The sequence below is a fragment of the Phocoena sinus genome, chromosome 9 (assembly GCF_008692025.1).
Source record: "Phocoena sinus isolate mPhoSin1 chromosome 9, mPhoSin1.pri, whole genome shotgun sequence".
NCBI classification, from domain to species: domain Eukaryota; kingdom Metazoa; phylum Chordata; class Mammalia; order Artiodactyla; family Phocoenidae; genus Phocoena; species Phocoena sinus.
The window spans coordinates 42,654,316-42,715,263 of NC_045771.1; the positions used below are offsets into that span (position 1 = coordinate 42,654,316).

Genomic DNA, 60,948 nt, shown 5'->3' on the forward strand with positions numbered 1-60,948 from the left:
GCTTCCTGCCATCGCATCTCCGTAACTGGGGCCGCCGCTCCCAGTGTGCTCAGCCGGCGCCGGGCACTGTGCGAGCCTCCCGCTTCACGCTAGGGAAACTAAGGCTCAGAGTAGCCAGATAGCCCACGGTCACTTGGCCAATAAAGGACAAAGCTGGCTTCAAACCTCCAAAACTTGAAAGTCTGCCTCCCATACTTGGGGGTACGCAGACTCCAGCCAAGCTCTGCATGATCTCCAGGGCCAGCCCCGCCTCCATCCCCCCTCGCCGCCTCCGCTGCCTCCGCGGAGCCTGCAGATTAGTCGGTAATTACCCCCAGGAAAGAAGAAATAATGACAAAGGCCGCCTGGGCTCGCGGTCTATGTGCGACACCGAAAGACCTTTACTTGGCCTGCCTTCTGTTTTGCACGCCGGGAGGGTGGGCCGTGGGCATGCGAATTACATCTGCCCACATTTGAAGGAACAATGTTCTCTGGCCCGGTGAGCATACAACAAAGACAGGCAGGTGTTTACGGGTTTCTGGGGCTGCTATATGCAAACGGAGAATTCAGCCCTTTCCTCCGAACTGCCTCTGCTTCCAGAACCGGAAACTAGCCAAGTTAGTGATAGCATTCGATATGGGTTGGAGGTTAAGATTGCGGAGCGAAACGACTTGGGTCACACAGCCCAAGATTGCCTCCCACTCCACCATGAAACTATCCGTGTGCCCTAGATCAACTGAGTTACTTCGCGTTCTGAGCCTCATTTTCTGCAACTTTAAAATGCAGATGATAATGCTACCCGACAGATACTATTATCAACATTATGTATTTCTTGGGAAGCCTAGTGCAGCGCCAGGCACATATTAAGTGCGCAATAGAAGCTCTTTGCAATGCATTGAAAAACTAGCATCCAGGACTTGAAATGTACACAAAATGCCTTCAAACTACGTGAGTTAATGGAAGAAGATGCAGCCCAAAGGCCATCTGTGGACCTCCAGTCTTTCCAGTGAGGGCGTTCACAACAGAGAGGCCGCGTGTTTGAGCATCCCCGGGGACCTGGCCGCTTCCTAGTGGTGAAGTATGAGTTTCTCTTACACCATAGAAATCGAGTGAGACCCAGAGCCTTTCACAGACTCCAGAGAGAAAGCTGTTTCTTACATTCCTTACAATTCCAGGCTGGAAACTGGGGCTCTTGGACACAGTTCTCCATCAGATCTAATCTGTATCAATTACAAATTGTAATTTGTATTAAATTGAAAAGGGGCCTCGCCAAAGTTCCAGAGTTGGCCAATAGTAGTATCTGTGAAGTTCTTTACCCTCACATGGACATTAACCTTCACAACAAACTTGATGTAGGTATTATCATCAGAAAACCATATTTTACAGATATGGAAATAGAGGCACTTGCCCAAACTGGTGTTTCTAATGCCAGGCTCCACACCTTCCTCTGCAAGCTTTTTAATTAAGGTTGTTTAGTCTGCCTTTATGCCCTTACATCCTAAGAGTTCTTTTAGCTCAATGCTGAGAAAACTGTAAGTATACTTTTCATATCGATGTTCTTTTATACATCTCCAACTAGGTTTTGAATCCTTGATAGGCAGGGATAATATGCAAATTATCCAGCCCCATCCCCACCCCAATAACCCAATGCCTTGTCCACAATGAATGAATGCCCATAAACAGTTGAACTGGGTATCTCTGCTCCTTGTTTCCTCAAGTCTTTATCACAATTTCTATTTATTTGTGTGTGTATGGTTTCATGTGTTTATTATTGGTGTCTCCCACCAGACTGTGAGTTGCATGAGGCAGAAATTTTAGGGTTCTGATCACTGGTCTATTCATGGAACCTAGCACAGTACCCAGCCCAAAGTAAGTACCAGGTAATATTAGATAAATGAACAAATACTCTGCATTCTTTATATTTTACTGGATGCATACATCTTTGTTCCCTTACATAATACATGCTTCAAGTCGTCTGGAACATGCTGACATTTGGGAATAGGCACCCAAGCCCTTACTGGGTGTATTTTGCCCTCTGTGGGTAAGGGAATAAAATGAGCTTCAATCAAATTGCTTCTGGGGAGACTTGCAATGGGGGCTGGCAGCAGATACCTTGTAGGACTACTTCCTGCCTGGGTCTTCCCCGCCTTGATCTCCCAAACCTCTTGATAAGGACCCAGACAAGTTGTCACCAAACAGCTGGCTCTAGCTCCTGAAAATCGAAGGCAGGACATGCTCCAGCAATCACCCAGGGGACAGGGTGCAGTTGGTTGTTGGAAGGCTGGATCACCTTCCAAAATGTGGTAATCGCTATAAGTTTAATTAGGTGACATCTGCAAAACTGACACTACTTTGTAAGAGGAGGGGCGCTGACAAGACAGCTGTGGTTGCTCTTCTACGGAAATTGCCTCATTTAGTTTTCAGTTTGTTTTTAAACACCTAAGAAATCACAGCTCAGGAAGGATGCTTGGGCCGCCTGTCTGGCTGTGGTGTGCCCTATCCACGCAGGCCCCACGCCTCCCCACCGGTGGGCCAGGGCACCCGGCCAAGATGACCTTCATCCTGATGCAGGAGACCATCCTCTGTCCTCTTTCCTCCTCCTAGTGGGGGTTCCTGCTTAAACAGTTCAGTGTGCACGATAATGGCAGGGGCGATGCTTTCAAAGCTAGAGATTTGGGTGGAAATCATCGCTCTACTGATTATTATCAGTATAATTTCGATCAAATTCGTAACCTTCCTGACCCAGCCAAGACTAGGATGAGAGCCTAAAATTTAAGGGGGTGCCAAAAAAAACTAATAAATAAATGATATTTCAATGCAGTAATTTAAAAGATCAAAGTTCATGTAAAAATTCATGATGTACGAAATATCTAAGTGCTAAACACAGGATCGGTCAGCAGCCAGGCGGGTGAGACAGGGGAGGCGATGACGTCCCAAGAGGAGGACTGGAAAAGGAGGGCGGGAGCCCGTATGGAGGAGGAGGAAAGAAGGTGGAGGAGGAAGGAGGGTGGAGGAGGGATGGGAGAGAGCAGGTCTGGATTCGTCGCCCACAGGGTCAGAAGAGATTTCTTTGCCGTTCTTGGAATCACGCTGCGAGTTTTGCACCCAATTCTAACGTACAACTTCTGCCCTGGTCAGGAGGATACCTGGGGCGCCTAGGGTCGGTCCCTGCAGTCTAGAGTTCCTGCGGAACAAACCTGCATGCGAGTGGTCGAGAGAAGGAGCGGGAAGGTCGCGACCCTAAGGGATCAGCCTGTGAAGAGCTCTGAGGCCCCGCGCCTGATCTCTGCCCGTAGGCCCGGTGGCTCCACCCGACGGGAACCGGGGAAGGCCCCAGGCGTCCAAGTTCCCGTAGCCGGGCGGTGGCGCGCACCCACAGACGCCGACCTCCTCGAGCTTGAGGCCCGGCCGGCAACGTCGCAGTGCCGGGGGCTCTGGCCCGGAAAGATTTTTCCCTTCACTATCTGAGGGCGTAGGCCCTGGAGATGGGCGCAACCTGCCTTAGGCCCACAGGACGTCCCTTTCCTGGGTTCCACAGCCGGGCGCCAGTGTGAAGTCCCGGGCCGCTTGGGCGCGCACGCGCGCACAACACACACACACACACACACACACACACACACACACCGCTGGATGACACTCTGGCCGCGCCCCTCGAGGAGCTGATCTATGCTTCACCCTTAGAACCGGAATTGGGCGAGGGCGCCTCGAGTCGCCCGGCCCTGGGGCCTCCGAGGTGGACCTGAGCTCCGGACGTTCCGGGCCCGTTCTTGCGGCCGGAGCTAGAGGGGGCGCTTCTCGGGGACCACTTGGGTTCAAAAAATCTTAATTTCGTCAGGATGTGCATTTGAGCCTTGGTCCGGGTTCCTCCGAGGAAAGGCTCAGACCACTCCCCTCGCCGCACAGTGAAATCGGAGGCTGCGCCGCGCACTCCCTACCCAGCCCAGGGATGCGCGCTGCTCACGGCGCGCCCCCGGGACGTGCAGCACCGGCTTCCAGGGGTTGCGGCCGCGCTCCCTACGCTGCTTCGGGTGTCTTTCTTGTTCGGTAAACCGAACTTAGGAATCCAAAGGCACCGAAGCCCATTTCTTTTGCTTTTAAGGAGTTTACCAAAAAGAGCGGAAAACAGGATGGGGACGAGATCTCGGGAGTAGAGCTGCCCTTGCGTTGAGAAGCGGGTCTCCTTTCTCGCCCTCGGGTACCGGGCTGTGCTCTTGATGTGGCACCGGGTCCTGCCGCTCCGGGCGCAGTCGTCCCACGCGGGTGGAGGGTCCCTACCGCTGTCAGCGGAGGGTTCTGCGTTAGTGTTAACGTCCATTAAGCGAGGGGCTATTGGCCAAAATCGTGAAACCGTTTCTTCCTGCACAGTTCTGGGGTCGACCAACTTTTGAGTTCCGGAGACTACAAATGACAATTTGAAACGGTAGTGTGTATAAAGAGACATCTCCCAGTCCTCCATATAATCAAACTCCGTATAACCAGACTCAGACATATAACCCCAAATTTTAATTCCTAGGCTCCAAAGTTTAGCAAGATGTAAATAATGGTCCACTACCACAATGTGACCCCAATCAGTACATTCCAAAACTGTCTACACAGCTACCTGTACGTGAGCACGCGAAGAAAAGATCTCTGAGATCGCGAAATTGCAGCTCAAAAATTAAATATAAAATGCTGTACTCATGGTTTACTTATATTGGGGTGACTGTTTAGGCTTTTTACGCACCTTAACCCGTTTAATCCACAGAGCGATATTCTAGGTAGGAATAAATTATTGGTCTATTTTAATGTAGATGATGAAACTAAGGCTTTGAGAAATTTAGGTAACCTGTACCTAGTCTCAGGGAGGCCTAAAGTGGGCTAAAGTCAAGATTCAAAGCCTTCTCCAAGTGCAAGGCATTTTCCGGTGTCCAAGAGTCGCCCCCGCCCTCCTGAAGTCAGCCTGAGAAGGGCCTGCAGGGAAGTGTTAATGTGATTGCTTTGTTCCAACCCCCTCGGTGGCTTTACTTGTTAACCCGCGCTAACACCTGGGTTTTGAAGGGACCTCAGAACTGGGCGATCTCCTCTTCGGGTGGGCTTTGAATCACCCTGTGACGGCACCTCTCTGCCAAGCACTGGTTACCCGTTTTTACAGCACGGTATTGATTTGCAGAGGCAATAAATCTAAGAGAAGGGACAGTGTGCCCCTGATAATTATGTTGTAGTATACATTTTATTGCCGCGGTTTCAACACCAACGAGATGCATCACTTCTTAGGGATCCCCAAACGGCTCACCTCTAGAGCCCGAATTTGTTTAAAGTAGTCCTTTCAATTCCTGTGGTGTGCCGCCTGCCTCCGCGCGCGCTAGCTTAGCTTCCTATTTTGCCTGCAGTAGGATGAACAGTCAAAGTTCGCTGCCCACCAGAGACCCAGAATTGGGCTAAGGCTGCGTGGGCAATTGGAAAAGTGGAAACTGATTGGGGGCAAATCATTTTTCCCCTTGCTCTGCCAGTTTTTCTAAAAATGTCCCTGTCATGAAATTATTCAAATTCCAGCCTGAACCGTTAAGATAATTAAGATGTGAAGTTTCCTCATATGAAAACTGAAACCAGCAAATAAGATCTTCGATGCCCAGTTGAAGCATAAAGTTCTAGACTATGACATCACTCACCCAAAACAAACAACCACCCACCTCGTGCCCCCCCCCCAAAACCTCATGACAGAAATCTCCCTTCCTGGCCAAACAGTGAGACAGGACAGGGACAAGCTTGTGCCTTACGTTCAAACAAGGGAAATGTCACTGTTGCATTGACTGAGATAGGGTGTGTGTTGGGGTGGAAGCTTTATTAACCCAAGGGTCTGGGCTGTCCAAAAACAGCAAAGGACCAAAGACTCAAGAATAGAAAATAATCTGTAGGCGCATGCAGTGGTTTAGCCTCTATTCTTACCAAAGTTTAATCTGAAAGCATTTTCAGCCGGCGTTACTCTACTGTGGATCTCCCGTGAATAGCCCAGGCACAGCTGCAGGGCCTGGGTGTGATCAAAATCTTCGCCTGGAGTGCAGGTCTGCGCCTCTAGCTGGCTGGGCCGATTTTAGGGGAGATGCACCACCCTGCCAGCCAGACCCGGTTTCTCACTCTAAAGCAAATGGACCTGGGCTGGAAGACGGCGTAAATCCCTTCCAGCACAAAAGTCTATAGTTTTACAAACTTCCCCCTAACTTACATACACTCTCTGTACATTGAGACTAATATCAGAATGTTCCTTAGTCACTCTCATGCAGTACATTGTTAGAAACTATTGATACACGGTGACAAGACAGGCTTAAATCAGGAGCCCCCAGCTGTCATCATGTTACTTTCATGGACGATTTCAACTTTTGACTTTCAGGTTTTTTTCCCCATAAGTTTATTTCAGGGGGTGGGGAATGTGTGTGCCGTGGAGAGAGAAAAACATTGGTGGGAAATGGGAGCTGCTTTCCTTTCTTTTTTTTTTCCTTTCAAGACCCACCAAGAGGCTCCTAATCGCCAAACCGACTGACTGGAAAGGAGCGCAAATATTTACATGTACAGCTTGAGTGTGCGTGTCAGCCTAAGTTTACACGGCTCCGAGTGAAGCGGATTACCCTGCGAATTCGGAGAATTTAAGTTATTCAAGCTGAACAAGGCCAGCAAGACGACCCCCATAAGGCCGTGGGAAGTCCAGGTCGTAACCGAGTTTGTGAAGGCTGAAGGTTCCGTGTCCCCCAAGCCCGGGCGCTGTGAGGCTCGCACTCTCCAACTGCGCGTCGCGTGGTCCCAGCAGGGTGCCGCGCCCCCCCACCCCCCCCGGCAAGGCGTCTGCCCCTCGCCTTCCCCTCGATCAAGGCCCGATTTTCGAGAGTCCCTCTCGAGAACCGGAACCCTGAATGAGAGGCGCACCGGTGTGCAGAAGAAGCCGTGGTTCTGAAATCATCCTTTGTCAAATGCTCACAGCCCTCACTTAGCGTATCTTTTGCAGGGCTACATCTCTCCAGCCCCACTGTCTAGCAGCCAGATTTTGGAGCCCAACGAGTGTAGGTATCCAGCCCTGGGTGCTGCCCGGCGAATGGTCTCTGGCGCATTGGCGCCAGCTCTACGGCGTCGGTTTCTGCCATACTTAGCGCTTTCTAACTTCCTTTTGCAACTTTGAGCACCAGTAAGAAAAAGAATGGAAGGAGGAAAAACTCCCCGAGGCTTCCTCTGGTCTACGTTCCTGAGATCCCAGGTCTTAGGACACGAACAAAATGCCCCCTCCCGACAGCGATCACCTCCTTCTCACTCCAGGACTGCGAGACCAGGCGGGCTGTGTCCGCGGCCGCTGCGCCAGCCTGGTGGTGTCACCCCATTCCCCGAACGGGTGCCATGCTCCAGCGGGCTGCTGAGCGAGGCCACGCGGACGCCGCGCCCCGGGCGCGCCCTCCCCGCCCGGCCCCGCCCCCGGCGGCGGAATCAGGAAGCGGTGACGTGTGGCGGCGCTGACTGGCTGCGGGCCGCGGGGATCGCAGCTGCCAGCAAATTAAGGCGCAGGGCGGCGAACGCCCGGGCGCAGTGTCCTCCGCGCCCCTCCGCGCTCGCACGGCTACGCTCCCGCTCCCAGGCAACCACCCCATTTTAGCTGCGCTCGGCCGCTCCGACTGTCCCCAGAGTGGGGAGGGAGGAAAGACGTGGAGCGGGTGCTGCAGGACCCCTGGGCTTTGCGCAACTGATGCTTGTCTCCAGCTTCCGGAGGCACAGCCTGTGGTCCTACGGAGCGTCCCGGTGCTTGCACACCTAGCTGAGACCGTGGTTGGTCCTCTCCGGCTAGTTTGAAGTCTCTGCGGCTCGAGCCTCTTGCGGTGGGGGAAAGGAGAGGCCGGTGTGGAGCTCTCGGGAGGTTGGGGCTGACTCATCTAGAGTCCCCGACTTCCCTGTGATTGCACTTGGAAACTTTCCGCTGTGTTTCAGTCTCTGTCTCTCTTGGGGAAGCTGGACGGCAGTTCAGCAGGCCAGGTCCCTGGCCAGGACCGCGCACTAGGGGCCATGGAGTTCACGGCGTCGCCCAAGCCCCAGCTTTCCTCCAGGGCCAACGCCTTCTCCATCGCCGCGCTGATGTCGAGCGGCGGCTCCAAAGAGAAGGAAGCTACGGAGAACACTATCAAACCACTGGGTAAGTCGCGTGCTAGACCGTCGGGGTGCGCAGGCATGGGAGTGCTGCACATTTGTCTGTCCCTCCGTTCCCTAGCTTCAGGAGGCTCTCGAAGGTGGCCACCTTTCCCAGCTCGCGGCAGCTCTGAACCTCAGGCCATAGACTATACGTTGCGGGTGGGAGATTATTTTTCTCTTAGGCCCGAATTCTTTAGGGACTTCACAGTCTGTTAAATGCAACCGGTTTCGTATCTCGTACGTATATCGCTAGTCGCTTTCCCTACCTATTTTTCTAGAATCCTTATGTCAAGTCAGACATCCGGTGTGTGTAACTTTGTTGGGATAAAAACATTTAGGGGATAAATACTAATAAAACCCCTTTTAATGACTCAACAGGATTTACGATGCGTGTAACACCTGCTTGTGCATTTGAAACCAAGGAGACTCTGACTTCACAAGAAACTAGTTTAATTTTGTTTTTCCCCCGAGTTGAATAGACTACACAAAGTCAGCTCCTTAAGACAACTGTCAAGTGCTGTAGAATAAGCCAATTGTCCCCGCATGAACCATTTTCTTCACAGAAGCTCTAGACTTATCTGTAAGACATCATTTCATAACTGCCGTCATTTTCAGTGGAGGTTGGCAAAAACATTAGCCAGTTACCATTTCCCAGATTCCTCAACTTTTAGCTATACTGTTTATTTAACAACCTTTACCATTTATAGAAGACACTACTCTCAGAGTAAAGGGAAAAAAGGGACTATATTCCCCTTACCACAAGTGAATTGTGTGGGAAAGAAACTGCTGGAGATAAGTGTTTTAAGTCCCTTTACAACTGAGGGTTTACAACTGAGGGCGAAAGAAGTGTTCTCATCATCACCTCTTGGGTCCCCGGGTAATAATTATTCCACACCCTGATCATCTGGTAGCCCTAAAACTGTGGAAAGCATCAAATAGCGAACTTAGGGTAATATTTTTAAAGCCTTTTAAACTGTAGTCAATTTTTTTCTTCCTTCTCCCTGTCCTTCTCAACATTTTAACAGCTCACACCTTGAAACAACAATAATAATATAAAAGATGAAATGTTAGAGATGAAAAATAAGGGGCCTGGGCAGAGAGAGAAGAGGGAACTAAAATCCCTGCAGCAACTTAGAACCAAGGAAAAGGAAACCGGAAGATCTCCAGAAAACATGTCAAAAAGTCTCCTCCAAGGTTTTCACTCCCTTTCCCTGGTTCTTCCCACCTATCCTCCTATGTAAATCTAAACCGGCCGAAGAAATGGAAACAACCAATCAGACAAACTCCAACTGTTTAGAAAAAAATTCACCACCAATTTCAAAGTTACGTTTGTGGCACTTCCCAACATTATCCGCTCCTATTTAGGGGGCCTCTGAATTCTTTATAAACGCCCCCATTATAATTTGGTAGCTAGCAGGAAAAGAGGATTTCAGGTTAAAATTCCTGACAGAAGTACAGACAGTAGACTGGGAAACATGCCAGCTTCAGCTCCACTGTCATTACAACATTGCTTTCCTTCTCTACTCTCCTGAGAAAAAACCCACCTTCCTCTGAATTCTAAACTATAAAACCATTCACAGCTCACGGTACCTCCACCCTCACCCCAGTCTGTAAAATGAGCATCCTCCCTCCCCTGGGGCTTTTGAGACCGGCTCCAAAAAGAACCAGAACCGTTTTTCAATTGTCAGAAGGCATTCTAGTCCCTTTCAGGGGCCAGTTCAACAGAGCACAATTAGCAGCTGTAAGCCAAGGACTCGGGCATGTGAAATACCTGTTAAGAGAGAATGAAACACTAGCGAGATGCTGAAGAAACTGTAGGGTGGAAGTCACAAGTGTCTCATTACTGCTCATTTAAACACGTTAAATCTACTCAGAAGAACCACCTCAGACGACTAGATCATTAATTTTTTTTTAAATTGAGATATAATTGACATATAACATTGTGTTAGAGCATTTCTGTATCATTTTCTTCTTCCTCCACTTCCCAACCCTGACCACTGGTTAGTCTGGAGCTTACAGCATTTGCGTTTTTCAATTGTCAGAAAATTTCTAAGGCTACTTGTTAATTCCCTATAAAGATGTTATGTGAATGTGTTTCTGAAAACATTAATAAAAAATATGATTTTACCATGGCATGGTTCTCTTTGAGTTTGAAAACAGAAGGATAAGATAATTTGGTTATTCTTAATTTAAAATGCTTCCATGAGTTGGATTATTCTTCTAAGAGAAAAGAAGGTAAAAATTCTCTATTTCCTGCTTGCCTGCCCCAAGTCAAAAGAGAAATGTGAGAAATAAAACATTATATGTGTGTGTGTGTATGTATGTGTGTGCGTGTATATGTATATATATATATATGTATATATATATAACTTGTTTCAATTCCTTGAGGGCACTTAGAGTTGTTTGAAGTTCAGTTTCACAATGGGGATTCAAGTAGTTTCTTTTTTAAAGGATGCAAGATAATTGGGACAATTACAGAGCTCCCCCTGTATTCCATCAAAGTGACTGGTGTAGTCCCAGGCCCTTATCATCTGTGGGGGAGAGTGTTTGGTTCGTAGGCAGTGGTGTTTCAGCTTGATGGTAGATGGCAAACTGTTCTTCCTACTTCAATACTCTGCTCTTCTGGGTTTGGGGTTCTTTTGCTCACTTCCAAAACGTTCTTGAGAGAGAGAGAAATAAACATATCATCCCTCAAGTACTTGTTTCAAGCCCGGTCCAAAAAATTGGCCCAGAGATTGTACTCCTGTGATTTAACAAGCAATAAATATGCTAGTCTTTCATAGGATCTCAGGCTGGGAGGGAAATTATAAAAATGCCCTAATGTAACATCTGAAAGCCTAGGAAACTGGGAGCCAGGCAGAGAAGTGAAGTGATAATTTTTTAACCCCCCAACACCCCTTTTTCACTTTTTCTTATGGGGAGGTGACTCCAGGAGGGAAGGGAAGTTCCTCTCAAAGTGAGGATGGTGCTGATTTCTTCACTCCCTTGATCTCCCTGCAGAAAAGTGTCCTCTTTGTCAATGAGGAAGAACTGGCACTAGAGCCCACAAGCTGTGAAGTCTAGAACATGGGAGGGATAACAACAGGACTACTTGCTTTTAATTCTTTATGATCATGCCTTTCTCTTTATCCACTCCTCGCATTTCTGTTCTCCAAAGTGGGTTTCAGTAATGGTGGTAACAAATCATGGTTCTAAAACTCACTCATTTGGTTCCGTAAGCAAGCAGGAGCCATGTCACTTCCCAGGAATTTCGGGCTTAATTTATATAGTGATGGGTTATTGCTGTCCTTCTGGAGATTCTGTGCCTAACTTTTCCAAAGTCAAATCCAGGAACCTATTTCAGTTGTGCTGTTCTCCTTTCTGTATCTTTGCTTGACAGAATTAGCTGTCATTCTCAATTCTCTTTGCCTGCAGAACAATTTGTCGAGAAGTCGTCCTGCGCTCAGCCCCTGGGCGAGCTGACCAGCCTAGACGCTCACGGGGAGTTTGGTGGCAGCGTCGCGGGCAACAGCAGCCCATCTTCCTCCTCTCTGTGCACTGAGCCGCTGATCCCCACCACCCCCATCATCCCCAGCGAGGAAATGGCCAAAATTGCCTGCAGCCTGGAGACCAAGGAGCTCTGGGACAAATTCCACGAGCTGGGCACAGAGATGATCATCACCAAGTCTGGCAGGTTGTAGGGGGGCTTGTCGAGTGAGGAGTGGGGAGAAGGGAATAGTGCCCTGGGTGGCAGAGGGAGTTTCCAGGAACTGGGTGAAACTCTACTGGTCCTGAGCTCCAAGAGGAAGCTTCGCTCAAGGAGGGTTTCTTTCGGCAGACTTGCTTTTGGAAAGAGCTGCTGAGACAGATGTCCAGGCATTTGCTTTCTTGGGATCTGGCAGTGGGAAGCCCCACCCCTGCCCTAAGGGCATGGGACTGGGATCTCTGGCCCCCTGCAGCCTGGGATGGCTTCTGGGTGCAGGGTCGGCATCTGGAGGGAAGCAGGAACTCAGCTCATGCCGGGGTACAGGGCGGGCTGCTGGGTGCTGTGAGGGAGGCAGGCGGTTTCCCTTTTATCAGCCTCAATTTGCAGAGGCTCCCATTAAAAACTAAAATGAAAACCCGGGAGGAAGAATGAAATTTGAAACGACCACACTCCCGGTAGGAAGGAGCTCTGGTGCAGGGGGCCCCTTGGCGCCGCAGTGGGCTGATTCAGGGCAGGCAGGAAGTCCCAGGTGCAGGCTGCTCCTGGGACTGGGGCTAAGGCTCCGGGGGTCGGTGGCCCCTTGGCGCCTGACTGTTCCAGCTCTCAGGACTCTGGGACACACCGCCCAAAGTCTCCCGAAACGAAACCCAACTTGAGAACCCTGCTCTGGCTTTCTACTGAGGCAAGAGTGAGTTTTCTCCCTGGAAGGCAAGGAGGTTATAGGACTCTGTCTGCTCTGGAGACTTTGGTCTGGGAGCCTAATGGGCTTGATGATTTAGCACAGGATTTTCCCTAATTGCAGACCTTTGGGTATTAATGAGGACTCCTACAGAGATGACACTTAAGATTATCTAGGCTCGGGAGAAGGTCAGTCTCCGTATTCACATCTCTGAATGGCTTTACAGGAAACACAAAGAATTTGGGGGCTGGGTAGGGAGGGAAGGCGGACCCTTTTCCTCCCTCTCTAATTCGGGTGATTCTTTTTGTCTGTGTCAGGAGGATGTTTCCTACCATTCGTGTGTCCTTTTCCGGCGTGGATTCTGAGGCCAAGTACATAGTCCTGATGGACATCGTCCCTGTGGACAACAAGAGGTACCGCTATGCCTACCACCGGTCCTCCTGGCTGGTGGCTGGCAAGGCAGACCCTCCGCTGCCAGCCAGGTTTGTGCCTCCAGATTTTCCAGCCAAGCAAAATGTGTATTAACCTTGCTGGCAGACTGTCTCCTGCCCTGGTTGTTTGAATTTTAAGCAGGTCTGTTTTTAAAGCTGTGAGTTCTGGTAAGAGAGCTTTCCAAGCCCAGACACTCCAGGATTAACTACACAAAATATGGGTTAGTCTCTGAGAAAGGCAGGAGTTTGTATGCAGAACACTGCCTTTAATTTTATCTTTCATCATAATTCATTTCAAAGTTTTTCTTAAATTTCAATTGGAATATTTATTAGAAATCTGGACCCATTTCATATGGCATCCATCATTTCTATTTGGCTAACACCAAACAGAATAAACCTACTGATGAAGTGGCTGCCCTAAAATCCTTTTCAGAAGTGTGCATTTTAGTAAAGTAGTAGTTGCTTATAGTAAATATTTGTTATAACGTGGTTATAACTTCATAGTAAATACCATATTGGTAAAATGTGGTTGTTTTTGACCAGTAAAAGGCTCAGAGATTTTTAAGTAAGAAAAGCAAACTCTTTTTTTTCCCTCATTATAATAAGTGGATAAATGTAATTCAACATCAAGTTAATATTCTTCTACTGAATTTGTTTTTCTCTTTCTGACTTACTTCACTCTGTATGAATATTAAGGTCCATCCACCTCACTACAAATAACTCAATTTCATTTCATTTTATGGCTGAGTAATATTCCATTGTATACTGTATGCTAACACATATATGTGGAATCTAAAAAAAAAAAAAAGGTTCTGAAGAACCTAGGGGCAGGACAGGAATAAAGATGCAGATGTAGAGAATGGACTTGAGGACACGGGGAGGGGGAAGGGTAAGCTGGAACGAAGTGAGAGAGTGGCATGGATTTATAAACACTACCAAATGTAAAATAGATAGCTAGTGGGAAGCAGCCACATAGCACAGGGAGATCAGTTCGGTGCTTTGTGACCACCTAAAGGGGTGGGACAGGGAGAGTAGGAGGGAGACGCAAGAGGGAGGAGATATGGGGATATATGTACATATATATATATATATATATATAGCTGATTCACTTTGTTATAAAGCAGAAACTAACATACCATTGTAAAGCAATTATACTCCAATAAAGATGTTAAAAAAATATTCTTTTACTGAGAAATTACTCAATATATTAGGTAATGACCCAAACAAAACATGTTCGTTTTTGTGCTATTCAATGGTAATGTTTTTCCAGGAGAACTCCATTTTAAAAATTACATGCAAACCTTTATTGCTACTGCCCAAATGAGCATTCTGGGGGAAAAAACCCAGCAAGTTCTTACTTACGTGAATACTAATAGTTTAAGAACAGGACTCTAACTGCATACTTTAATACAAACAATGAATCTTAGCTGACTTTACATTTAGGGTTCTAAAACCAAGCCTTACAGCTTTAAAGTTGTTTTATGACTAAGTAATTTTTATAATTGATTGGAAGTTCATATCAGAGCTAAGAATTTATTTAAATGTACAGGTTTAGGAACTCTGAAGTTATAGTTCAAAGTATGGTTCTTTGTTAGTATCTAGTCTGGAGTCTAAGTCAAGGCACAGAACCAACACAGTTTACACATACAGTTCAAATGGAATATTAAGCTTACTTAGTGGTTGATCATATTATTGAACTTACAGTATATTAAATACACTAGAGAAGAGATTAAAAGAAGCCTCTCCAAGTTTTCCATTCCCACAAGAGACTAGGAAGGAGATCTTCCCAGCCCTTCCAAATTGGTATATTAAATAACATATTAAATAATTTTTAGGACTAAAATTTTTTTTAAATGTCACTGATTTTTTTTTTAAAAAAGGAGCAAGATTTACAAATTTACAATAGATATTTAAATGAATATAATTAGTGTTCTCTACTATTTACTATTAACTAGCCAGTTCACATTACTCTAGAGCTTCTTTCCAAAATTTACAATTTTTTTTTAAAGGGGGGAGAGAGAGGAAGAAAGAAGAGAGAATGAGAGAAGTATTTTAGCAGATTCCTAACCATTTTTACAAGCAAACCCCTTTTCTTTTTTTTCTCTAAGTCTTTCCTTTAAGAAGTTAATCACTCTTATTTAGCATACATTTTCCTCCTATCTGAAGGTATGGGGAACTGGTGCAGGCCAGTTGGAAATATGACATGCCTTGTTTATGTTACTAATCTGTTCTGGCTGGAAAAGGAAAGCATGTACCAATACACTATCTTAACTGAAGCATGTTTAAGCTATTGCTGGAATTTTAAGTCCCAGAGGACTTGAGAGAAGCGGGGCTTCCTGTATGCTTTTTCATTCATACTAGTTCAGCTTACTTATATTGATATTAGATTGAAATGTTTTGTGCATTATAGGATAGAAATATTCTAGATCATATAAGCAACTGTTCTTTATTATTATTAAAAGACATAGTGCTATATTTTCTAGCTTCATATGGGAAAGGTGAAGAACTTGGGAGGTGATCATTTTTGAACTGATGGTAGAAATTCCTTGCAGTTCTAGTTCTTTGAAGCACTTTATTTTAGACTGAAGTTTATCAGTCAGCTGTTCCTTATCAGAAGAAATGATGCTTGACAATATCATTTGATCATAGTAATGGAAAACACATTATATATGACCTAAGTAATGTTATATTTTCATATAGGACATTTCCTTTTTTTAAAAAGTAGTCGATATTTAAATAAATTAATCTTTATTAATGTTATCATATGTGGTGAACTGATACTTAAAGAGGGACCATCTCATCAACTTCTAGGACTTTAAATATTTTTGAACCTTTTTGGAGGAGTGGGTAGGATATGGTGCTGATTAGTAAAACAACTGCACCTATAAAGTTATAGCCTTGGAGGGGTGACACTTGAAAAGCTATTATGGTTGTGTCATCAAAGAATACTTCAATTGAAAGGCAATTTTGAGCACTCCTTAAAAAAAAAAATCAAACAAACAGGCAGACAAACACCTACGTTCTTGTATGGGTCTGGTAAGAATCTTTAGTGCTGTCAGCCTGTTTTGTGCTTTGCTTCTTGTGGGCTTTGTGAGTTGCAGCACGTGCACCCAATTCTTCTATTCTTAGTCCTCTGTGTGACAAACCACGGCATAGACTTCTTGTTCTTTACATGAATATGTTTTTTATTTTTCCTTGTCTTTGCCCCAACCATAATATTTGTTTAATGATAGTTATAAATATTCTACACAAAATATAGATATAAATAACCCATTGCATGGATAAAGGAATTTATCCCATTAAATCAAGGATATTTCCTTCCTCTATCATTAGTTCTATGACATACCTGACTTCAGAAACGCTTATGTTGAGTGGATACTAGGATTGTGATTTACAAAGAGTTGTACTTAGTGTGAAGCTTGCAGGCAAAACAAATGACCTGCATTTAACTGTCAGTGAGTAAAAGATTGCCTTGAACATAGCAGCTGATCAATAAACGATAAATACTTGATAAGTATATTTTTTCCCATCAAAGCCTTTTTTTTTTGCTTAGGCTGTTAGATAAATACATTGAATAATTTGAAGCTTACCCAACTTGTTTTCACTCTCCTTAGTGAGCACTTAACTAGGTGATGATGAAAGTAGTAATATTTAAAGTACCGGGAGAAGCAAACAGACTATGTGATCTGTGGACTATTAAAAGTTCCCCAGGTCACTGTATTAAAATTATTCTGTCTTGTTTATAAAGAACATGAACTTTAAATTGAATCACCTTCAAGTTTAAATGAATAGATTCTCTAGAATTGTTTCCTCTTTTAAATTCTTTGTCTTCATTGCTTTTTAGCAGTGCTTATACTAGGAATTCATTTTGCAATTAGTTATAACCTAGTCTTTCTTTTGAAAATATCTACAACAATAGGATTTTATATTTGACAGAAGCAGACTAGTAGTTGATTAGGTTGATGGGAAAAACCCACCTTTAAAAAAATGGCTTGTTCAGCAAATAGCAGCAAATGTATTAAGTACATTTTATTTATTTATTTATTTATAATTGGACTATAATTGCTTTATAATGTTGCGTTAGCTTCTGCTGTACAATGAAGGGCATCAGCTATATGTATACATATATCCCCTCCCTCTTGGACCTCCCTCCCACTTGCCCCCATCCCACCCATCTAGGTCGTCTCAGCACTGAGCTGAGCTTCCTGTGGGACAAATTGGGAGATTAGGATTGACATATATATACTACCATTAGTATTACCCCTTTTAAATCACTGGTACACAAAGAAACACATTTAGATGTTTCAGCATTATTTTGCTATTGCTGTATTACTAAATTTGAGATTATACAAGGCAAATAAAATTCACTTTATATGAGATTTTTGTGTTCCTTTAGAATCAGAATATTTTATAACCCAAAGAGATTTTTTTTTAAAGTCTCAATAAAATTCTCTCATAATTTTCTTAGGCTGTATGTACATCCAGACTCTCCTTTTACTGGTGAGCAGCTACTTAAACAGATGGTGTCTTTTGAAAAGGTGAAACTCACCAACAATGAACTGGATCAACATGGCCATGTGAGTACAGTGCTTGGACTATGCGGATTCCCTGGGATGGAATGGAGAAACCACATAAAGCTTCCTCCCTTGATGTCTCTTCCTCTCTCCCTTTCCCCCTCCCACCCTCCAGCTCTGAGTCATTCTATGAGAACATTAATATGTTCTACAGGGAACCTTGACTGCTATTGTCAAGAGGTCATTTACAGAGATGCTGTATGCCATTTCTATGCAAGAAGGTCAGGGACCTCTGGCACCATGGATTCCTACTTCTGCAACTGCTTTAACACCTGCACCAACTAAACAAAGGGAATGTGCATTTTGGAGGTTACTACAGCCCATTCTTGGATTAAACATCTAATTTCTATCAGTGGTATATCAGATAACACAGCATAAAGGGAATGGGGCTGAGACCTCCTATGGGGGTTTCCCAAAGTATGTTGTATAGAATACATTCTTGTGCGATGCAATGGGGCAAAAGGATTTTATGTACAAATAAATGTGGGAAAGTGCTGTTAGCTCATTATATATCCCCTCTGTAGAGAGCCTTATGAATATTAAAACACAATGAAGTCTTGCAGTTAAAAACAAAACAATTTGATTTTACATCAGTAAGGAGTTCATTAAAATGTTGAAGAAAAGAGAAATTGGAATTCTTAGCTCTTATCAACAGTTAATAGAACAAATAGCCATTGACACAGGCTTTTCCATATTTGCTAAGACTGCTTTTTAAGGAACTATCTATGCTGTTATTTCATGCTCTTAAATAAAGATTCACATTTTTAAAAATCTGTTTTAGATTTTATGCTAAGAAAACTTTAGACAGACATGCATGCTTCTTTTTGATGAGGAGAATACTGTTTCTTTTTTTGCCTTGCTTGCCAGAAAGCACATTGGGATTTTCATAGTTGCTTTCCTTGGCTTAGATGTTCTGATATAATTATTCTCTCTCTTATCCCCTTTATTAAGGCTCCTGTTACTTAAGGTTTTAGTTTTTACTGGATTTATGCAGTTCAGAAAAAGAGTTTCAAAACTTTTCTCAAAAAAGACGGTTACACACAGTTAAGAGAGAGCTCTAGACATGGTTTCAAATGGTTGATTGAACCTGGAACCAAGTAAATCACTTCAGGCACTGCCACCATCCATATGCCCACAGGAGATCTTGTTTATCTCGACCAAGTCAGAGTAACCAGGTTAACTAACAGCTCTGCTGGTGGCACTGTTGGGATGTTGGAAGTAGGTTAACAGGCTTCTGTTACTTGATGTATTGGAAAAGATAACTGACTTTTTTTACCTTCAAGGATGTTGGCAGAATTGTCCTTTCTTTCAGATGTTTTCATTGACAGATTTTTTTTTTCAGGCTAAAATTTATAAAGTATCTGAGAGACATTTTCTGTAGGCCCATGATCACTCTTAATGTCATTCATATTAAAATTTCTTGGGCTCCACTGAAATCTTTGCAGAGATAAATGAAATTTTTTTATGGTTCTAGTATTCGCCAATGTGAAACTTCTATAAGAACTGTTTGAGTTTTTCCAGAAAGACCTGAGAATTCATTTTGAGATCAGTTGTCCAGAACTGATATGTTTTCCTAAATATTAGCATCAGCTTCATGGATGGGAATAGCACTAAGCTATATTTCAGGAGCTCTGGGTTCTAGTCTGATTATGCTAAGATTAGACCTTGACAAATTGTTTAAGTCTTACATGGTTGCTAATATCCATTTTAGCTTTAAAATTTTATTATTTAATATAACTCTTTGTTACCAGAAATAGTGTATTCTGAAGAGTACCAGGAAATATTTTTAGATCCTGTGGTGTTTAGCCAAGTTCTTTGAATCAGTCCTAAAGAAGCCCCCTTTGTAGATGCATTCCAGGAAAATTTCTTATTTCCAGGAATTTATTTCTTCGATGAAACAACGTCTACATTTTTATCAGTGTTTCTTAGCCCCATGAAAGCTTGAGCAGAGGTTCAAGGAGCCCTGGGATCTGAGACTCAGTCTGCGGTCTGAGTCTGTCCAACACCCTTTCCTAAAGGAAATTAATGTGGGAGTGGTATGAGGAAGAGGGGACCTTATTTAAAGCTTAGGTTTTTTTCCATTGTGTATGTGTGAGTGTGTGTGTGTGTGTGTGTGTGTGTGTGTGTGTGTGTGTGTGTATGATTTGAAAACTCTATCTTCTTAGTAGAACATATAATGAATGGTCAGGTTTTTCTTATATCAGGATTAGGAGGCAAATGTTTACTTCTGTCACTTCAAGTTTATTCCAGTTTTATGACTGAGCATAGGTATCTTGAACTCCTTGGAATAAATGCATTACACAAAGAAATAACTTTTTTTAAAGTTTCTTTTGATTCATTTGAACGTCTCATTTGTTTCAGTAATTCCTATTCAGGTCTGGGATCATAAAAAGATGGCATGTTCAAAAATTCAATGCCAGTTAATGCCCTGTAACTTTGTTGGCTTATATCTCAGCATGGAAAGAGATTGATTCTGTATCGGTTATCTCACAGTGACTAGTATTTAACTCTTCTAAAGTCAACCAGTGTTAACACTCACCCACCACACCCAAGTTAGCCAAAGAACAAGAGAGCAACAACACTGCATGCCATTGACCCTCGTCCTGCCACAGCATGTATCAGACACCTCCCCTGAGAGCCAAGCTGTCTGCTAGGCCCTTGGGGTGAAGGGCATACATTGTAAGCCCTGTTATCCCAGGAAAGACATACCCAATTTTGTAGATTTAGGTAGCTGTCTGGGTTGCGGGGCAGGGGGAGATGTGGAAAATCTTTAACACCTGAAAGTAAGTTTTGTTGCTCAAATTTCATAATGGTAAATTATATTTTATTTAAATGATACATGAAAAATACTGCCTTGTTAACAGGGTATATTTCTGATCTCTAAGTACCAGATAACTTTTAGCAGCTATGGAATGGAAGACATCCATCAATAACATTCTTATTTAGTTTGTAACTGGAAGTCAGTAATCAATGAAGTTGTCAGAAATGATGACGACGACAATAGTAATACAGTTTACTAAGCACTTCCTATTTGCTATGTGATTTACAAGGGTTACAGCGTCTGATCCTCACCACAACCCCTGTGAAGTTAATACTGTTCTTGCATTTATAAGAAAATGAGGTAAGAGAGGTGAGATCACTTGGCCCAAGATTAAAGAGCTAGAAAGTAGCAGATTCAGTATTCCAACCAAGGTCTACCTTATACCACACTGCCTTTTAAAATTGTTTTATTCCCTCCGTCCCATCTGCCACCCACCCCTCACCCCCCACTGCCCCAAATAACAATCTAGCCTCCTCAAATATGTAATTTCTTACTTTAGAAAATTTAGAGACATACTGCCTTTGGTCTAACCAGACTAAAAAACAAAAAGCATTTTTTAAAAAATAAACATCCTCCAGATGACTTTTTCCTCTATCATTTTAGAAAGGACACTTGAAACAACCTGTATTATTTACAGTTGGTTTGGTAAAACGTGATTCACAATACTCTGCAGTATCATGTGAAAATTATTTGCGTGAAGAATGGAAAGGGTAGATCCTAATCTTAAAACTGCATTTGACACAGTAGATTTTATGGTTCTTTCTTTGCCTCATTGTAATTTGGCCTGTTTATTAGCACTATAAGTACTTAAAATCCAGTACTGTACTTCCCACTCTTTGCTGCAGATAATTTTGAACTCAATGCATAAGTACCAGCCACGGGTGCACATCATTAAGAAGAAAGACCACACAGCCTCATTACTTAATCTGAAGTCTGAAGAATTCAGAACATTCATCTTCCCAGAAACAGTTTTTACGGCGGTCACTGCCTACCAGAATCAACTGGTGAGTATACCCTTCACAATTTATTTCCCGAATAAGATAAGGCTTTAGGAGAGTTATCTTCTTGGAGAGAAGGGCTATCCCAGTATTCAAAACAGAAATTCACTTTGGAGAAAGCTATGGAGAATCAGCCCCAGGACTTCCAAATATGTTGAGTATCCATGGCTCAAGGTTATGAAGGTCTGTATTACACCATCTTTCTTAGAACCTTTATACTCCTGGTCAGGCTGTTCACTGCTCACATGTCCCACCCAAACCTGACCCAATCTGCCTTCTCAAATTTTCTCAAGAACATTACCTGCTTCCTTCTCTTTCTGGTAGAGCTTCATGACATGTGTTACCATACACTCATTGCTTCATAAAATTTAGAAGTTCAGTTTTTCTGCTAAATTAGCACACGTAGTATGCTAGCCAACTACCCAAACTACTGATACATTAGATATTTTGTGAGATTTATTCAGCTGTAATTCAGGGTAAGATAATTCTAGTAGAATGATCTTAAATGCCTCTTTAGATAATAGACTGTAGTATGTAAACAGTTGTGTATTTAATTAACATCAAGATATCTAATTTATAATATTGAGTTATATATTTTCTATTCTGTTGTAAATCATATTTAAAATTTATGCATTTCTTCATCCATAAGGCTTAGTCCAACTCTACTGTAAATATTTATCAAAGTGTTGCTAAGGACTGAGTCCTGTTAGATACTTCCCCATGTATTCTTTTTTTTTTTTTTTTTTTTTTTTTTATGCGTTACGCGGGCCTCTCACTGTTGTGGCCTCTCCCGTTGCGGAGGACAGGCTCCGGACGCGCAGGCTCAGCGGCCATGGCTCACGGGCCCAGCCGCTCCGCGGCATGTGGGATCTTCTCAGACCGGGGCACGAACCCGCGTCCCCTGCATCGGCAGGCGGACTCCCAACCACTGCGCCACCAGGGAAGCCCTTCCCCATGTATTCTTTCATGGTCAGCATAATCTTGAAGGCCAGGGGTAACAGTAACATTCTTTAGTGAGGAATCTGAAGCTAAGAGAGGACAAGTAACTTTTCCACAGTCCGAATGGACCAGAAGAATTCCTTTTGATACACTGTACTTTCGTAAAAGGAACTCACATTGTCAGTTTACTCTGGGTTTTGTGTCTTGCTTTTATTTGACTGGTTATAGGTATCCAGGACTCTTGCTCTCCTCATGTCTTGATGTTATATTTTGGGTTCTGAGTGAATACTGTTAGGTGCTGCCTAATAGATGGCTCAGAGTCCAGAGTGGGATGGTCAACCAAGCAAAAATGGTGTTGAGTCTCTCAGGAAAAGCAAGAAGATGAAACTGAAATCCCAGGTAGCCCTACACAGATGAGGAAACAGGAAGTCAGAGAAGGGATGTAGAAAAATGGCCAGAGTGGGTATGTGTCTGTAAGGCATAAGCACCTATAATTTCCATATGACTTTGAGTAGATTTCACTTCACCACTGTGGCTGCCATCTTCTTTGTCTGTAAACTGGAACTAAGAAACAGACCATCTTACGGAACAACTGTAAGGATCAAATGAGATGCTGTGCATAAACATGCCTTTGGAAATTGTAAGGCACTCTGTAAATAAAGCACGTGGTGACTGTTGGACTGTCTCTGGAATGTCCAAAGAGGATTTGCCACCATTTGGATTTTTAAATGTTAGTGGCAACTTTTCAATGAAATAAATGAATGCACAAATGTTTACTATTTATCTTTAAGTAAAAGCAAAGTACTATAACTTTTTAATTATCCTTAAGATAACAACACAGGAGTGGCAACTTTCAGAGAATGCCCAAGCTAAAAATTTGTGTAAAGACTGAAGCCCACAAAGCCCTAAAACATAATGCTATTCCTCTTAGAATCTGGAACACTGACATCAACAATCCCATTTTTAATTTATTTGAGGACACATGTCATACAGGTATCACAGGATCTAAAGAGATTCCTGAAACATTTAATTCAATTTACACTAACTGAATTAGTAGCTTTTATATTATAAAACATCAGATTTATACTAATACAAGAAAACCTGCTGATGTTTGAGAATGAAATAGAAACTTGTCATATGGAAAGTTCATTGCTTTTATCAGAATCCTCTGTAAAGGGAGCCAAAGCAAAAATAGGTAACTTGGGATTGTTTAGTGAAAATTATGGGCAGAACAAAATTAAGGAAAGTTCTAAGTATAACACCTTAGATTTGGTTTAATTGATAAAGAAGCAATCCTGAATAAATATTGGCAGGACCTCTCATATCATGGAACACGGAATAGGAGGTTATTATCTACATAATTATAATAACAGCTAATATTTGGGTGCGCAAGGCACCATTTAAAGTGCACTGTCTTATTTAATCCTCACAATGATATTATGAAATAGGAACAACAATATTTTTATGTTGCATTTTACAGTTCAAAGAATGGAGGCATGGAGTTAAATAACTTATCCGATGTGACCCTGCTGCTCCCATCACAGATATGAATCCAGGTAGTTAGGTTTAAAAGCCTAACCTCTTTAGGTGCTTGGTGTCCCCAAGAAAGGGGAACCTCACCTCCTCTCAGCTTGTGACGCTGATGGATTCAAGACATCCTTTTTAGAGGGTTTCAGTTCTTTATGTTAATCTCTTTTCTTTTCAGCAAGTGCTCACTGCTTACCTGCTGTGTGCAGGGAGCTCTTCACACTGACAGCAGCCAGTGTAACAAGATGGTAATCAACCTATATTGACAGTCAAAATATCCACTGGCATTAGCTGTTTCTAATAGGAGCCATATGCTTTAGTGACATTACCTCACTGAATTCTTTTGTTTCCACTCAACATTTATCTAGAAAATTTTCAAATATCCCAAAGTTAAACAAATGGTAAAATGAACCACGTATACTCTCCACCCAGATTCAACAATTAACATTTTTCCAATTTGCTTTACCTCCCCTGCCCCATTTCTCAATCTCTGTACATGTACATACTTTCCCCCTTCTCACAACCATTTGAAACTAAGATGCATGCATCATGATACTTTACCTGTAAGTACTTCTACAAGTTTAGACTGACAATAAGATTACTTTGTAACCACAGTATCTTTACAAGATCTAAAATTGAGTTCATATTAAAAATTTCAGGATGGACCTACAAATGTCTTTATAGCCTTCCCCCCCTCACCCCCGCCTTTGAACTAGTATCCACCTAAGGTTCATGGTTTGGATTTATTTTAATTTAGAAGAATCTCTCTATATTTTTAATCAATATCTCACTTAATTCTGACACTAATCCCCTGAATAAGGCCCCATAAGCCTCATTTTGTGGATGAAGAAACTGAGGTTCAGAGTGGTTAATACACTTGCCCAAGGTCACAAATCTGGTAAGTGAAAGAACCATCTTCTGGGTATTAACTCCTCCTTTTTGGTAGCATCCTGCTGGATTGCAAGGCCAAGAAAATGACCACTGACAGTGTCAAGGTTGGGAAACTGAATGTGAAAATATTGCTAAATTAAAATAGGCTAAGATTCTAATAAACACATATCCCAACACTAGTTGCTCCTCTTGAAAATGTTTATTTCTAATAAAGATTATAAATGGGCTCAAAATCCACCTACCAGCACCTAGCTAGCTTTCACTGCATCATTAAGTGTAACGATTAATATGATTAGTATATATCATTTCATTGCTAAATAACCCACAATAAGTGATTAAATTCAGTACTGCTTTTCTCAATAGATCCTGCCATGTCTGAGTTTATTTCTGTGCACCCACCTTTAAAGCCATAATCCCTAGCACAATGCTGTATGTGTGTGTGCTTTTACTTAAAGATAAATAGTATAACATTTGTGCGTTCATTTATTTCATTGAAAAGTTGCCACTAACATTTAAAAATCCAAATGGTGGCAAATCCTCTTTGGACATTCCAGAGACAGTCCAACAGTCACCACGTGCTTTATTTACAGAGTGCCTTACAATTTCCAAAGGCATGTTTATGCACAGCATGTCATTTGATCCTTACAGTTGTTCTGTAAGATGGTCTGTTTCTTAGTCCCAGTTTACAGGCAAAGAAGATGGCAGCCACATTGGTGAAGTGAAATCTACTCACATACATATTTGAAATTCAATTAATAGTCAAAAATTTGATTTGGTATACTAATGAACCATTTTTGCAAATGGTTTATAGACCTCATAAGACCAACTGAAATTCATGTGGGGTGAATAAATCATTTTGGGGGTTAGTATTTTCATTAGTCTTATACAGTTTTCTAAAGTTATCCTTGATTCTTTCTAGGCCTCCTCACATTTACTGCCTTTTCACTGCTATACCATGCTTGTCTACTGATTTACCCATAATAAACATAAAATAAATATATAGGAAATAAACAAATATGTACTAAGTACAGTATAAATATTAGAGTATTTTCATGCACAAAGAACAGGGAGAAAAGAGAGAAGATTTAAAAGTTCATACTTAGGACCGCCTTTATATCTCTTAAACTTTGGATAGACATTATTTACATATATAGTAAAAGCCAAATCAAATTTTCCATTAGAATTCGTGAAAAAGCTTCTCATTTATTGTGTCTGGTAGTTTTATTTGTAAGTAATGAAAACGGGACCTTTTTTCTATTTTTTCCTCTGGTTTTTGTGAGGAAATGATTGCATTTCTTTACATTATTAGATTAAAGCTAAATACATTATACTTTCAACAAACTATTTTATAATTTAAGATTTAAAGGTCATACATTGTTTTTGAGCAGGCAAGCCATTGCTGTAAAGTTGAAGTGTAGGTCAGGTTTCATTTTTAAATGCCTTTGGACAGATCTTTTCCTGATAATTGGAGAAATGGTCTCTGAGGGCCAATTTCACCTTGTGGCTGGGAACCCCAGCTATATTCACAGTCCAGTGATATCACATGGAATAATAACTACTAGAAAAAGTCCCTTTCTCTTTGGTGCAGCTGGCAGTGTCAAAATCTGCCCTCCACTTATACATATATTTATCTGTAGAGGAGATGTTGAAAGAATGAATTTTTTTGGTTAGGAAGTGCATTATGTTCCATATTATTAAGATAATACATGAAAAAACAGGTGTATTTTGACCACAATTAGTCAGTGATTTGCATATATGTACATACACTTGAAACAGGATTTCTTAAGCACATATTGCTGTCCTTGTTAATTCTTCTTCCTCATAAAATGAAAAATATTGCTGCTTTTAAAATTTGTTGTTGAATCATAAAGACATACTTGTAGTTTCACATGGGTTCTCTACATACGTTTTTGGTAGCTATTTTTGGATCTTTCTTTTAGCTTTACCTTTGACATGGGTGATGCTGTTCAACAGCTTTACAAGCTGCAGGTATTCTATATTAGGAAAATGATGTCCAACTGACATCACTGTATATAACTCAGGTCTTTCTCTCATTGGTTCTCAAATACGTAACTTTTTCGTTCTCCCATATTTCATAAAGGGATATAAAACTATATCTGCAGAAATGAATTTCTTTCTATTAACTACTGGTTTTTATTTAAATATCCATGGAATAAAATCTGTGCCTGACCTTTTAAAAGTGCATGATTAACTAGAATGTTAAAACTTTGCTATTTAAAAATTACTTTATCTTAAAATAGAAAACAAAATGCTTTTTATGTAGACTCAAGAATTTCACCTAGTCTATAACTGGTAAACATATGAAATCATATTTCTGACTGCTTGTCCTGGAAGCAAAGTTCAAAAAGACATTTCTGGGGTGCTTATTGTTGGTGCCCCAGTAGATTCAGAGTCTAGTGATATCACAGTGAGCACGGTGGGCTCATTAAGAAGTCTACCCACAGTTCCTGTACTGCTAATCAGTACTCCATAAAGCCTGTTCAAGACTGTAGTGGTTAGTTCAGGGCCCCCGTACAATTTTAGTAGCAAGAGATCCATTCAGCTTTTTTTCTCTAACTTCCAAAAGCAATTTTTTCCCCTGGAATTAGATTGAATAGTCCATAGAGAAAGTAAATATCTGGTTACTCTCTTGAGCTCCTTTTCTAATTAACACACTAAAGTTAAATCACTGCTGAACCAACTGGTAAATCTAGCTGTATGAGTACATCTTGTACTATTCTTGAAACTTCCCTTCAGTTTGAAATTATATCAAGTGTAAAGTAAAAAAGTTACCATTGATACTCTTGGAGATGATGAAAGAAGGACCAAAAAGATACTGGAAAGAGAAAGTTCTAATAAATGAAAGAAAATTCCAAAGAAATCTGAAAACTTGTGTTGAATTTGATTCACTTCCTCATTCAAAGTTATGGCAGTCATACTAGATATGGTGACACATCAATTGAGCAACTAACACACACACACTGAGAATATTTATTTTCTACGACAACTCCACAATCAGCACATTCTGAGCCAACAGTCTACCTCCTGGAAATATAAATAACAACAAATACAATTCTCAAAATCCTTTTCAAGGACAAAGTGGATCAAAGGTGGTTCTTTAACTGTTATAACAGATAGATAATATTTTCTATTCTTTTAGTTTATAAAGACTCAAACAAAGCTTGATATGGTTCACATTTTTTTGTTATATTTAGTAAAAAAATTTTTTTTGGCTGCACTGCGTGGTTTGCAGGATGTTAGTTTCCCGACCAGAGACTGAAACCGGGACCCGGCAGTGAAAGCGCCAAGTCCTAACCACTGGACCACCAGGGAATTCCTGATATGGTTCATATTTTAGAGGGATGGCTGCAAAAGGACTTCGTTCAAAATTAGTTTCTCCATCAGATATTATTTGCCTTTGTCTCCAGAAAATGTTATCCATTGGCAAATCCATTCACTTTTTATAAATGAGCTTGTAAGAATTGAACTTGAAGACTTAACTTTATTGCTGTATCTTACAGTTTCAGTTTGAAGCTTTTATCTGGGTTTGGTTCACACTTAACATCACCTAACACTGCAGGGGACGTGGTGCCAGCTTCTTTAGTGGCACTTAAACCACTTCCAGTTCTATGTATGCCTCTGCCTGCTCCATGGAATTTTAGGGACCATGTGATCTCATTTCTGTTGATAAATTATTGTGAAAGTGTTTTCATGAACTATAAAGCACTTTAGAAATCTAAAGTATTTTCATTTATAATTATTCAGTAGAAAAAGATAAAGAAATCCCACTTTTGAGGATTTAAAAATCTTGTTGGTGTTTTACAATTCTAGAATATATTGACTGCTTGGGCTTTAGAAGATGTTGTAATTATTTCAAACAAAACTTTTTATCTTTGCCCTGAAAACTGACCTTTAATACTAAATCCTAGTCTGAAAGAATGGCTAAAATAGACTTCACCCTTTAGAAATCCATGCCCTTAATTAAAGGGGTGGCTGAGTGTGAGAGAAGGCTCTCTACAAACTCTTGATGGCCACACTTTAGGGGCAACCTCAGTGGTTCCTGTATATTTCTTTCTATGCACACAAAGTCCTGTTGCTGTCCATTAAGAACAGGTTTCTTACTTATATAGCTTATTTCCTTCACTGTTTACCATTGTCCATTAACTAAGCTGAAAAGGAAATTAGCAATTTTATTTTTGGCTACTCTAGAGTGAATGTGCATGGGACAATAATGAGCATTTCTGAGGCACTGTCAAGTGCCCTTAAAAACTAATATCAAAGAACCAATCTTACAACTTGCCAGTGTTAATGATAGAGAAGTGCAGTCTCTCTGGTAAGGATAGTGTGGGAAGTTCTATTTTAAGTGAGGTAAATAGTTTTTTGCAGCTTGTACATTGGTTAGCTCACATTAAGAAAACTTGAAAAGTAAAAAAAAAAGACTGTCTTTTGTAATGAAAAAAACAATTCTTTAGATGTTAATAGTTTAAAATGAAAAGTAGATACACTCTGATCAAAGTGAAAGTTGCTTATTGGCAAAATAGTATTTCAAACTATTATATATATATATCTCAAAATAGATATATTTTTTATTGTGTTTATTCCTTACTTTGAAAGAGGAAGGCATGCCGCCCTCAATCTATAACTTTTTATCCAGATTAAGACTATTCTGTGTGTGTCTCTCTTTCCAAAGATGAATGTGGGTTCTCATTTTGACACAAATGAGCTATGACTCTCTTTAAAGGTGTCTGTGGTTCTAATTCCAATAATTCTCCTCCATTCCTTTTAGCTCTTAACACTCAGAAATTTTGCAAGTAGAGCATCTTTTAATCAATGTTTTATTTATTTATTTATTTATTTTCTTTGTAACCTAACATTTTTCCGTGAAGGTGCAGTGCATATATTTTAATGGATCTTTCTACATTAATATTGTGAGAATTATGACTAGCACAACACAGACACTTAATACTTCAGACTATGATTCTTATTAGGAAATATTTTTTTTCCATATAAGCATAGAGTCTGTAAGTAACATTGTATGGGAGGATAATAAGAGACCCACTAATTTGATTCTTAGTCAGATGGAAAGGGGAACAGGGGTAAATTTATATGCTTAAAGCTTTATATCATGTATTTATGTCAGGTATTTCATATAGTATTGAACATGAAGTTACTATTGTGGTATCCATTATGGTATATATCAGTACCCATGGTATTAACAAATGAGGCTGCCAAGTCAGCATGAGGTAACATTCTTGTTTTTATTCCCCATTACTCACCAATGCTGGCCTTCTAGACAGCTTCCGTATTCCCCAGTCGAGCTCTAGCCTTTCACTGCTCTCTCAAATACTTCACACGGCAGCCACACTGTTTGTAAAAGGCCCCCATTTCAAACTGTCTCTATCCATTGACTTCCAGACTGTTTTAGGACCAGTCTGTCCTCAACTACTTCCTTCTCTCTGAGGGCTTCTCTGACCATTCCACCCAATTTAGGCCTCTTGTGAACTTCCTTAGCAATTTTAACCTCTATCACAATACTGAGAGACATTAAGATATTCTTGGGGTGCCATGATGGAAAATGAACAAACTTTTTATTTCTGATTTTATTTCCTTGACCATGGAAATGATACGGTTTTGTTACACTTTCTTCCCTTTCCAGATAACCAAGCTGAAAATAGATAGTAATCCTTTTGCCAAAGGATTCCGGGACTCCTCCAGGCTCACTGACATTGAGAGGTAATGAGAATTTTCTGTTTACTTTTTTGCCTAGATAAGATAAAGAGAAGCACTAGTTTGTAAGAGCACACTCCTTTCAACACCAAAGAGCCATAACCTCACTGTATAGAGTCTCCAATACTCTGTATAGTCTCCAGTTCTCTGCCCCACCTTCCCTTCCAGTTATAAACCCTGTAGATATGCAACTGCTTAAGCTTTGACAGCTGCAGCAGCTGGATCTATTCTACACTCAATTTCTGAGTGAAGTGGTTTCTTTGGACAGGACATTTTTTCAACGGGGCTTCTTTGTTATCAAAGACACAGTCCTCTACATGATATTAAGCTTCATGTCTTGAGTGGTAATCCACAGAGAAATAGATTCTTAATAGCCTTTGCCTTCTGGAGTGCATATATTTGTTAACATAAAGACTATAAAGGTAGTTTGGAATTTTGAAACAAGGAGAGGCAATTTAAATCAAGGGGTATATTTTACCTACAGCATAGACTGCTTATACTTAATAGGAAAGCTATCAGATCTCAGGACCTTTAAGAAGGCAAGTGACAATCATGTGCCGTAATTTACCCCACTTTTTATTTAATTAAAATGGTTCACACGGTGTGAGACTGTCTACGTGATGAGTAATGACTATATTGAGGTGCATAGTTTGCCCAAATTAATGTCAAAAAATGTTTTTTTTCAAGGAGATTATTTGTAGCCCTTAAACATACTATGTAACTTTCTGTACTTATTCTGTTTTGTTTTTGGTGAGCACATTTAAGTTCCACTCTCTTTACAAATTTGAATTATATAATACAATGTTATCAACTGTAGTCACCATTTCACACATTAGATCGTCAGATCTTACTCATCTTCTGTATCTGATCTTTTATGTGGCCTGGAATCTTTTGACAGGTGGGGTACCCTAGCTTTATCTCCAAATCTTTGTGTGATTTCCCTATCGACTGCTACGTGTTTCTGCCACACTCTTTGTTACCTACCACATGGTCACATCTGACCTCAGCACTTCTCTCTAACCTGTCCTGGAAACTCAAATTAAAGGATGATTACGTGTTTTAGCAACATCTGTCTTATCCTTCCCTCATCCTTCCCAAATGGCAGAGCATAGGCGTGTGGTTTTGACTTGTGGGAACAGATATAGAAGCTCGGTGGGGAGACAAAGTATCCAGCAGGAGAGACTGAAAGTTGGGTAGAACTGTGGCATCTGAGTAGAAAAGATTAATTAGTTGGAGTGCTTGACAAGTGACTGTGGGGTACTGAGAGATCAGGGAAGGAAACTTGAGCTTGTTGAAAAATCCATTGCAAAATGCAGAGAGATGGCAAGGAGATAACTCTCCAATTAGGTGGGACATAGGAGTGCAAATAGGTCATAAGACCCAAGTCAGTGAGAAAATGGTATCAGCAGCGTGGGTGACAAAGGAGTCCATTTACAAAGGCTACTTGCATTTAGGTGTGGCCTTTTTTATCTCCTATTTCTGGAGTGCCAGAGGTACTGATTCAGACTGGGTTTATGCAAGTGGGATTTTAATATGTGAACTTTTTCTCCGTTCTAGTCAGGGGTCAGGCAAGAATGAAAACAGTGGCTCTGTCGGGAAGTAAGTGATGTGTTTTTACAGTGGGCATCATATCTTCTGTCTCAAATCAGTGGATGAGCATGGTATATAGAGACAAAGTCATGGGTTAGAGCCCCAGCTCTGCCTTTTCCTGCCTGAGTGATCCTAGAGAAGTCACCTAACCCCTGAGTCTGTTTCCTCATCTAGAAAAATGGAGAAAATAACCCTGCTTACTTCAAAGGTTTATTGTGAGAACCATGTAAGATGACATTTATGAAAGCACTTCTAAATCTCAAAATGTAAAATAATTATATTTTATTAGATGAGCATAGTTTTACCCCATCCAAGCTACTTTTTTTTTTTTTTTTTTTTTTTTTTACAGTACGCGGGCCTCTCACTGCTGTGGCCTCTCCCGTTGCGGAGCACAGGCTCTGGAAGCGCAGGCTCAGCGGCCATGGCTCACGGGCCGAGCCGCTCCGCAGCATGTGGGATCTTCCCGGACTGGGGCACGAACCGGTGTCCCCTGCATTAGCAGGCGGACTCTCAACCACTGTGCCACCAGGGAAGCCCCATCCAAGCTACTTTTAATAGTCTTAATAAAGCTACTCCTAGAGTAAAAATAGCCCCTTTTGTTGCACTTGTGCTCATGAGAGACAAGTACCCAGACTCACTACCCTTTAGAGAGACGGATTTGATAACACACGCAGCCACATTTTCCACTTATTTAATAAACATCCTGATGTGGGGAACACTCACATGTACATGAAGCTAAGAAGCTTTCAATGGTCTGAGGGCCAAGAGAGCATCTTATGTGACTAGCTGCAAGTTTGCAAGATGACCTAAGTAGTGTGAAATTGGCCAAGGTTTTGGATTTCATTTCCAGGTATTTCAGTCTGAATTTTTTCTAAGCAGCCTTTGGGGATGGGACAAATCAGATCAATTGATCTTTGGAGACCTAAAGAAATTAAATTAGTCTGGAGTCAGTTACTGCACTAAACCATCTAGTAATTGAATTGCTCCTTGTAACTGACTGAAAACAGCCCTATTTGTAACAATATAGAGAGCTTTTTTTAATAAGAGATCTGAGAGAAAAACACATCTTTTTAGGACATGATGACAGAAATTGCACTTTTCTAACCTAATTGAATATGATGTTATAAATATGTGACCTTAATGATTTCAAGTTTCCTGTTCTAGATTTACAGCTACTGTGTGGGACATCCAAACAAAAATGCCTTTAGGATTGGATCTGTTTGCCTTATACCTCTAAACTCACAGTATTATTCTTTCTACATCTGCACAAACTTTGAGGATACTCTAAAGGGCATTCTGGTTTTCTTGCTCTCATTTTATGAGGTTCCATTCAGATACCTGAATGTCTTACATACTTCATGTGCAGGCTTCTCCAGGGACAGCATCTCCCTCATTTATAAAAGGCAACTCATTACCAAAAGTAGAAAGTGTTTTCATTAGATGCTTTGCATATATACCTACAATGGACAGCCAAGAAGCAAATCAAAAGCTCAAAGGGATTTCTTAATATAATCTAATTTATAGTTATTTAGTTCAGGGAAAGAATTATCTGCTGGTGCCATATAATAAATAACTTACAGACACTCTATCAGTTGGTTTTTCGTTTGTGGGGAGGGAAGGGGCACTTTGTATAGTAAGTGAAGGCATGGTATTACTTCGGAGAAAGGAGAAATGACTATGAACATATTTAAATGTTCAAAATTAAGTTTCTTCTGTTAAGTTTTTTTGTTTGTTTGCTTTGTTTTTTACAATTAGAGTTCATGCTTATTGCAGAAAAATACTGACAAGCAAGAAAAAGAGCATAAAAAAAGTAACAAAATCCCATTCACTCAGAGATAACCACTGACAAAACTTATATATTCTTCCAGATACTTTGCTATGCACATATGAACATTAACTTCCTTTGAAGTTTACCACACACGCTATTTTAAATCATTTTTCCCTTAATATCAATAGGTATATGTCCGTAGTATACTTTTTAATGGCTGTCTAATTTTCCATTGTGTACAATAATTTGACCAATCCTATAATGTTAGTTACTTAGGTTTCCCACTCTTTGTTATTACAAACAGTGCCAGGAAGTAAAATGTATATCTTTACACATATTACTCATTATTACTATAGGATAAATACTAACAAATAAAAATGCTGTGTAAAAGGATACACATTATTTTAACCATAATGTTATTTTTAATTGTTAAATTTTGGGGAAAACCTGAATGTTCAACAATAGGAGAATGGTTTAATAAATTTTTATAGTCATGCAATGGAATTTTTAAAAATTGTGGTAAAATATGCATTTTGAACATTTTTAAGTGTATAATTCAGTGGCATTAAGTACACTCACAATGTTATACAACCATCACCATATCCACTTCCAGAATGTTTCCAACATCCCAAACAAAAAATCTGTACCCATTAAATAGTAACTCTCTACTCCTCCTCTCCACAGCCCCTGGTAATGTCTATTCTACTTTCTGTCTCAATGAATTTGTCTAGTTTAGGTACCTCATATAAATGGAAAGATATGCATGTTTTAAAGGCTTTTCATATATACTGCCAAGTTTCCTTCAAGAAAGATTGTCCATGTCATGATGAAGAGTGTCCATTTCTTTGCACATTTGTGAAATATGATCATCATCTTGTTATCTTTGCCAATTTGATAGGTGAAACTCTGCATTTCTCTTTTGTAAATTGACCTATTTATGTCCTTCGCCCATTGTTTTTTTCTTTTGGATTGTTCATCTTTTCTCTTATTCATCTATAAAAGCTGTTCTTATGTATTAATATTTTTATTGTTAATATATATTGGAATTATTTTATCCGTTTGAAATTAGCTTTTTACTTATGTTTTTGATAAATGGAATATTTCATCACCAAATGTATTGTTCTCTTTATGATTTCTATCTTAAAAAGATTCTCTAGTCCAAAAAAACATAAATAGGTAAATATTCAACTACAGATTTTCTATCATTTTATTGCTTTCTAGGTTTTTATTTAAATACTTAACTCATGCAGTATTGATTTTGTATAAAATATAAAATAGATGTCATTGTACATTTTTTATAAGTGGCCCCAAAACTATATATTTACTAATATATTCCTTCCCACTTTAAAAAATTTTCCCCTTTATCATATACTAAATTCTTACCTATAGTTGTTTTTAGTCTCTTTATTGATCAGTATTGTATTGTTATAATTTTGGTAAATTGGTATAATATATAAATATTTGATGATAGGTATAGATATCTGATATGACAAACTCCAAATCTTTTTTACTTGTCATTTTCAAATTTTCTTGACATTCTTTGACATTTATGCTTCCAGTCTCTGGAATTTTGTCCGGTCTTCCCAAAAAACGTCATTGGAATTTTGATTGGGCTTGTGTTGAATTTATATAATAATTTGGGGGAGAAAAATGATATCTTTACAGTATTGAGACTTCTAGGAGTATGTCATATGTTTGTCTTTTTACTGAAACCTCTTCTTATGTTCTTTAGAAGTTTTGGTATTTTCAAGTTTATAAGTCCTACACAGTTTCTTAGGCACATAGCTACATTGTCTAGTTCAATAGCCACTGGCCACAGATGGCTAGTGAGGACCTGAAATGTGGCTATTCCATATTAAGAAATACCATAGGCACCAAAAAACAAAACAAAAACAAAAAAACAAACAACAAAAAAAACCAAACACTGATTTTTAGGGTTTAGTATGAAATAAAAGACTGAAAGTATCTCGACAGTAGTTTTAGGATATTGATTACATGTTGGAATAATATTTTGGAGACATACTGGGTTAAATAAAATACTAAAATTAATTTCACTTGCTTTTTCAAAATGTGACAACTAGACTATTAAAAATTACATACATGGCTCACGTTACCTTTCTTTTGTCTAGAATGTACTAGAATTTTTAATTAGAAATCGGTCTAGTCTGTAAAAAGCTATTGATTCCTATATGTCTTTGGCATCCTGCCATTTTATTGAACTTAAAAAAATTAGTTTTAACAATTTTTCCTTTTAGTCTCTTGAGTTATCCACTTAGATTTCTATATCATTTTCAAAAATGATCATTTTATTGTTTTCTTTCTAGGATTTACGCCTTTAACAATGTCTTTTTCTTGTTTTATTACACTGACTAAAATTTCCGGAATACTATTAAAAATTGATGACAGTTAGCATTTTTCTCTTGTCCTTGACTTATTTAGTAATGCCTCATGTTTTATCATTATATATGGTTTTCACTGGCTGTTGGTTTCAGATTGATATGCTTTATCATATTGAGGTATGCCTAAATTAAGAATATTTTGCTATCCTGAATGTTAACTGAATTTATATTAAATGCTCTTTTAACATCCACTGAGACAATTTAAATTATTTTTCTACTTTTAAATAACAATATGATTAATTCTAGTCATACTGTCTATGTTGAGCCATCCTTGTATTTCTGGAATACATCCTATCTGGATTTTATCTGTTTTTCTTGTAATATATATTGCTGGATTTAACTTACTCATATTTTATTTAAGACTTTTTGTATCAGTCTTCATAACAGAGATATACTTTGTTTCTTCTTTACTTCTCTGTCAGTCTTTGGGATCAGGTTTCTGCTAGTTTGTTTGAATAAACTGAAATATCTTCCTTCTTTTTATTGTTTGATCCGTTTAAATCCAAAGAAGTGATACTTTACAGTCTTGCCCATAAATTCATCTGGATTCACTATTCTTTTTTTTTTTATTAATTAATTAACTTATTTATTTTTGACTGTGTTCGGTCTTCGTTTCTGTGTGCGGGCTTTCTACAGTTGTGGTGAGTGGGGGGCCACTCTTCATCGCGGTGCGCAGGCCTCTCACTGTCGTGGCCTCTCCCGTTGTGGAGCACAGGCTCCAGACGTGCACGCTCAGTAGTTGTGGCTCACGGGCTTAGTTGTTCCACGGCATGTGGGATCTTCCCAGACCAGGGCTCGAACCCGTGTCCCCTGCATTGGCAGGCAGATTCTTAACCACTGTGCCACCAGGGAAGCCCCGGGATTCACTATTCTTTTGAGGAATACTTCTTTAACTACTTTCTTAGTTTGTTCCATAATTTATCAGTCAAACGATCATTTTACTTCTATCCCATTTAATGCCTGTCTTGAGTTCTACTTTGTCTCATCTTATATTGGTATACCTTAACATTTTTTGCTTTTATTTGCCTTCCAATTTTTAAAAATCTTTGTCCCTACAGCAATAGACCCCTCTTTCTCTTGCATAATCAAACAAATATCTTGACATTTCTTTCATTAAGTAAAAAACAACCTTCTCTTGATGCCATGTGTCTCTTGAGTTACTGATTTTCCCAGTTTTCGACTCCTTCTTATAGTAAAGCTCCTTAAAAAGAGTTGTGTGTATTCTTTTCTCAGTTCCTCTCTTCCCTTTGTCTCTTCTACCCTGTCATTTAGAGTTCCACCCACACTACCCCACCAGTCCACGTCTGTCTCGGTCACCAGTGAACTCTCCATTGCTAACCACAATGGTCAATTCTCAGTCCTATCTTACTTCACCTATTACCAGGGTTTGACACTGTTGTTTATTCTCTCCCTTTTTCCTCTTTGCTTCCAAGATCTCTCACAATCTCTGGTTTTTATTCTACTCCATTGGCCATTCTTTCTCCATCCCCTTGTTGGTTCTTCCCCTTGTCCTCCATCTGTAAACAGTAATGTGTTCCAGGCCTTAGTCCTTGGACCTCTTCTCAGTTCGCATCCCCTTCCTGGGTGATACCACCAGTTTCATGCCTTTAAATGCCATTATATGCTGACTACTATCAAATTTACATCTCTGGTTCTGGCCTCTCTAGAGTCGAAGCTCTGGCTGGCTATTTCTTTTACTTTTCCGTCTCTGCTAAGGGTACCTCACATCTACAACAGGACGCCCAACCACACTCTTCTACACCTGCTCTCCTCTTACAGTTCCCTACTCAGCTGCATCCCTCCCGTTGCTCCAGCCAAAAGATTGGGTGTCACCCTTGCTGACCCCTCTTTCTCTTTCCACATGCAGGCAACTAATCATTCTAACTATATCCAGAGGAGTCCAACTACTTCTTACCATTCTCACTGCTACCACTCTTATCTAGGACAATATCATCTCTTTCCTGAATTATTACATTAATTTCCTAATTGATCTTTCTACTCCCACTCTTACTGTTCTTAAGTCCATTTTCAGTTCACCAATCAGAATGATCTTATCAAAGAAAGGAAGTCAGATCACATCACTCTTGCTCAGAGTGACTCATCTTCCCATTCACAGTAAAATCCAAAGTCCAGACAAGGCCTGAAAGGTCCCATAGAATCTGATTCCAGCCCTCCCAGTTACCTCTCTGAACTCACCTACCTTTGTCTTGCTCACTTTCCTTTGATCATGCCCAGGCCCATCTTAGCCCCAGTTAGGGCCTTTATACTTACTTACCCTCTGCCTAGATTATGCAGCCCCCAATATCTGATTGGTCCAATGCCTTGTCTTTTGCTTCCTACTATATCCCCAGAGCCTAGAATAGTGCCTGGGACATAATAAACACTCAAATATTTGTTGAGTAAATAATGATGTGTCTTTAAAGATGTCATACAGAGTATCTGTATTTTTAAAACTTTGTCTGAAGGTCTTTGTGTTTTAGTCGAAAAATTTAATCTATCTCCAAGTATCATGACCACTGATATGTTTGGTATTGTTTCTTTCTAACTGTTTCTGCTCTCTGTTTAATTCAACTATTTGTTTTACCCCTTATTTTCTCTTCCTGTCTTTTGTTAAATTTATCAAGTCCCAGCACCACCCCCCACCCCACCCCACTTTTATTAGTTAACATTCCACAGCCACCGCGTGCCAGCCAGTGAGTTATGCAGTTGACATATTTTATTTCAGCTACACATCAAAATAATTCTCTAATAAAGTATGACTATCATCCCTATTAAGCTGAAGCTTAAAGAGATTAATACTTTATTCAAATTCACATACGGTAATTTGTGACAGCTGAGCCTTACACCCAGGTTAGTTTGAAACCAAAGTCCTTTCTCTAATGTTCATTATATTTCTTTTTAATATAACTATGCTTTTAAATTCTGAAAGACATAATTGTAAAGTTGATATTTCTCTGTTATTGTTAGGAATGAAAATATACATTTTCTTTTCTTGTAAAATAGGAGATATTTAGTATGTGATTTTTTTCCTTGTACTGCCCCTCCCTCAACCTATAGCATTGATTTAAAAAATCTGGGATTTAAAATCCAGTTTATTCATGCATCTTCTTTATCTTCTTTTTCAATTCTTTTTCTTAATGTTAATGTAAGGATCACAAATACATCAACCACAATCATTTAAATTTAATTCTAGTCATACTCATTTCATTGTTTAATGCTCATTTCTTCTGTTATACTCTGATTACTGGAATTGTGTTCTGACTTTATTCTCAGTTGTTGAAAGATGTTGAGTAATTGGTTGAGGAAGGATATATGGGTGACCCTCTTTATCAGTTCATACATATCTGAAAGGATCTGTTGCCATTATTATAACCTGACTAGCGTCACTGTCTTTCTCCTCAGAACTCTTTCAACCTTCGTCATCTAGTTTTTAAATACTGTAGATAGAGTAAAAGCTGGTGCTAAATTCACTCTCTTTCCTTCGTTGGAAAATTACCTTTTTTTCCTATCTGATAAAAATGCTTTTAGAAAGTTTCCTTTGAAATTCAGAAATTGTACCAGTATTTGTTCAGTTGTAAATTTTTTTCATTCATATTTACAATATAACTGAGCCCTTCCAATTGAAAACTCAAGTCATTACTTATCTCAGGAAAATTTTCTTGTTCTTTTTTTTTCCTCCTCTTCCTCATTCTTTTTGCTGCTAATTGTTCTGCTCTATTCAGACCTACTAAAATTCCTATTATATAAATGTTACAACTCCTGAATCTATTCCCTATTTCTTTCATCTTTTGTTTAATAATTTTTATTTATTTAACTGTTTACTCTGATATTGGAAGAATTTCCTATATGAGTCTTCTAATTTGTTGATTCTGTTTTCTACAGCATCCGGTATTCTGTTTGCTGTCCTTATTGAGTTCTTTTAAAATGTGGTAATTATTATTTTGTCACTTTCAAGTATACTTTTACATTTCCAGATTGTTTCCTTTTCATTCCTGCTAGTCCCTGCTTTATTAGTATAGGGTCTTCTTAAATCTCACTAAAAACTTGAAACTACAAATTAGAGACTTAAAACATTTGTTTCTTGGAACAAGTCTGTTTCAAAAGAGATCACTTGTTCTGTTTTTAAAAATTAGTTTTCTTCTTTTGAATTGCTGAGTGTTTTGTAATTCCAATTATCTTTCTCTAGCTCATGTATAGAATGGGATGTCTGTTTAGCGTTAGGAGCTGAGATTAATTGTGAATAAAATCATGTGGCTCTTTGTTTAATCTTGCAGGTGCAGACTGAAGAAGGGGTAATAATTTAAACTTACTGTGAGTGTGCCAATTTGGAAATAAAATTATTCTGTTTGGGTTAGGAAGTTGTTGCAGGTAGGTGGAGATAGCCTTGGAAAAGGGAGTTTTAACTTTGCATTGATTGTATTACCCTGTCTGCCTCAGCAGCTGGAAATCAGCTGTTCCCTCACCATGCCCAGCAAAGCAACCTCATGGCCCTCCTCCAGAGCCGGTGATGGTCATTAGCCCCGCACCCTTCAATGTACCAAGACCACAGTGTGCTAGCTGAGAGGGTGCTGCTGTGGGATCCCTTCCTCATGGCCTCCAGCAGTGTAAGAATCTGCTTCTCATCAACTGCTCAAAGATCTGCCTTTATCATTAATCTCCGCTGCTCCAAGGTGGGGTTTAGGTGAAGCTCTGACAGAGGGCTTTTCATTTCTTCCCCATCCCCCCAAGTAGCTTTCCTCCCTGTACAGCGATGAACCACACGCTGTTTGATGCTTCCCTCACTCCTTTCCTGTGGCTAAAATGTCAAAGTATGCAGTTGGCACTCTCCCTTCACACTGAGAGTCTCTATAAAATATGTTTAAAACTCCCTGGGATTGAACAAAACTTTTAAACACATGAAATTTGGACACAAGCCCAGAGGGAATCAGGCCTTCTTGCTCAGAGCTCAAACACTATTAGTTTAGATGAAGAAGAAAACTTCAGGAAACAAAGTTGCAAATCTGCTATTCTGGAAATTTATAGTTTTACCTGCATCAAGCCATGGAGCAGCAAGTATTTTGCCAGGTTTGCTAAAGAGGTTCGGTTTATGGATAATTCCTAGGTCTTAAATAATGACTTCTGGTGCTAGAAAGCAAGCAGTATTGGTTCTAACACAGCTCTAAGCTGGCTTGTGGAATTTCTGAGGCAGTAAGGTTTTCATAAAGAGCAGTGTGGGGTGAGTGGGGCCCATCTCTAATCAGGCAAATAGCTTGGAGCAGGGGTTGGCAAACCCTGCTGTCTGCCACCTGTTTGGTATAGCCCACAAGCTAAGAATGGTCTTTACATTTTAAATGGTTGAAAAAGTTATAAAAATAACATTTTGTGACATGCAAAAATAATATAAAATTAAAATTTATTGTCTATAAAGTTTTATTGCAGGACAGTCACATTTTTCAATTTATGTATTGTATGTGGCTGCTTTCATGCTACAGTGACAGAGCTGAGTATATCTGACAGAGATCCTAAGGCCTGCAAAGCTTAAACTATTTTCCACCAGGCCTTTACAGAGTAAGTTTGCTGATCACAGGCTTAGAGCTTTAAGGGGCTGTGGAAATGTTGGCAGAAAGGAAAACTTCTACCCAGAAATTTTACCTCCTTAGGATGGTATTTAAAATGAAGAAACTCAGAATTTCATTTTGAGGCCCATATGGTGATGCTAATTGACAAAGCTGGTGAGATCTGATCTCTGCCAACACCTTATCCTTCCTATCTTTACAATGGTAGTTTCTGAGACATGCCTTAGGGTCATTTTAGCACCTGTAGTTCAAGCCAGAAGAAAGATGACAGAATAGGATGACACAGTAATAACTTCAGAAATGCATACTTAAGATTCTCTGTAAATTTCAATTATCTATGTTATTTTTATCCATCATCTAATCTTGTGCCTCAACTATAATGAATAACTGAAAACTAGGTTGTAATTTTTTTTTCCTCTTTCAGAGAAAACTTTCAGGGCCTTTAGAGAACAGTATAAAAGGTATTTGGGAAAGCTGGTGTTAGAAAGACTCCGAAAACATCATCCAGTTTATTGTTAACGAATTAGAAAATACTTTTACTAATATTTCCCAAATTTGCATTTTAAAATGGAAAAATATGATATTTAAAATGTGTAAGAATCCAGTACTCAAACTTTAAATAACTCAAATGTGAGCCTCCACTTCTCAGAATCCCCCTCCCCAGAGACAGTCTCTGTCCTCAGTTTGAAGGATATGTGTGTGTACACCCACATGTACTTTAAAGGTAAAATCCTACTTGAGTTCATACTGATACTTTCTATTTCAATTCAGGATGATAAAGTTTTTACTTAACCTCTCTGACCTTTTATCTGTACTTCTTTTCTCTCATGCTGAGCCTCTAGTTCTCAGTAACACCAGGAATGACAGAATATTCTGTCATTGCTCCTTTTTTGCTTTATCTCACAGCATAGAGAAGCATAGCAATCTCAGAATATGTATGTCAGCATATCTCCAACAATGTGCCAACTAAAAATAGTTTAAAATCTTTCTGTGGTTCTTTTTGTCCTTAGTGTAGATTCTGCTGATACTACAGTGTTGTGTTTTTTTTAAGTTTTGTTTTGTTTTTTGTTCATACCACTAACCTAATGATACACATTTAGGTTCATTTGTTTTATTGTATTTTTTATTTTTTGGAATTTAAAAAAGTATAATTTTCTTATATGGTTATTTAATACATGATTTACATGGTTTCAAGACAAATCTACAGAACATGACTTATTCAAAGATAGTCAAAATTCTATATCTCCTCCATCCTATTTCTTCCCTCTTCTATCAGTAACCATTAAAGAAAAAGAAAAAGCATTGTTTATCCTTGTTTTTTAATATAATATATTATGTTTTTTAATATAAGCAGACACATGTTTATATATGCTTCTTGTTTTTTAATATATTATGTTTTTTAATATAAGCAGACACATGTTTATATATGCTTCTTTTTCTTAAATTTTAACACTACATTTTCACCTTGTTTTTTATGTAACAATGTACATTAGTATTTTATTACATATATATATATCTGTACTATGTAAGTATATAATATACATGTAATGTATATAGTAATATGGGCTCAGTTGTGGCATATTGTTTTGTTATATTTAAATAGATATACAAGTATTTTATATAAATAATCTTTTACTATGTGGTCTATTTTATTAGCAACCTTTTTTTTTATACTTTTTTTTGGTAACTAGCAAGATTCATACTCTCGTTCTGTTTTCCTTTACACTAATATCTGTTAAGAACTCCTACTCTCCCTCTAATTTTCTTTAAGTCCCCTCCTAGAAGCAATATTGAAATTAACTAGTAACTTCTTTTTTTCTTCCCCCCTACTTTCCCTCTTTTTCAGCATCTGATTTGAAGTAACATCCTTTTAATCCCAGTTAATAAACATATATAATCAACAACTTTATTCTACTTACCATGTTCTTTCCCCATTCTCCCCCCCATTTTTGAGAACTGTATCTCATCTACCTTGTCGGAGAATACTGTATCCTTTCTTATAACCATGGTTTAGTCTTAGTTCTATAAGTAAATATATATTTAATGCCCCTGATGCATCTTATGTCAGTATCTCTCCAGTGTTTTGGTTGTCTGAAGTTCATTTTCTACTTGGTTCCTCAAGAAAGGCTATAGTGGACCAAAATTCCTTGTCTTTTGCATGAACATGACAGTCTGTGGCCTCCATTTGTGAAAGTCAGTTGGACTTGGTATACACAATCCTTCCATCACATTTTCTTTCCTGCCATATTTTGGATATGTTGTTACTTCACTGTCTCCTGGAATAAACTATGGCTGTCAAACTCTGATGACAATCTAATATTCTTTCCCATATAAGTGACAGCCTTTTTTCTGGAATGATCAAAAGATTTCATTCTTTTTCCTTTGTTCTTATTGTCCTTGATCAAAGGGCAGAAGGGGATGCCCAGTTCCCAGAGGATTATCTGGACATGTTGCCTTCTTATTTCTTTCACTCATAGATGATGTGAAGGGACAGAAAGGTGGCATCAGTCTTCTGAAACATTATGCATTTGTTCCTCTTGTACCTCATGCTTTCTTAGAATGAGGAGTCCTTGGAGTACAATCCAAGACCCTCCCTACACTAACTTCTAGTGAGCTTGCCAACGGAATAAATTTTAAATTGTCAGAAGCTCTGCTGATGACCTTAGAGGCAGAGAAGTGGAAATTCATGGTGAAATGAAATGTAAGGATTATGTGGATTTTCCTTCTCTACATCATGGGTCCCATCCAGACAGCTGGCACTTGCAACATTTTGGTGGACTCAGTGGGAAGCTGAATGGAAGTCCTGCTCAGTGCTCTCTCCAGATGTCCTATAGTAGAGCCATTTCTTTAAAAAATCCTCCTCTACCTTTGAATTCTGGACATATTAGTCACTTTTTTTCTTAAAATGTGGTCCAGAATAAGACTTTCTGCAGTATACTTTTGTGTACTTAGTTCATCTCTCCTCCTCATCTTCACCTTCCCCTATTTAGGATACCTGCTGCTGGTATCTGGGCTTTCTTCTAAGCATTCTGGCTAGCTTTGGGAAAAAGAAAATTCTGACATTCAGGGCTCCTGAAGAAGTCATGCGTGTCATGAACTGATTAGTCCAACCTAATAGTTGTTACCCAAATAGCCGACAACATAAGTTCACATATCACTCCTTATATTCTATCTTTAGAAGAAAACCAGTATAACTGATTTATGCAAAGCAGAAGAATATATATATATATATAGGGGGGAGCATTGTATTGCCTGAGAAAATAAATGGATTAAACTACAGCCTAGTGAATAGTGAAATGGTTATGGCTCATAACTTAGTTTGCTAATTCCCTTAATCTTTCATAAATACAACTATACTTGAGTATTATGGAGACTCTTACAAAGTAGATTATGCAGAGTCTGTAATAAAGTAAAAGTGAAACATAATTTCAATGAAGTCAGCTAAAAAAAAACAAACAAAAAACCCTGGATGTTAAAGGCAGCCACCACCAGTGAGAGGCAGGCTATTCGAAAGTAAAAATACTAAAGAAAGCAAATGGCAAAAGCTAGTAACAATGGTCTCTGCTTTATTTACTCTAAGGCTGGAGTGATTTGGGGAGCCAACCAGTTTTGTCATTATACCAATGAGGCAAGTAGGGCCCAGAGAGTGATCTGCCAGATCACACAATTAGTTAGTAGAAGATTTGGGGTTAGAACTCAGGGTTCTTTGCAACTAGTACTGGACTTTTTCAAAATGACTCTTTTTAATTTTTACTTCTGTTTATATATTTATAGACTCATAAATTGTTAGAGCCATAATTGATCTTAGAGATCATCTAATCCAGCCCACCATTTCCCTACCACACCCTCATTTTATAGGAGAAAGCAAAGCCCAGACACAGATAAGGAATCTGATCGCACAGCTTCTTAGTAAAGAAACATCTTTTTATCATCTCCAATGAAGGCAGAGTTAGTATAAGAGACTGTATGCATAAAATGGAAGTTATTTTGTTTGGTAACCAGATTAAAGTCTGCTTTTAAATACAATCTATTAATTTAATAAATTAAAATAGTCTGGCAACAACAACCACAGAAAGGGATGACTTTCAACAGAACTAAATTTTTCTTTTCAAATTATATAAGTAGTTACCACAAAATTCTTTTAACTAGCAAGCTATGTTCCTGCATTTAAAATGTTACTCATTTATTCACAGCTTCTAAGAGGAAACATTTATATTACAAAACAGTCTCAAACAAATCAGCGGGTTTGATAGAGCAGCAGAGTTATTCACAACTGACTTACGGTCATAAGTTGTCCTCCTTTTTTTCTTGCTTGTGTCTTTCTTTCTATCTGTGTCTAAAGAATATTTGTTCCCTGCCTCACAATTTACTAAAGTTTATTTTTAGAGGCTGAATAATCTGTACTTTGCATGAGACCTTTGTTCTAGTCACAGCAGTTAGACTTAAGAAACTAGTTTTTTTTTTTTTCCACAGTGGTACAGTTTACTTATTTAAGTTGCTAATAATGATATAAAACCAGAAATGTGTATTACTATTGAAAAGAAAAATTAGTAGGATTAAGTCACATAAATAAAAATAAGCTAAAATCTAAAAGCTTTTAAAAAGATTATTTTGTTTTTCCAAAATGTATCGCATAATATATTTCTGTTCTCAAATTAAAATTAATGATTTATAATACAACTCCAATTGTATTATCTAAAGTTTTCATTTATTAAGTACTTTGTGGAAGCAACAAATATTGATATATTGTCTTCCAGTAATTTATAACATTATCTGCATAAATCTTTAGAAAAATATTGTGACAAGGAGTTGTTTACAAAGGCCTACTAGTAAAATATGATGTAAACATGAGCAAACTCATGAGCACGGACAACTTTAAATATTTTGTTTCCTGTAAATTAGATTTGATTTTAATGGATCTGTCATTTTCTCCCTGAATGCAGCTTTTTACTGGGTCTGTATTTAGAAAGAGAGAAAGTTAGAATGTAAATTGAAATAATATTTACTTTTTATTTAATTTTCTCTCTGACATGTATATTGTAGGATGGTTTAAATGAAGCATAGAAAGTTATAGCAACTGGAAGTCTCAATTTCATCTAAAATGATTATGATTATGTAACCAGCTTTAGGAACACATGATTTTGATACTCAATAATAACAGTGATTTAATTTTGTTACCTATAAACATTTATTGAGCACTTATTATATGCCAAGTACAAATATAAACTCTCTAATGTATTTAACTCATTAAATCTTAATAATAACCCTAAGAGCTAGGTCATATTAATATCCCTCATTTTGCAGATGAGAAAACTAAGACAAAGAGTAGTGAAGTAATTTGACCAAAGGCACACAACTGGCAAGTGGCAGAGCTAGGATTCGAGCTAAGCAGGTGCCAGTAACCACTACACTAGGGCAGCGGTTCTCCGAGTGTGGCCTCCAGGTCAGTAGCATCAGCGTTACCTGGAAACACGCTAGAAATAATATTCTTGAGCCATACTTCAGACTTACTAAATTAGAAACTCTAGGGTGGGGTCCAAAAATCTGCGTTTTGACCAGCCCTCCAGGTAATTCTGATGAACACTGTCTTAGTCTGTTGGGCTGCTATAACAAAAATGCCATAGACTGTGAGTAGCTTAAACAACAGACATTTATTTCTCACAGTTTTGGAAGCTGGTGAGTCTAAGATCAAGGTGCTGGCAGATTCAGTTTTTGGTGAGGACCTGCCTGTGGTTCACAGATAGCTATCTTCTCACTGTGTCCTCACATGGCTGAAGAACAGAAAGCTAAAGCAAGCTCTCCTTTCTCTTATAAGGGTACTAATCCCATTTATGAGGGCTCCACACTTAAAACCTAATGGTCTACCAAAGGCCTCACATCCTAAAATCATCACATTGGAGATTAAGATTTCAACATGAATTTGGGGTACACAAACACTCAGTCTATAATACACTAAAGTTTGAGAACTACTGCCTAGATAAAGAAAGCATTGTTCTCTCCCTCGTTCAAAGGCCAACAGTGTAGTGGTAACGGTGGTCATGCAAACACATGATTGCCATCCATCTAGTAAGTGCATTTAAAGAGGAATATATTGGGTAAAGCAATGGTGCAAAGGAGAATGTGAAGGAAAAGGGAAGGTTTTGCTTTTTGATCATTAAGAAATTTGTACTCTAGTTTCAAAGATAGAGGAAGGGTAATCAGTTCAATACTGATAGAGTATGTTGGTTTTGCTTATCTAGAGTTTCAACAAATAGTTCAGATGACTTCCAGTAGTTCTGAACATTTTTGCAGAATCAACATAATCATTGCAGCTACCCTGTATCTTGCCCACCTTCTGGCTATGATTGTGTCTCTTACATGTATATTAGTCTTGGAATTGATGGTTACACATTAGTCAGAAGAGATCTCTCAAAGATACCTAATGATGTATGCTTTTTGCCTAGAAAAATAATTTAGTGTTAGATATTAGAAAGGCCAACCTTCAATAATGGTACCCATTTTACTTATCTATTAAAATCCAAAGTAACTATTGTCTCTTGCTTTGGGATATAACAGAACTGAGCATTACAAGGTACTGTCCTAGCTTGTAATACATAAGTCACTTAACCCATTAGGTGAGTCATCCCTTATTTTTTAGAGCACAGTATTCCAGAAATCCTCATAGTAGTCTTCCAGGCTAAATAAATTCTTTGCACTTTTCATTCTGCTGGAAACAGGGATTAGACATAAAGTAAACAACATGAGCTGTCTATTCTTCATAACATCTTCGAAGAGACGGCCCTGATTTGCACCACTGTTTTCAATCACTTAAAAGGCAATAATTTAATTATGCCATCCTTTATATAAGAACTGCCATTGCTTTCAGTTCCCTTCCAGGCCTGACAAAAATAAATCACTTCAATAAATCCCTTTTTTCTCCCTTTTAGAGACAAGAATAAGTAATGATACCAGTGATCTTCCAAGGACAAAATAAATGTAATGTACTTTGTATAGAAAAGCAAAATATTTCACAAGGCAGTGATTTATTGTGTTATTTAAACAATTTTTCTTGTGTATATGTGAAAAATGTTTAAATGATTTTATATAAGGGCATTTTTAGAGAGGCAGATACTACACTCTGCTTTTGAACTCAAATGCTTGGATAGAGCAGTCTATGTGCCTAGGATGGGCAACAGAATACACCTTAGAAATACACCATCCATAATTTCAGCTCATTGATGGTCATTCCTTTATGACTTTACAAAGAGAAAATATTTTCTAGGGTATCTGAAACAAGTTCTTTCCTCATGTGAAAATAACCACCTAATTCTTTTCTAAGTTCATTTTAAATATTAACAGTATGACACATGGCTTAGACTAAAAGGACATCAGCTTGAATGTATGTAATAGTTGTCATTTTATTAAAGGTTACTCATCTCAATTGACGTTTTTCTTAATGACCCAAGTTACCCAAAAAGACAGTCATGCTCTAATATTACAGTGAATTAAGTCCTTGAGTAAGTGACTCAGCTGTTAAGGCTACAGGGGTCCAACATTACCAAAGTGTGGGCATATAAAACTTAAAATATATGGCAGTTAGCAAATTGATTAGTTAGGGTCCATGTTATGCCAAGTTACCCTTTCTGTTAATTTCTTCATTTACTGGTGCCTCTTAGTAAATGATAAAATATTTTCATGTCAACAAGTCCAACTCAAGGGATTCAACAAGTTCATGGGATCTTTAAAAATAGGTTACACTTTTAAACACGTGATATGGACCCATTAAAGCTTAATGTTATATTTTATGATAGGTATAATTTTATAATAGAACTGCAAATAACGTACTTTTCAAGTTTTCTGCTGACTTTTACATTCAATCACTGAGAAAAATCCTCCTGTTTGGATCACGTTATTCTGAATTAGGATTATTCATATGGGTGAAATAAACTGGAAAAAAATATAATCTAAGAGAATAGAATTTTTACCTGCTTTAGATATACTTTTATAGGGCACTAATATTTACTGCGTACCTCCTATGTGCCACTTTTGAGCAATTCAAATGCCTTACCTCATTTAATTCTCATAGTTATAGTTCTTATCACTATTATTTGCTTTACTTTTATTTTTCCATAGCACTATCATCATCATCTAATATGCTACACACTTTTCTACATATTTTTCTTATCATCTTCTCCTTCTCCCCCAGCCCTCTCTCCCATTAGGCAGGGATTTTTACGTTTTGCTTACTGCTGTCTCCATAATTCCTAGAATAGTGCCTTGTTCATAAAAGGTGCTAAATAATTTTGGGGGGGATGAATGAATGACTTCCCAATTTACAGATGAAGAGAGGTTAAGGAAGTAACAAAACTAGAATGTGAAAATGGTTTTAGGTGGTCCATATACTCATCTATCCATTCATCCATTTGATGAGTGACTTTAAAGCCCATGAAATTTCCAATATACCACATTGCCTCCAATGCATTTACTATATTGATATAAAAATCAGCATGATAATGACAAGTTTTATCGATTCATTATAAGTTCCCCAAGTATCAGCGTTAGACCAGCAGTTCTTCTCTTTTTGTCCATTGGTAGGTTACCATTTCTTATGATAGTTTATGATTTGTAATTAATTTTGTATAAACATGTCCAAAGTTCAAATGGTATAGAGGCATATATGGAGAAAAGTATCCATCACACACCTTCTCCTACACTAGAACCACCTGGGGAGCTTTACAATTACTGAAGCCTGTGTCCCACCCCATAGATTGCGATTTACTTGATCTGTGGGTATGACCTGGTTTTGGAATTTTTAGAAGAGCCTCAGGACAGACTTTGCTTCAGGTAAAGGTAAAGCAACAAGGACCAAATATAACCTCTTGCCTTAAATAACTAAGAAACACACAAAATATATGAAACAATGCTTTTTTAAATGATACTGGACACAAGGCAAAAAAAGACAGTAATCCCTGAAAGATGGGAAACAAATGAGGTGAGCCCTATGATGGACCCAGCTTACAGTCTGAGAGAGTATCTAGGCCATGGCACAGGGAGGGAGAACATAGGCTGAGCCTGGCAGACTCCCTGAGTTGAGCAGTCAGAGCTGAGAGTTCAATGAGAGCAAACAGTGAGAATCCACAGGACAGACCACAGGAGAAGAGAACGCCAAAGTCCTACAGGGGGGTCCCTCTTGAGTGTTCAGCTGGGAGCTGACCAGCACATGTGTGAGGAAACTACCAGAGGTTGCGGGGAGGGGAGCACCTGAAAAGACTGGAGGCAACAGTACCTAGTGTCCATACAGGGATAAAAATAACGCCTGTTCTAACTAGATGGACTGGAAAATCTTGCAATTTGCAGGGCATTTGATAGAATACTCAGACGGGTTTTGCTTTAATAGTGAGAAAAAAATTAGTCCTAGACTAAACAGTATTCCAGTCCTAGCTAACGCATCTTGAAAGCAAGACCCCAAACGATCACTTATTTCCAAGTAGCTTAACTATATCCTAGAACAAAGCTCAAGAATATTTATAAGAATACAGAAATATCCAGCAACCACCAAGATAAAATTCACGTCGACATCCAATTAAAAATTACCAGAAATGCAAAGTAGAAAAATATAACCCATAAATTAACCAATTGAAAATAACCCAGAACTGACACAGATATTACAATTAGCAGACAAAGACATTAAAACAGTTATTATAACTGTATTCCAAACAGCCAAAAATTAAGTAGAGACACGGAAGAGGCCCAAGTGATCCAAATCAAAATTCTATTATGGTTTATCACAGGATATTGAATCTAGTTCCCTGTGCTATACATTAGGACCTTGTTGTCAAAATTCTAAAGATGAAAACTATAATGTATAAAATGAAAGATACACTGGATGGGACTAATGGCAGATTAGATGTTGCAGATGAAATAATTAGAGAACTTTAAGACACAGCAATAGAAACTATCCAAAATAAAACAGAGAGCAAAGAGAAATTTTTTTAAATTTTAAAAAATGAAGAGTATCAGTGAGTTGTGGGGAAACTAATATAGTCTAATAATAATATAATATAGTCTAATATAATATAGTCTAATATATATAACTAATATAGTCTAATATATGTGTAACTGGAGAACTGGAGCCCCTAAAAGGTGGATGGGGAGATGAAGGAAGAATTATATTTGAAGAAATAATGTTCAAAAATTTTCCAAATTTAATGACAACACAATCCAAAGAGGGCCAACAAACTGAAGCTTAAGAAGCATTAAGAAGTAACACCAAGGCACATCATAATCAAATTGCTCAAAAACAGTGTAGAAAATATTGAAAGCAACCAGGGAATTAAAGACATAGTAGATAAGGATGACAGCAGATTTCTTGTCAGAAACAAAGTAAATGAGGAGACAGTGGAGCAACATTTCTAAAAGTGCAGAAAGAAAAAAGTCTGCTCACCTAGAAATTTATACCCAGCAAAAATGTTAAAAAAAAAAAAAAAAAGCGGCTTTCCTGGCGGCACAGTGGTTGAGAGTCCGCCTGCCGATGCAGGGGACATGGGTTCGTGCCCCGGTCCGGGAAGATCCCACATGCCGCGGAGCGGCTGGGCCCATGAGCCATGGCCACTGAGCCTGCGCATCTGGAGCCTGTGCTCCGCAACGGGAGAGGTCACAACAGTGAGAGGCCCACGTATTGCAAAAAAGAAAAAAAAAAAAAAAGCAAAATGAAGACTTTTTTCAGACACACAAAATTGCACTACAGATATGTTAAAGGAAGTCCTTCAGGTAGGAGAATTATATCAGATGTCAACCTAGATCTACGCAAAGGAATGAAGGACAGTGGGAATGGTAACTACAAGAATAAGTAGATCAATTTTTTTCAAATTATTCAAATCTTTTAAAACATAATTCACTGTTTAGACAAAAAAATAACAGTGTAGTGTGGCGTTTCTGTAAAAGTAAAATGTCTGACAAGAATGATACAGAGGTTAGAAGAGAGAAATAAAAGTAATGTTATTGTGAGTCTTATACTTAAAGTGGTAACTATCACTTGCCAAGCAGATTGTGACGTGTTAAAGATATTTACTGTGAACACTAAATCAACCACTAAAAAACCAAAAGTTATAAATAATAAACAAACCAACAAAGGAGATGAAATGGAATTATAAAATATAACCTAAAAGAAGGCAAAAAGAGGAAGAAGATTTTTTTTGACAAAGATGCAGTGGTAATTCAGTGGAGACGGGGTCATCTCTTCAATGAATAGTGCTGGAATAGTTGGCTATCAATAAGCAAAAAATGAACATCCATCCATACCTCATGCTTATACAAAATTAGCTCAAGGCAAATTATATATCATTATGTGAAACCTAAAACTATAAGAACTTCTAGAAAAAAAAATTAAGAGAAACATTTTTTTTTTTTTTTGTGGTACACGGGCCTCTCACTGTTGTGGCTTCTCCCGTTGCGGAGCACAGGCTCCGGACGTGCAGGCTCAGTGGCCATGGCTCACGGGCCTAGTCGCTCCGTGGCATGTGGGATCTTCCCAGACCGGGGCACAAACCCGTGTCCCCTGCATCGGCAGGCGGACTCTCAACCACTGCACCACCAGGGAAGCCCAAGAGAAACTTTTATGGTCTTGGTTTAGGTAAAGATTCTGGGATAGTATAGCAAAAGCATCCATAAAATTGCAAACAATAAATTGGACTTTATAAAAATTAAAAACTTCTGCTGTTTAAAAGACACTGTTAAAGATGAAAAGGCAAGCCACAGCCTGGGAGAAAATATTTGCAAGTCATACATCCTATAAGGACAAGCATCCCGAATATATATTGAAATCTCAAAACTCAATAATAAGGAAACAACCTAATTTTTTAAATGAACAAAATATTTGAACAGTTTTACCACAGTTGATATACAGAAGCAAGTAAGCACATAAAAAGATGAGCAACATCTTAGTCATTACGGAAACGCAAATTAAAACTATGATGACATACTAGTACCTGTGTATTAGAATAGCTACAATTAAAAAGACTGATCACACCAAGTGTTGGTGAGAATGTGGAGGAATGGAACTCTCATACACTGCTGAGTGGGAATACTAAAATAAATGATACAACTGCTTTGGAAAATAGGTTGGCAGTTTCTTAAAAAATTACACATATACCGACCATACGATCCAGCCATTCCACTCCTAGGCATTTTCCCAAAAGAATAGAAATCATATGTATATTTAAAAATACATATTAATATATGCAGCAGCGTCATGTGTAACAGTTAAAAACTAGAAACAACACAAATGTCCATCAGCAGATAAACAGGTAGACTATAGTATGTGCATACAATAGAATGCTACTCAGAATAAGAAAGAATGAACTATTAATATGTGAATCTCAAAGTAACTGAGCCAGATAAAAAGATACACATAAGGTATGATTTCATTTTTATAAAATTTTAGAAGACACAAACTAATGTGTAGGAACAGAAATCATACTAGTGTTTTCCTTGGAAAAGTATGTTGGGGTGGAGACCAGGGAGCATGATGGGCATGAGGAAACTTTTGGAGGTGTTACATACATTTATTATCTCACTTGTAGTGGTGGTGTCACTGGTCACGTAAGCCCAAATCAATCAAACTGTACAATTTAAATATATGCCACTTACTGTACATTAATTTTACCTCAATATAGTTGTTGTTTTTTAAGATCTTTAGGTAACTCAAGTGTATTTGGGACAAATTTGGGAATCATTGCTCCAGTAGGTCCCTAGTTCCACACTACAGAGACAACCTATTCTAGGCAGCTTCCTGTTCTGGAAATTGGAATATTCTGGAAATATTGTGCATATACAAACATACATATTTCTTGTTTTAAATTCACAAATGGTAGCAAACTTTATACCCTGTTCTGTACTTAACTTTTTTCACTTAATATGTCTTGGTGATCATTCCATATCAATAAATATGGAATGGCCTCATTTTTTTAAACACCTACATGTTAATCCACTGGATCTGGATTTTGCCTGATCCCAGTGATTTTGGCTACATGAGGTGGTACTGTATGCTTATTTTAAAACCTTTAGGAGTAAAGATATAACTTGAATAGTTGTTAGAATTAATTTTTCTTTTAGGCATACCTTTAAGTCTTCATTTGCATGCTATATGACACAATGCTTTAATCTGTGTGAGTATACAAGCTTTCTAGAACACCAAATTCACTATTAGTATTTTTTCACAGGTAAAGTCTGTATATCTCTGTGAAATGTTGACAAGTATTACATTTTGAAAAGTTATTATGACATTTTATTTGCTTTCCTTATCCTCTCAAGATGAAATTTGGTGTTCTGTTTGTCCTTTATTCAACACACTTTTTAAAAATCCTTTATTTGTCCTTTGGTGGTTAATTTGGTGTTGGTCTTTAGGCCACAGCTATTCTTGGAGATGTATACTGTATAAGCTAACCTGTTACCAACTTCCATTTTTGGCAAAGAAATCATTTGGCTAAACTCTAGCTGGGGGCTTCCCAGGTGGTGCAGTGGTTAAGAATCCACCTGCCAAAGCAGGGGACACAGGTTCAAGCCCTGGTCTGGGAAGATCCCATGCCGTGGAGCAACTAAGCCTGTGCGCCACAACTACTGAGCCTGCGCTCTAGAGCTGGCGAGCCACAACTACTGAGCCCGTGTACCACAACTACTGAAGGCCGCATGCAACAACTACTGAAGCCTGTGTGCCTACAGCCTGTGCTCCGCAACAAGAGAAGCCGCCGCAATGAGAAGCCCATGTACCACAACAAAGAGTAGCCCCTGTTCACTGCAACCAGAGAAAGCCTGTGCAGAGCAATGAAGACCCAATGCAGCCCAAAAAATTAATTAATTAATTTTTTAAAAAAACCTCTTATCTGGTGTTTTTCTCTCTTAATGGCAGCAGGTTGAACTGGCAAATACCAAAATAATTTTTGTTTTTAAAGTTAACAAGACTCTTTAGTTTTTAGACTATATTGCAAGAGAAAGACCATCTACAAAGACAATGCACCAATTTATTTGGGGGCTTAAATTCCCTAGTGGCCCTTTATGTGTCCTTCATAGGTTTTCCATAATTTTCAGCCTTAAAGCAACAAGAATCTCAAAGTGGCCATTATCCATACTACCCATATTGTCATATACTCTATGCACTTACTAGGTTTATTAGTGAACATTGAGTCTTTTTTATGACTAATGATATTCTGAACTTTGGGCCAGTATTTTATCAGATGTTCAATCAGTGCAGTTCGTATCAGGTGAGTATTTGTTTTGTATTCATTAGCTGATGAAGTCACAGGATTGCAGCTGTTTGTAGTAAATTCACCAGTCATTTTTTCACATCATTAAATTCCATATTCCTATGGTCAGGTTTTATAGCTCCTTGTTCACCTTTGACCCTAATTTTGTAGAATTTCAGGGAATTGTCCTTATCCTGTCCAGTTAGGTTTCTTGTATTTATATGCCTGAGGTCATGTTTCTGAGGCATCTACAATGAAATAAACGTACATGTTTTGAATGTTATCTTTCCCTGAAGTGTTGGTATTTTTTAAAAATATTTTTTAAATTAATTAATTTATTTATTGGGCTGTGTCGGGTCTTAATTGCGATGTGCGGGCTCTTCGTTGTAGTGCTCGGGCTTCTCTCTAGTTTTCTAGAACACTAGAAACGTGTGGCCTGTGGGTTTTCTCTTCTCTAGTTGTGGCGCATGGGCTCTGTAGTTTGTGGCACGCGGGCTCTCTAGTTGAGACGTGTGAGTGAGCTCAGTAGTTGTGGCATGTGGGCTTAGTTGCCCTAGAATGTGGGATCTTAGTTCCACGACCAGGGATAGAAACTGCGGCCCCTGCATTGGAAGGCGGATTCTTTACTGAAGTGGTGGTCTTTTGGCTGATAAAATGGTTTTACTGACTGGTAAATCATCTTTAAGACTCCTCTCCTTCTCTGAGTACTTAGCTTTTTAGTTTACTCAGGATGTGTCACTCTCTAATCTAGGGAAAGTGTGGAGAGCCTGATTCAAAAGCATTCCTATGCCCGCTCACCCATCCGTACCTATGGAGGAGAAGAGGATGTGCTGGGGGATGAGGTTCAGACAACACAAAATCGAGGTAAGACCGCTTCTGGGCTATGCAACTGCTGGACAGGGAGGTGATGAGACTTCTAGCCCTCAGGGAAGAGACTGCCCCAGAGTATTTCAGTAGCCTCTTTAGGAAGGGACAGCCTGAGGCTGATCATTATTTTGTCTTTGCATCTTAAGTGATTATGCTGCCTAAAGCCTTCCTGTAGTTTGTTTTCCAGTAAAAGGACATTGAGCCTCTGAGTCAGGGCCCAGGAGTTATTTGTCTGTGATCTACTACCAAAGAGCTATTTGGACTTAGCTTTAGTCTTTCTCAACCTCAGTTTTACAATCTGAAAATCAGGGAATATATCTGTTTTACTTATATCAGGAATATCTTATTAGGATCAATGACTAGAATGGAAAACACTTTTAAAAAGAAGATTCTCGGGCTTCCCTGGTGGCGCAGTGGTTGAGAGTCCGCCTGCCGATGCAGGGGACACGGGTTCGTGCCCCGGTCTGGGAGGGTCCCACATGCCGCGGAGCGGCTGGGCCCGTGAGCCATGGCCGCTGAGCCTGCGCGTCCGGAGCCTGTCCTCCGCAACGGGAGAGGCCACAACAGTGAGAGGCCCGCGTAACGCATAAAAAAAAAAAAAAAAAAAAAAAAAAAAAAAAAAAAAAAAGAAGATTCTCCTAGTGAACACATTGTGTAGAGACGGTGGCCCAGGTGGTGAGAGTAGGGGAATACTATAAAGTTCCTTTGCTGCAGATGTTCATAGAGGAGCCCTCTGCATCTGGGAGGCCAGAGCAAAGAAACCAGAGGAGGGTGCCCAGGCACAGGGATGTTCACATGGGGAGAGTCCTCTGTCATATTTTTATGTCCATGATATGGAATAGCATAAACAGTCAGAACATATGATACCTCATAGCTAAGTCCAGATGAGCTACTAGTAATTATACAACTGGAAAATTCAGTGTCAAATTTTGTTTAACCTTCTGGATACTGTGATATAAGAAAAACTTACTCTTGCAACTTGTCAAATATCTAATAAAATATTATGGACGCTAAGCTGTCATTCCTGATAGTTTGTAATGATGTATATTACCATTATTACTTAGTATATTATTATATACTAAATATATGATACAGTATACATATATATTTTATTTTGTATTGTGACAATTTGTTCTTTTCTATTGATGTGGCTTCTCATCTTGCTCAGTACTATGCTATTTTCATAAATGCATTATTTTGTTTTTATAACATGATAACATATTTTTATATCTGGTAGGGAAAAGCTATCCTTGTTATAATTTTTAAAAAATTTTAAATTCTGTCATTATTTGTCCTGATAATTTTGAGAATCGAGTTGAAGAGGGAAAAAACATTGGCATTTCATTGGCTTTACACTCAACCAATAAATTAATTTGGGAATAAATGACTTTTTAAAAATTTTTATTTTTCATCCAGAAATATGGCATGTGTCTCCAATTATTAAAATCTTTCCTTACATCTCTATTTCAATAGAGTCGTGTGAAAAATTTCAAATAAGTATCATGTATTTCTTTTTAGAGTAATTTCTAAGTATTTATGCTTTATTTTTGACACTGCTTATTGTTTCCACATAACTCAGCTATGCTGAGTAGAGCTGGCATATTAAAATGTGTTTGGATCTTGTGTATCTGTCTTAAATGTAATCAACATAGTAAATGTTCTCATTATTTCCAAAAGAAAAGAGTTACAGAAGCTAAAGAAAAAAAAGAAAAACAGTCTTGTGGGTTTTCATACTGGCTTTGGAAACCAGGTAGCTTTGTTGAGGCTTGTCTGTCCAGCCTTACTTATAGGGATGCTACAGAGGTTAGGATGGATATCAGCTATTTGGAAGTCCTTTAAAGGGAATCAGGTCATTACCTTCAGGCAGGTTGCTAGTGTTTTGGCCACTCTCAGGGAGTATGCAGGCCATCTATTAAGTCAGTAAATTCTCTTTTCCATATATGGTATAAATGATATATTCTTGTGTGGAAAGCTAGATATGCCTCAAGATTGACCTGTCTCTCTTTTAAATTATAGATCTATTACATAATTTTAAAAATAAAATTGACCCTTACAGATAATGTAATTCTTTTTTTTTTAACATCTTTATTGGAGTATAATTGCTTTACAATGTTGTGTTAGTTTCTGCTGTATAACAAAGTGAATCAGCTTTACATATACATATATCCCCATATCTCCTCCCTCTTGTGTCTCCCTCCCACCCTCCCTATCCCCTCTCTAGGTGGTCACAAAGCATGAGCTGATCTCCCTGTGCCATGCGGCTACTTCCTACTAGCTGTCTATTTTACATTTGATAGCGTATATATGTCCATGCCACTCTCTCACTTCGTCCCAGCTTACCCTTCCCCCTCCCCGTGTCCTCAAGTCCATTCTCTACGTCTGCGTCTTTATTCCTGTCCTGCCCCTAGGTTCTCCAGAACCTTTTTTTTTTTAAGATTCCATATATATGTGTTAGCATACGGTATTTGTTCAGATAATGTAATTCTTGATTTGCACACTGGAGTAGAGTTTCCAGTCTAATGAGACTTTTTTTTCCTTTCAGGATCAGCCTTTACAACATCTGATAATTTGTCTCTCAGTTCCTGGGTATCATCTTCATCCAGTTTTCCTGGATTTCAGCACCCACAGTCCCTGACTGCTCTTGGCACCAGCACAGCATCCATAGCGACACCCATTCCTCACCCTATACAGGGCTCTCTGCCACCATATAGCCGACTTGGGATGCCTCTAACCCCATCGGCCATTGCCAGCTCCATGCAAGGGAGTGGCCCGACATTCCCCTCATTCCACATGCCCCGGTATCATCACTACTTTCAGCAGGGGCCTTATGCTGCTATCCAAGGACTGCGCCATTCCTCTGCTGTGATGACGCCATTTGTATGACTCTTCTAAAAATAGGAGAATCCAGATCCACAATGTGCAAATGGGTATGGAAATATAAGACAGGGTTGGGTGGGTGGGATGTGGGGTGTTGGAGCCGGGGCTCTCCAGGAGACATGGGACCTATTAGAGAGGAGAGCTGGACTCACAATAAAACCAACCACTGAGGGAAAGCACCATGGACCAGGATTCATCTGTAGTGGGGGACATCTTTTGGCTTTGAGAGAGAATCAGTGTAAAGTTCTTAGCCAGCCTAAGTCCTGCAACTATTAGATATCAATGTACCAAGAAAGTTTAATAATACAAGGCAGATGAATCTTAAGATGCATTATTCCTAGTGGTTAAAAATGCTGTGTCAATGCAGTAATGTATAAAGTCAACATGTATAGGTTTTCTTTCTACTTTCCACAGGTTAAAAGAATCTTCAAAGAGGCAATACTATATAACATACCATAATGCATAATGACTAACTGAAGTCCATTTCTCCCTATAGAAATGAGAGCCAATAGAGAAGTATTTGTAGTGCTGTAGCTTAAGCATGTTTAGTTTTCCTTTGTGTTAGTTTGCTGAGGAAGGAGCTGAGATAATGCTAATGCATCCTAATTTGTGGATGAATAGGTGGTAATGACTTCACAAAGTTCTTTCTGTAATATTGAAGGGCCAGTACCTGACAAGTTCTTTTTCACAGTCTTTTCTTTCTTTCTAATTCTCTTTCTTGCAATTACTTGCCATTTATGTAGGAAAAATCTTCCATATACGAATAAAACTGAGGTTTTATTTTTCTGGGCTGCATTCTAAATACACTGCTGATTTATTCACTGAGGGACACTTTAAAGTCTCTACACCTTGGCGCATGAGACTTTCTTTCACTACAATAAAAAGATGGTTGCCCTATTTTAAAAGGAATTTTTCTGCTGTGGGTACCAAAGCTCCCTTCATTTTTACTTCAGCTTTGGGAGACTTTATGGATGTTAAAATGCACCAGGCCAAATTCTCATTTTCAGTAAATCTGCTTTGTTGTTTGATTAGCTGCTGCCACTGACTGACAAGGATTTATGAATGACCATTCTAAATGCCCATATAGCCACCACTTAACCTTTGGTCACGAATAGGTATGTGTCCATCTATATGATTGGCCCTTTTTTCTCACTGTATTACATTCAGTAATTCTACCATTTTTCTAGGTGCATGAAATTGCATGTTAACTCAATGACACCCTGACTGAAACATTGGAAGTGCTTATAAGTAAATCTAAAGGATTTATCCACTTTATTTTCAAC

At 39.0% G+C, this 60,948-nt stretch overlaps 1 protein-coding gene across 1 annotated transcript; it reads left to right on the plus strand.

Moving 5' to 3' along the window:
* The first annotated feature begins 7,606 nt into the window (after positions 1–7,606).
* TBX20 (T-box transcription factor 20) lies at positions 7,607–59,868 on the plus strand. The gene is made up of 8 exons (XM_032643079.1): positions 7,607–8,122; positions 11,533–11,791; positions 12,800–12,964; positions 17,382–17,490; positions 21,154–21,312; positions 30,320–30,396; positions 56,673–56,785; positions 59,331–59,868. Exons 1-8 carry the CDS (start codon positions 7,996–7,998, stop codon positions 59,669–59,671), a joined length of 1,350 nt encoding a protein of 449 aa, XP_032498970.1. The 5' UTR covers positions 7,607–7,995; the 3' UTR covers positions 59,672–59,868.
* The last annotated feature ends 1,080 nt before the right edge of the window (positions 59,869–60,948 follow it).

Bases quoted from the DNA above. Each gene is read 5' to 3' on its own strand.
- TBX20 (XM_032643079.1), top strand. From the start codon at position 7,996: ATGGAGTTCACGGCGTCGCCCAAGCCCCAGCTTTCCTCCAGGGCCAAC. The intron at 12,965-17,381 runs GTTTGTGCCTCC...TAATTTTCTTAG, and splicing joins GACCCTCCGCTGCCAGCCAG to GCTGTATGTACATCCAGACT. The intron at 17,491-21,153 runs GTGAGTACAGTG...TCTTTGCTGCAG, and splicing joins AACTGGATCAACATGGCCAT to ATAATTTTGAACTCAATGCA.